The 72,089-nt window shown below is 43.6% G+C and overlaps 1 long non-coding RNA gene across 1 annotated transcript; it reads left to right on the forward strand.

Moving 5' to 3' along the window:
- Positions 1-20,013: 20,013 nt before the first annotated feature.
- Positions 20,014-35,031, forward strand: LOC310708930. Its single transcript, XR_014527227.1, has 4 exons — positions 20,014-20,132; positions 31,890-32,074; positions 32,490-32,624; positions 34,862-35,031. It is a non-coding gene; the product is annotated as an uncharacterized lncRNA (long non-coding RNA).
- Positions 35,032-72,089: the final 37,058 nt, after the last annotated feature.

Genomic DNA, 72,089 nt, shown 5'->3' on the forward strand with positions numbered 1-72,089 from the left:
TTGCTAAGCGTACTTAGCAACTAGCTGCTAGCTGCTAACAGCAGCTGTCAGAAGCTCCTGGGAAGGACAAAGGCTGGCTCCTAGGAGGAACAAAGGTGGCAGATTCAAAAGGTGCCTTTGCATCTCAAAAGCATTTCAGAGGAACAATGTGTTTCAAGCAGCAGCTAGGGAGGAGATGCAAAGCCAAAGAAAGTTGGGGTTTGCTCTGATTCATTCCAGACCCCTTCAGCACATTTGCCTGAAGTCAGATGGCATCAGTTAATTGACAGATGGGAGTAGGTTTTTGAAGAAGAGGAAGAAAAAGAAGAAGACGACAGCTTCACAGGCAAAACTGAGAGGTCTGATAGACCAAATTAAGCCTATAGGCCAAAGGGTTCCCATCTCTGTCCTATATGCTTGTGTGAAGTGACAGCCACAGATCTGAAGGCCTGTGAAGTCTTCTCTGTTTGTGGAAGGTTCTGTAACACACAGGGAGTTTCTTTTACAAGAACCTCACGTCTAACAGTCATTATCCGTAAGTTGGAGGGCAACTGGAACAACTATGGGGGGGGGGGGACTAGTGGGCTTCTCCCTGCTGTGCCCCTCACAGAGAAATTAATGTTAATCATAAATCTTGAAGAGGCCTAGTGTTGGGACACAGAATCATAGAATTCTGGAATTAGAAGGGAGACAAAGGGTTATCTAGTCCAACCCCTTAAAATGCTGGAATCACAGCTAAAGAATTCCTGACTAATGTCCTTCCAACCTCTGTTTAAAAATCTCCAATGAAGGAGAGTCCTCCACCTCCGAGTAGTAGTCCTTTCCGCTATCGAACAGCTGCTGCCATCAGAAAGTTCTTCCTTGTGTTTATTCAGAATCTCCTTTCTGGTAATTTGAAGCCACAGGTTTTCTGGAGCAGCAGAAAACAAGCTTGCTCCATCTTCCATGTGACAGCCCTTCAGATATTTGAAGGTGGCTGCCATACCACCTCTCAGTCTTCTCTTCTCCAGGCGGTGACATAATCCCAGTTCCTGTGTGATCTCTGATAGGGTGGGAACAGTTTTTGTGACTAATCTAGGGAAAACGAATACACATTCTGGATGGTAAGTATGGCACTAAAACAGTGGTGGTGTTTGTGTCTGTGTGTAATGGTGTTGAAAATGTGCACAATCGGAGTGTTTTTTGTTGCTATTTCTTTTTCTCAACTTCAGAATCAAAACTGTGCAAATCTACTTTCCCTATCATGTTATAAAAGGGAACACTTGAAGGAGTCCATTGGTTTTTTAACAGTCTGTTGGGCGAGTGGAGAATAAAACAAACATCCGCACGATTTCACACTCTCTGCCAGTTACATTGCAAAACAATAAATTTCATCAGACAGTATATCGGCCCCTGTCCTTTTCTATCAGCAGCAATACATGCGAGCCCAGGATTATGGGATTTGCCTCTCTAGTTTCTCTACAGCTCCCCTTGAGGTGTCATATAAATTAGGAGACAGAATGCTCACCTTTCCCCAGGAGCAGGCTGTCTCTGCAAGTTTGTCCTATCATTAACTGTTGTGAGCTCTGCCCTGCCTGAAAAGCTCCTTAAGGGTTCCGTGACTTCAGAAAGGGAGAAATCTACCAAATCTCTAAATTAAAATAGCCGCATTCTCCTGAGTAGGAGGGAAAGGTGGGGATTAATCTCAGGAACACTCTCCAACTTCTTCATGAAGCATGTCAATGGGCTGTCGTGCGCTCCTGTGATTAATTCTGTTTCACAGGCCTTTGCATTTGATGTGCTGCTACATATGATTCCCCAACTTTTCAAGGTAATGCAACAACCCATCATTGAAACATAGAGGTTCTCTGGGAATTTGATCTTTGCAAATCCTGATACAAACTAATCTAACCGGCTCCAGAGCTGAGTTACCCAGCGACATTTTGCACATCCTCCATCATGGCTTTAAAAAATGTATCAAAATGAATGCATAAATGCAAATCTGGAGACAGAATATGTTTAGAGTTGCATCTTTTTGGAGGGAGAATATGTCTTAAAATGCAAAAATATGCAGGAGAGTTCTAGAGCCCTGTCTGGTCAAGTTGGATGGAATGAATTTCAATCGTTACCCCCGAGGATGTGGACAGGCTGCTTGGATGCGTGAAACCAACCACCTGTCTCCTTTATCCTTACCCATCCTGGCTAATAAAAGCAAGCTGGGCTGGGTTGGGCTGGGCGGTGGGCTCTGCGGGGTGGTGAATGCTTCCCTCTGTGAGGGAGCATTCCCAGACCCACTGAAAGAGATGGTCATTAAATCCCTTCTTAAAATCTTTAGACCCAGCCAGTATGGCCAACTATCTTTAGACCTGGCCAGTATGGCCAACTATTGCCCAGTCTCAAATCTTCCATTCTTGGGCAAGGTGATTGAGCGGGTAATTGCTGAACAACTCCAGGCATGCCTGGAGGATGCAGACCATTTGGATCCCTGCCAATCAGGATTCAGGCCTCATTATGGGACTGAAACTGCCTTGGTCCTGCTGGCTGATGATCTCCAGCGGGCTAGGGACAAAGGTGAGAGCTGTTTTCTAGTTTTGCTGGATCTCTCAGCAGCCTTTGATACAATCGACCATAACATCCTTCTGGACCGTCTAGAGGAGCTGGGAGCTGGGGTCACTGTTATACAGTGGTTCCGCTCCTTCCTCCTAGGCCGTGTCCAGAAAGTGGTGGGGGGGGGATGAGTGTTCAGACCCCTGGGCCCTCACATATGGGGTGCCTCAGGATTCTGTCCTCTCCCCCATGCTTTTTAACATCTGCATGAAGCCGCTGGGAGAGAACATCGGGAGGTTTGGGCTGGGTGTCCGTCAATATGCAGATGATACCCAGCTCTACCTCTCTTTTAAATCGGAACCAGTGAAGGAAGTGAAGGTCCTGTGTGAGTGCCTGGAGGCGGTTGGAGGATGGATGGCGGCTAATGGATTGCGGTTGAATCCTGATGAGACAGCAGTACTATTCTCAGGGGACAGGGGGCGGGCTGGTGTGGAGGACTCCCTGGTCCTGAATGGGGCAACTGTGCCCCTGAAGGACCAGGTGCAAAGCCTGGGAGTCATTTTGGACTCAAAGCTGTCCATGGAGGCGCAGGTCAATTCTGTATCCAGGGCAGCTGTCTACCAGCCCCATCTGGTACGCAGGCTGAGAACCTGCCTGCCTGCGGACTGTCTCGCCAGAGTGGTGCATGCTCTAGTTATCTCTTGCTTAGAGCAATGCACTCTATGTGGGGCTACCTTTGAAGGTGACCCTGAAACTACAACTAATCCAGAATGCAGCAGCGAGACTGGTGACTGGGAACGGCCGCCGAGACTATATAACACCGATCCTGAAAGACCTGCATTGGCTTCCAGTACATTTCTGAGAACAATTCAAAGTGTTGTCCTTTAAAGCCCTAAACTGCCTTGGCCTAGTATACCTGAATGAGTGTCTTCACCCCCATCGTTCTGCCCGGACACTGACGTCTAGTGCCGAGGGCCTTATGGCGGTTCCCTCACTGCGAGAAGCAAAGCTACAGGGAACCAGGCAGAGGGCCTTCTCAGTAGTGGTGCCCCTCCTGTGGAACACCCTCCCATCAGATGTCAAAGAGAACAACAACTACCTGACATTTAGAAGACATCTGAAGGCAGCCCTGTTCAGGGAAGTTTTTAATGTGTGATATTTTAATGTATATTTAATTTTTGTTGGAAGCTGAGATTCAGGGACAAGAAATGAGGAGGGGCTAACACTTCCAGCACACAGGGAGAGTGGCTTCTTACCTCCCATCTTTTAATTTAATTTAATTATTTATTCTTGCTCACAGTATAAATTAAAAGAGATACAATAAATATAAATATAAATATAAATATAAATATAAATATAAATATAAATATAAATATAAATATAAATATAAATATAAATATAAATATAAATATAAATATGCAACCCTATTAAAAATAGCACTAAAAACACATAAAACCATTTCAAAGAAAAACAAACAAACACAGTGCAACACCCACCCTCAGAAATCCCTGCCACAACAGCCAGTTAGTAGGCCTGTCTGAGCAAAGAAAGCTGGTGAACAGAAAGTCAATAGGGAATGGAGTTCACAGCCTGGGAGCAGCCATTGACAAGGCCCTTTCTTGTGTCCTTCCCAAATGTGCCTGTGAAGGTGGTGGAACCAAGAGAGAAGCTGAGAACCAAGATGTGGAACCAAGAGAGAAGAGAAAAGGTGGTGGAACCAAGAGAGAGTTCTTTCCAAAAGATCTCAAAGCCTTGGGAGACTCATATAGGGGTCCTTCAGTGAGCCAGGATCCAAGCCATATCAGGCTTTGAAGGTGAACTAATTTGCCCTCTCTGAACAAATATACAACCCAAACATTTCTCTGAATTTTGCGATGTAGTTCTCCAGTCACATAACGTGTGAAAAATGAATACATCAGGATAACTGCATTCATCAGAATACATAAAAAACCATATATTTCAAAACACATCACATGGACATTTGTTATATTAGGCAAATTGCTTTTCAAACATGCTTATGTCAGGCTAAACTGCATGCAAGTGTGTGTATATTAAGAGAAATTTGCACTCAAATGCTGGTGGATTTTCATGAGGATTAAAGAAGAATTTGCAAACTGATGTGGAAAAATGGAGACTTGAAACTGAGAGAAACTGAAATTGAAAGATAAGGCCATCCCCACTTTGAAGAACCGAGTATGTAATCCCCACCCAGTACATACAGTACACGGTGTGATGCTTAAATTGGTCCTGCATCAATAGAAGGATACAGAAGAATGCAGAAACATTGCATGCAGTCACTGCTGATTGCAGGAAGACCTGTGATTTTTCTCACCTAAAGTAAAAACTTCACTGTAGCAAATAAGCCACCCCAACACAGTTTTCAGGTGCTATTGTTAGATCGGTAGTTTTGGGTTTTTAAAAATGCCAAAAAGAAAAAGGGGGGAAAATCCAATAAAACCTCAGCGAGCTGTTATGCAATTAAGCAAGATGGGATTGCCCATAATGATTCAGATAGGCAATTATTTATACTGCTGTCTGTGCTTTTGATTACAGGTAGGTAGCCGTGTTGGTTTGACGTAGTCCAAACAAAATAATAATAATAAAAATCCTTCCAGTAGCACCTTAGAGACCAACTAAGTTTGTTATTGGTATGAGTTTTCGTGTGCATACACACTCCAGTTACACTGAGACAGAAGTCACCAGACCCTTATATATAGTGAGAGGGTGGGGAGGGGTATTATTCAGAAAGGGTGGTGGGAATGGGTGATTGGCTGATAGGTGTGGTAAACCTGTTGACAACTGTTAACGACTGCAATTGGTCTTACAGGAAAAAGCAAGGGGTGAGATGGCTAAAAATAGCTATATCATATAGACAGCATCTTAAAAAGCAGAGACATCACCTTGCCGACAAAGGTCCATATAATTAAAGCTATGGTTTCCCCAGTAGTGATGTATGGAAGTGAGAGCTGGACCATAAAGAAGGCTGATCGCTGAAGAATTGATGCTTTTGAATTATGGTGCTGGAGGAGACTCTTGAGAGTCCCATGGACTGCAAGAAGATCAAACCTATCCATTCCGAAGGAAATCAGCCCTGAGTGCTCACTGGAAGGTCAGATCCTGAAGCTGAGGCTCCAATACTTTGGCCACCTCGTGAGAAGAGAAGACTCCCTGGAAAAGACCCTGATGCTGGGAAAGATGGAGGGCACAAGGAGAAGGGGACGACAGAGGACGAGATGGTTGGACAGTGTTCTCGAAGCTACCAGCATGAGTTGGACCAAACTGCGAGAGGCAGTGGAGGACAGGAGTGCCTGGCATGCTCTGGTCCATGGGGTCACGAAGAGTCAGACACGACTAAACAACAACAGCCATATCATGTATAATGAGATAAGAATCCAATGTCTCTATTCAGACATGGAGGTCTCTCCATGGTTTTAAGTTTGTGCTTTTGACTGGGGAACATGATGCATAATCCTAGAAAATGAAGTGCATGGAATGGGCAGGAACATTTCAGATCGGCTTTGTGAAACTCACATATTTGCCTCTGCAGACAGAAGTCTCAAAAGACCGCTGGCTGTATTCCCAAAAACAGTTGCAGCAGTTGTGGCCACTGGGTAGCTGGCAGACATTATGGGCAGCTTCAGCTGGTTGTGAGAGCTGGTGGGATTGACTGCAAAAAACGTTTGCCTTTGAATGGGCCAATTGAGGCCCTGCTCTGGGGGGTGGGGTGATGCCCCTGTGATGGCAGGAGCAGTCTTTTGTTGGGTCCTCCAGTGGAGCATACAAGATGGCTGTGCTGCTTGCAGGCAGTGCAGTGCAGCCGGGAAGCAGTTGTCCCACCCACCCTGTATGTTATGGACCTGCCCAGTGGTAAGTGGGCAACACACATGTATGACTTGCTGTGGTGCCATATTTGGGGTAAGGAAGGAATTTGCCTCTTGTCACAAGTTTGTGGGGGGAGGCATTGGGTTGGATCCTTAGACTAAACTGGGGTGGAGGATCGAATTCAGGGTTCCCTGGTAAAGGGGTGCACAGGTTGGGTTCTGTCCAAAGCCCCAGACAGGGGTGTGATAGGAGATCAGAAATCCCAAAATGGCAACCTGGTGGGACCATCCATTAGATTTGTGTCAGTGGGGTAGCCTTAGACGACATCTGAAGGCAGCCCTGTTTTGGGAAGCTTTTAATGTTTGAGGCATTACTGTATTTTAATATTGTGTTGGAAGCCGCCCAGAGTGGCTGGGGAAACCCAGCCAGATGGGCAGGGTATAAATAAATTATTATTATTATTATTATTATTATTATTATTATTATTATTATTATTATTATTATATTTATTTACAGTGGTGCCCCGCAAGACGAAATTAATTCGTTCCGCAATTTTTGTCGTCTAGCGAATTTTTCGTCTTGCGAATCACGAAATCCCATAGGAATGCATTGAAAATCAATTAATGCGTTCCTATGGTCAAAAAAAGTCCAAACAAAGCCAAATTTGGTACAACAACAGTTTATTAACTGCTCTTTAAAGTCACACATAATGTAAAGAGCAGTTCAAAAATTTAAGGGAAAATAAATTAACTTTATAAACAAAACATGTCTTTGTTTTTAGACAAAGAAAAAAAAGTCGCGAGACGTTTTCGTCTTGCGAAGCAAGCCCATAGGGAAATTCGTCTTGCGAGGCAAATCGAAAACGGAAAAACCTTTCGTCTAGCGAGTTTTTTGTCTTGCGAGGCATTCGTCTTGCGAGGTACCACTGTATTATTATTATTAGATTCAACCTTGATGGAGATATCAGTCAATGGTTGGGTTGGCTGATTCAGGAGACATACCTATGCCAAAGCCAACTTAAATCTATAATCGATAAAGTTGTGACCATTTTGGTCCAAGCTGTGATCCACAGTCTGCAATGGCATGGTGGTGAAAGCAGAGATGTCACACTTAAATTTTCAGTCTCTGCTTGTAAATTAACACTTTCATACATGACAAGCTCCATCTTAGCTTCTGGTTCCATTTAACAAGTTTTTCACTATGTTCGTGAAGTATTGCATGATAGATCTCCCTCCCCCCCCCCAAAAAAAAAATCTTTATGCATCCTTATGCATAAATATTTGATTTTTTTTAAATAAATAAAATAAAATAAAAGCAAACATAAATAATGCATATTGAGTTCTATTAAAAGTGACCTACCTATAAACAAAACATGAGCATTTTTGCCACCCAGGCTATTATGGACATGTGACATTCTGCAAGCCATCATCCAATCAAACAGTACAGTTTAATTTAGCAGAAAGGGTGAAGGTATTTTTCTGAATAGAATGGGGGTTTCTGTGTGATGTTTGTGAGGCATGGCAGATGTTGGTGCTGGAATGGTGTTTAGGAGCCCTGAATCATTCTTGTGTTGCTTTTAATTTTTTATGTTTGTCCATATAAAATATTAAAATAGCACCTTTGTGCCCTTTTGCAGGACTTTTTCTTTTCTTCTCAGGGTTGGTAAAGGAGCATGACTTTAGGAGGTTTGAGGAACTAGAAAGAATATAAGAATACTCAGATTGCTGAACGACATCAGCAATACCTTTATCACTGAATTATATTTTTAAAAATGGCAATAAGACATTTACCATAAAAAACCCTGTAATCATTTCCTTACGAATCATCACAACAGGTATTATTTATTAGTCACTATAAGAGATCACTAACAAGTTTTGGTTCAAACTCATTCATTTTCGAGCAGACTTCCATAGAATTGCACTGTTAGTCAAAACTAAGCCTTTAAAAGTAGTAGCTAACTTCTAAGTGTGTTGCAGGAAACTTGCCAGATTCATTTCAACAGGGCGTAGGTATCACAAACTTCCAGTGGATCGAAGTCTTTAAAAATAATAGCACACTGAAACATTTCCTCAAATCAACAGGAGCCAAACTGGGGATTGAATCAACCAAGAGATGGATCTTCAGGCCTCCCCATTCCCAGATGGGTGTTGATTGACAGAGCAGTGGGGCCATCACTGTACCTGCAGTTGTCTGTGGAATAGAAGGTGGGAGGCTCAGACAGATCGCTGTGTCGGCCCAGAGCTGGTGTGGTGATCGGGCCCAAATTACAGACCCTCCAAGTGTCCGTATTTTCCAGGGGTAGTCCTAGATTTACAGAATCTGATTTGATCCTGGAACACCCCACTTTTCTTTAGGACATCCCTATTTTCACTGAAGAAATGTTGGAGGGTATGGTAAGAAGTCAGTATTTTCATTACTATGTGTTTCATTACCCAGAGTGGCTGGGCGGGGTACAAATAAATTATTATTATTATTTATTATTAATCGGATAAAGGTCCGTATAGTTAAAGCTATGGTTTTCCCAGTAGTGATGTATGGAAGTGAGAGCTGGACCATAAAGAAGGCTGATTGCCAAAGAATTGATGCTTTTGAATTATGGTGCTGGAGGAGACTCTTGAGAGTCCCATGGACAGGAAATCAGCCCTGAGGGCTCACTGGAAAGACAGATTCTGAAGCTGAGGCTCCAATACTTTGGCCACCTCATGAGAAGAGAAGACTCCCTGGAAAAGTCTCTGATGTTGGGAAAGATGGAGGGCACAAGGAGAAGGGGACGACAGAGGACGAGATGGTTGGATAGTGTTCTCAAAGCTACCAGCATGAGTTTGACCAAACTGCGGGAGGCAGTGGAAGACAGGAGTGCCAGGCGTGCTCTGGTCCATGGGGTCATGAAGAGTCAGACACGACTAAATGACTAAACAACAACAAAAAATGTTGGAGTTATGTGAGCCAAGGAGACAAATAGCTATACATGCATTAGAGGACATCTGAAGGCAGCCTTGTATAGGAGAGTTTTTTAAATGTTTAGTGTTTAGTTATGTTTTTATATAAGTTGGAAGATCCCCAGGTTGGCTGGGGCAACCCAGTCAGATGGGCAGGATATAGATAATAACATTAGTAGTAGTAATAGTAGTATGGAATAGGATGTCCCTATTTTCACCGGAGAAATGTTGGGAGGGTATGAAATTGGGCCCAGTGTTGTCATGTGGCAAGGCTCACTCAGGGTTCAGTGTATCCTCGGTCTGCTGAGCCCAGCCCACCCTGATTCTGAAAGTCCTTTTGGGGGGATTTCCACTGGCTGCTGCTGATGGAGATCCTGCCAGTGGCACTTTAGCCTTCACGCACATTTAGCGTGCAGAAGTGAGGACTCTGTGTCAACAGATGCTGGCGTCACTCTGCACACAGGGGGAAGCCATTGAAGGCCAGAAAGGCCGGGCCATTCCTGCCCAAACCACCATTGCTGCCTAGCCCAGCACACAGGTGCTTTGGTTTGATCTGTAAATTATTTCCCAGCTCTGTTTTATTTTTTAGAAGATGACTCAGCAAACCAAATTAAAATTCAAATTTAATTTGAGGCTGGAGGGAGGATTTGCTGATCATTAGTTCTATCCTCCTGTTTGTGGGTGGGATCTGCTTTCAGTTTGCAGATTTCTCTTCATAGATGGGCAAATCATATAGGAAACATACCCAGTTTAACAATGCATTGCTGGGGCTCACAGCTGGAAGATCTGTATGTCTGGATAACTGGCACCCCAAACAGATAAACATCCATATTTCAGCAACTGCAGGGATTTCAGAATAACATTCTAAAATATTAATGCCCCAGCCACCCTTGTTCTACATCTGAGTCTGAATTTTTCATCAATCTTTTGCAATGACTGTAATTTTATACTTTTTGTTGGCATTGTGCAATCTTCCGAAATCTCGCAAAAGCTACTCCAATCTGAAAGCTGTTCCATCTTTTAATTTTGTGTTTTTGCATTATAGAATGATGTTGGTTTCTTCGCTTGGTTCTCATCTGGGTCTGTTTACAAGATCAATGCTCAACAGCTGTACTTAAATGACTTATAAATGTAAGATAATATGGATTCTCAAATTCCCCCCTAATTCATATTGCCATGCTGTGCCCATTTTCAAAGAGGCACGCAAATACAATTCCATTAAAAGGATGTGGTTTCTCATGTGGAAGGAAAGCGAAGGGGTAAGGACACTTAGGTCGGCCCGAACTTACAGGATGATTTCTAGGTGTACTGCTTTCCAGGGGGACAGTAGCCAGGGACACATGAAGAGAACCGAGGATAAAACAGAGGGAGCAATGGAAGGGTAGGCAACACTCTTCTTAGATAAGGAAGGAAGGCATGCAATGAATGCAGGACCAGCTGTAATTGATTGAGAAATGGTTGAAAAGTAGTGAATCATAGGGACCTGTGAACCCGGGACTCATAGAGATGTGTAGAGACAGAAGTCAGTGGCTTTAAGCCACCATGCTTATGTTCTACCTCTGTAGCTGAAGGCAGTGTGCCTCTGAATACCATTTGCTGGGGATCACAAGTTGAGTGAAGTGCTATCATACTCAGGTTCTGATTGTGGGCTTTCCATGGGCACCTGATTGGCCATGGTTGGAACAAGTAAATGCAAGCATGGCTCTACCATGAAACTTACAAAGCTCAAGCTTCAGGGCCCCTAATCCCAGAAGGGCCCCAGAAGCAACTTTAGTCCACATTGCTTAAAGAAAAATTGGGTCTAGCAGACCTAATTTGAGTCACATTGGTTTAAGCCACGGAGATTGATTTTTTGATGCATATATTTCAACAATCCCAAAGTCTGAGAGCACATAAGTTGTCAAGGTGCCGTGATCTGACATCCCACTGAAGAAGATAATGGAGGTCACCCAGACCTTGTTGCTGGTTCTAAGGGGCCCTTATGGCAGTTCAAGCATCAGGGCCCCTCAAATGTAGGTCTGCCACTGGGTAAAGGGGTTATAGACTGGTGCACAACCTGATCCTGTGGAACCCTTCTAAAGTTCTTAAGGGTGTATGAAACTGGGGACATCAGCAGAGTGCAGACAGCTAGGGTGATTTTGGGAATTGTCATACCTGAAGGAGGGTCTCCACCCCTCTTATTCAGCCTGGACACTGAGGTCCAGCTCCAAGGGCCTTCTGGCAGTTCCCTCACTGCAAGAAGTGAAGTTACAGGCAACCAGGCAGAGGACCTTCTTGGTAGATGTCAAGGAGCTAAATAGCTATATAACTTTTAGAAGACATCTAAAGGCATCTCTGTATAGGGAAGGTTTTTTGTAAATGTTTGATGCTTTGTGATGTTTTTAAATATGTTGGATGCTGCCCAGAGTGGCTGGGCCAACCCAGTCAGATGAGTGGGGTACAAATAATAAAATTGTTGTTGTTATTATTGAAAGTAATGTGCAGAGAGGCAATATGGATACAGGGTGGCTGATTATGGCTTTCTGGACATTTTTTGACACCAAATCCCATCAGCCCCAGCAAAGGGTAGGGATGATGGAATTGTAGTCCAATAACATTGGGAGGGTCATATTTCACTTACCTCTGGCATAGCATATAGAAATGTCATTCCAATCCCTTTCTGTTCTTGCCGCATTGTCTCTGTCCACTCCTCACCTTTCCCACTGCTTTTTGTTTACTCGTGGCATGCATTTTGGAATGTAAGCATTTAAGCTGAGTCCTTATCTGTCCCCCCCCCCCAACTGTATAATCAGTGCTTTTTTCCGGAGGTACGCAGGGGTACGCATACCCCTAAACATTTTTGTGAATCTTTGTACTTTGTACTTTTGTCCATTTACTGTATTTATTTTTCCCAATTTGAACTATAAAATGGTGCTTTTCTTGAGTCAAAATGAGAGTACCCCTAAACATGTTTTTAAGAAAAAAAGCACTGTATATAATTACACAAAACTTAGTAACTATACCAATTGTTTTTGTGTATGTGTGTGTATTAGGACACACTTCATCCTCCTGCATAGAATCTCTTGTGCCCACAAAAGGTATGGTAGAAAAAAAAGGGGAGAAGTTGCCATGTAAGAACATGACTTATTTTTTAGCTTCTCAGAAGAAAAGAGCTATAATCAATGAAATGGCCTCTCTGCACTGAGGATTCAGATGTATTTTGCAGCAGCTGCGAGCTGGCTATCCTGAAATCTCTCTTCCTTTCTCTCTGTGCGTGGATGTACATGTGCAACACAGAGATGAATTGTTTAAAGATTTTGCTTGATAACTAGGCTGCACAAGAGTCTTATTTTCTGAGCAAGCTGTGTGTGTAGAGAGAGAGATTTGAGTTTTGATTCTGCTCCAATTCCTGAGTGCATGCATAATTTAAAAACAATATATTTTCAATTATATTGAACTTCCAAAACAAGAGAATTTTTATGGATGTTAAATGTAACCAGGTAATCATTAAAATCTTGCTTGTGTCACCATTTCCTGCAGTTCAAAGGCAATCTTAAAATTTCCTTAGTAGTAAATGAGACCTCTGGGGAGAAATGGTTGGAAAAATATTTAATCAGAGTTGTGTGTGTGGTCCCCCCCCCTTCATTCTAGAAGGTAAGGAGGAGGACAAGGCAACAAAATAGCCTTCAATTTCCCTACTTGTTTTAGAATGAAAGCCAGTCCCGGTATCCTACTGAGAGGGAAATTATTCCAAGCTGGCAGATCGGCAGAGTAAATCCCCATTTCCACGAAAATGTATTGACGTTCTGAACTTGCTAATACGCTGTAATATGCAGTTAAAATTGACGGCATGACCAAAAGGGTTTGGAGGCAGCTTTGTCTAAATGTTCCAATATATAGCTTGATGTGACCTCATTATTATATAAATTAATTCTGACCTTTGTGGCATGTTTGGAAACGTGCCAGAAATAACGAGGCTGACAGCCTAGTAAATCATATTTCAGTGACGCCTTGCTGAAAAATCAAAAGACACCATCTCCATCTTCCTCGATGAGTAGTCGAGTGTGTGCTGCCGCGTTTTAGCCATTCAGATGACATGTCTGTAAAAAAAATGTATCAGCTGACAATCAAAGATGCTGAGGCATGTCAAGCCTCACAGTTTTCCTGCAAGCATAATTGATTTCTCATTATGCTCTCCTGGATGCAAGAATGGAGTTGTTCCTCAAGGCTGGCCGTCCAGAACTAGCAATGGAAGAAAAAATTAGGCTGCAATCCTCTGGGTCCCAGGAGGTCAATTCAGAAGCCACGTGTTGCTCTGGATCTCCCTCCCAGACGTCAAGCAGGTGGATCTCAGGATCTCAGGGAGGAACATCTGATGTCACATGCCCTCTCCCTGCTGTCTTTCTTGGCTACTTATATGTCCAGGGACATATAAACATCACTAAGACCCAAAGGGCAAATTGGGTGTATGTCAGGGGCTGAAGGGACTTGGATGTAAAGGAAAAGGCCTTCTCGGCCACCTGACAACACCCTCTACAAACCAGGGAAAGTTTTAGACCAGCTCAAAAGCTGTTGCAAATATCTCCCTTGTACAGTGATTTTTTTTTTCCTGAGGACACTCAAGGGCACCTTCCCCGCCTCCCCAAATGTTAAAAGTACTTACAGTGGTACTGCAGGTTACAGATGCTTCAAGTTACAGATCCTTCAGGTTACAGACTCTGCTAACCCAGAAATAGTACCTCAGGTTAAGAACTTTACCTCAGGATGAGAACAGAAATTGTGCTCCGGCGGCCCGGTGGCAGCAGGAGACCCCTTTAGCTAAAGTGGTACCTCAGGTTAAGAATGGACCTCCAGAATGAATTAAGTTCTTAACCCGAAGTACCACTGTATTTTACTTCCTCTGTTTATAGCGGAAGGAAAAGAGCAGGTGGGGGGGGAGGAAAAAGTCAGAGGAGCACAAGATCATTCCTCTACCCTCACTTCCACTTTGCTGGTACGAGCCTGGCAAGGCACTGAAAGTGGCTCTTTTACCACCTTTGGTTTTCCCTGAGCCAGCCAAAGTATGCCGTCATTCCACTGGGCTACTGCAGGAGGATGTGTAGCAGGGCTGGCCAGCCCATGAGGCAAGGTGAGGCGACTGTCTCAGGTGGCAATATCCACAGGAGGAACAGATCCGGCCTCCATTACCCACTGCCGCCACTGCCACGATGGCAGTGAAGGCTGTGGTGTGCTCCTTGGAGGTCAGATCTGCTGTCTCCTTTGCAGTCTCCCCCTCCCACATCCAGAGTGGCCTCTTGGAGAATAGGAGGCACTGTTGGTCTTCTCCCACCTCTGGGGAGGAAATGGTGGGGGTTGCCCTCTGGGGTCTCCTGGGCTCCTGTTGAACAAGGTTGACTTGATTCCCCCCTTGTCCTTCTTTTCAGACGGGGGGGGGGAGGCATTTTGTGGTTTGGCCTCAGGTGCCAAAATGTCTTGGGCTGGCCTTGATGGATGGGATATAAGAACATATAGCAGATAAACACACACTCACACCCAATGACTAGGGTTGCACATTCAATGAAGGTTGCCATTTCAGAGTTCAGTAGTTAGGGGTATTTAAGGTCTGGTATTAGTAAGCTAAATGCAGGGGAAGCTGTCAGAGCTCACCAATGAAATCTGATCTCTCCCCACCGCACACATACTTTTATAAAGCATCTTGTTTTTGATGCTGTCATTTTAATTTCCCACAGGGCCCTGGAAAATTAAACTGTGGACAATTAAAAGCACTGACTCAGGCTCCTGCCTCCAGGTAAGCTTATCAAGACCTCCTGAAGTACATCACTAGAGGGGACTTTACCAAAGATCACATCAAACCTGGACAGAACCCTGGAGACATCTAAGTAAGAACTGAAGACCCATATATGTGGCAAATATGCAAGGTTTCATTGCAAATTAAGTAAGTACATTCTGGAAAAATCAGTCGCAAGGGTACTTTAAGAAAAATGAGACACTGGTAGTTCACCTTAAGCATGGAGGGGAGGAGACACGTTGAGAGCTGAGAACACTTATTTTGCTATGAAGCATATCATTTTAGTGTATTTTTGGTCTCTGTGGAAGCCGCCCAGAGTGGCTGGGGAAACCCAGCCAGATGAGCGGGGTACAAATAATAAATTATTCTTATTCTTATTCTTATTCTTATTCTTATTCTTATTCTTATTCTTATTCTTATTCTTATTCTTCTCCCCCCCTTTAAAGCTAGAATGAAGTTAGGCTTGCACTGTGGCCTCCATCTCAATCGCATCAGTCTACATCAGACAGTGACCCATAAGTACTTTTCAGCTCAAATATGTGACTCCTACTGCTATGATGAATGGCCATCCCCAATTCGTGATCAATATGTGTGCCGTGTTGCAAATTGGAATAGGAGGGTCATTTAGTTCAGTTCACCTTTTAATGCAAATCTTCCCCAATTGCATTTACTGAACCAAATATGCATACCAAAACAGAGATATCTTTCCAATTCTTCTGAATATTGTGATTTAATTGTGCAGCCACCAAAAAATGTGTATTTAGGAGACTGTGTGCATTAAAATGCATGTTAGGGAAAATTAAACTGTGTTGTATTGGAGGGATGGGGGAGAGATACCTAGAATACACGGAATTACACGGAATGTGCGCTAAAATACTGGGGGATAGTCATAAGGGCTTTAAACTGATGTGGAAAATGTGGCTAATTGAATGTAAGATTAGCAGAATGAGGAACTGCGAGAAGCTGAAAATGACAGACTTGTCCATGCATTGCCAATAAGGGATCCTTAGGAAGTATTTACTCTTCTAATATGAAGGCTGTTAAACTCCACTCATGCAAGTAATCACAGTGGCGCTTCCTTCCTTGGCTTGAGGGACGGCTGCATCTTTTGAAGATAGTCCAGGCTCCTGCGTTATCTGCATGATTGTCCCAAGAGCTCTGGGAGTGTTCCTGCTCCCTCTTGTCATGCAGATGAACAGGGATGAACAAAAGCATCTTTCCCAGCCCACTGCTGTGCACTGCTGTCTGATGCGCTTATCAGTCAGGGAGGAAATCAAATGCATTCGAGTCAATGCAAACACGCAGAGGCATTGTGCAACTTGTTAGCACAGAAGCCCCTATTACTGAGGCTGGGAGGGGGAGGGGGGAATACATGGAATACATAAGGTGATATGACTGTCAGCAAACTGGAGAAGATTAAAGATAAGTGTTTGCTGTCAAAATATATTAAACCATCTTGGGTTCCTATTAATCTGGTTTTTCATACATGGGAGGAATTAGATCACAGAGTCAACCAAAGGAGGAAACCTGATCAACAAAATTAATTTTGCTGTGTAAATAGCTCGAGGACAAACCTCAATAAACCTCACTTGGCAGGGTTTTATTTTGGGGGGTGTTTTTAATTTAGAAAGCAATAGATGGCTGAAAGAGGGCCTCTCATGTACAAGATTAATTTACTCTTGCTGAGGAGCATATGGACTTTTACAGCAGCCATGCATGAGCTATCCACTCTTTCATTTATTTTCTTTTCAGAGAAAATAATAATAAAAAGCCGCATCTGTTGGTTTTAAGATGCCATTCTTTCTTTTTCCTTTTTTCTTTTTCTAGGTTATCTCTTCAGCGAAAGAAGAAGGCAATAAAAGAACTGGGCGCAATCAGCTATGGATCAGGCCACTGGGCCATGTAGTTCAGCATCCTGTTTTCATGGTAGCCAACCAGATGCCTATGGGAATCCTGCACTCATCCTACTTGCGTTTCTCAGCAACTGGTATTCAGAATAATATTGCCCCTGACAGAACATTACCATCATGGCTAATAGTTATTGGTAGGGTTATCACTACATTTTGTGGGAATGAATTCCTTATGTACTGCTACCAGGTATCCTCTATGCACCCCTGAGCAAATTCCCATTGAAATACACAGAGCAGGGAAATGACCAATGGCAGGATCCAATGGAACATGGCCATTGAGCCAGGAATGGGTCACTGGTGGCCCTCAAGTAGCTGCTTTTTCTTACACCTGTCACATCCAATTACCGAGAGCCAGTGTGGTGTAGTGGTTAAGAGTGGTAGACTCATAATCTGGTGAACTGGATTTGCTTCCCCGCTCCTCCACTTGCAGCTGCTGGGTGACCTTGGGCTAGTCACACTTCTCTGAAGTCTCTCAGCCTCACTCACCTCACAGAGTGTTTGTTGTGGGGGAGGAAGGGAGATTGTTAGCTGCTTTGAGACTCCTTAGGGTAGTGATAAAGCGGGATATCAAATCCAAACTCGTTTTCTGATTATGTAGTCATGCAAACAACCAAATTTTGTTACATGGCAATGCAACAAAGTCACTGAATTCCACCCAGAATATTGGTAGTTCAGGATGGGGTGTGTGTGTGTGGAGAGAAGTTATTTGAACAGCCCATTGTTAAACATAGTGGAATTATATCCCACAAGATGTTGTGTTGGCCACTGACTTTGAAACTGGATTAAGCAGATTAATGGAGGGCAAAGAGTATCACCCATGATGGGTGTGTTCTTCCTGCATTGGTGTAGGGAGTGTGTCTCTGGGAATCACTGCTGGGAATCAGAAGTGGAGAGAGGGTGATGGCGTGCTGGTCCTGTCTGCAGGCTTCCCATAGGTGTCTGTTTGGCCATCATGAGAAACAGGATGTGTGGTAGATGGTCTTGATGCACCAGCCAGACTGTTCTTTATATTCTTAACAGGAGAGAGAAGATCAACAGGGAAGAGGGAAGGGATAAGCAGGGATGAATTTTATATATACTTGATACTGGTGCTTTTTTGGGGGGTGGGGGGAGACACAGAGGTACGCATACCTCTAAACATTTTGTGAATCTAAGTTTGGCCTCACTGAAGGGTAGTATTTCAGTGATCCGTTCCGGAGGCCCATCCGTAATGTGAAATGTCCGCAACTTGAAGCGCTATATCTGCGCAGGTGCACAGCACGATTTGGTACTTCTGTGCATGCGCGAAGTGCGATTTAGCACTTCTGCACATGTGCGAGCGGCAAAACCCAGAAGCAACCTGTTACTTCTGGGTTACCGCGGGACGTAACGCGAAAAGACGCAACATGAAGCGGATGCAACACAACGTATGACTGTACCCCTAAACATTTTTATTTGGGGGGGGGAAACACTGCTTAAAACCAAATTATGAGCAGACAAGCAAGGTGGATGAGCTATGGAGCAGAGGAAAGAAAAGTTTACAAGCCAGGGCTTACAAACAAAGTTTACATAAGGCAAAGAAATAGCCCAAAGCAGGGTCAACCCAGCATGTCTTTTTAAAGGTATCTTTGTGTGAAGAGTGCTGAGAAATATATTTGCTAACATGCTAATGACTTGAGTTTATCAAATATGCATCATGTAGCTTGCAAGGGGGTGAAGAAAAGCCTCTGGAGCTGAGCAGCTCCCAACTAACCTTTGGTTGCTGCTGTTATTGAGTAGCAGTATAAGGAAAATGGTTGGTTGCAGCTGAACTGATACTTGTGCCGAAGCTCTGTCTCTGTTGCCTCTGGAGAGCTGATTCTGGCTGGGAACATAACTTGGGGGAAAGGGTTAAATATTCAGCACCATGGCCCACAATATGAACTGCCTCCTTTGCCCCCAGGAAAGCTTCATTTGCTCATTAGAATATCTGGTTGTGGATCTTTCCCCCATTTCCAACTTGGCCCCGAGTCATAAGCATCAGCATCGACAGTACTTCAAATGATTCTGTGTCCCTCTGCAAAAAAAAAAAAAAAATATTTGAAATGGAAATTTTAACATGCAAACACCTGAGCACTTAAAAACAAACAATCGCCGGGCCAAGTACATAAACTGTCAAACAATACCATGAGTTCTTACTAGGTAAAAGAATACACAGCCAGAACCAAAACGTAAGTTCAACACATATGCCACGGCAGAACGAGCCATGCTTGGTGGTGGTGGATGAGATCCTGTCATTTTGGTAATGAAACTGAGAAAGCAAAATTTTGTTGCATCACATTTGTCATGCTAAAATTCAACTCTGGCCACTTTCTGATGTTGTGCAAGGCTTTCAGAAAGAGCCATGTTCCATATGCTGGCAGCCACCAGCAATAAGGTAAAAGATAAAAGTAAAGGACTCCTGGACAGTTAAGTTCAGTCAAAGGGGACTGTGGGGTAGCGTCGCTCATCTCGCTTTCAGGCCGAGGGAGCCAGTGTTTGTCCACAGGCAGCTTTCCAGGTCATGAGGCCAGCATGACTAAACCGCTTCTGGTGCAACAAACACCGTGATGGAAACCAGAGCGCACGGAAATGCCGTTTAGCTTCCCACCACAGTGGTACCTATTTATCTACTTGCACTGGCGTGCTTTTGAATTGCTAGGTTGGCAGGAGCTGGGACAGAGCAATGGGAGCTCACCCCATCTTGGGGAATCGAACCACCGACTTTCCAATCGGCAAGCCCAAGAGGCTCAGTGGTTTAGACCACAGCGCCACCCACGTCCCTACTAAGCTGTACCACTACCCACCCACAAAATAATCAAAATACCCTTAAAGGGACTAGAGCCCTCTTTTCCTTTGCATCTGGTCACATGGTTTCCAAAAGACAGTGACTGCATGTTTTGCACTCTCCCATGACTTTGCAATGCATGTATTGAATCTGACAACTTTCTGCCCACTTTGTCCCTGTGTTTTATTCTTCAGATTAAGTAGCTCAGTGGTTTAGACCACAGTGCCACCAGCACCCACTCGAGCAATAACATTGTTCTATACTGGAACTTGAGCCAACTGCCCAGACAGCCAAGGGAAATTCCCATAACAACTACCCGGCCTTGTACATTCTGTTTTCTTTTACTGCCCTAGGATGGCAACCCGGTACAAGGATCTGCAACATCTGCCCACCTGGTGGAAGGGGTAAGCATCCCTCCAGTATAGAAACGTAAGGAGCCATCCAGCAAGTCAAAGGATTGTAATGCCATCCCAGAGTCAAGAGCCAGTATCTGACCAGTAGTGGAGGATATCTCTTTAATCACCCATGCCCAAAAAGGTATTACTGAGTATCCCCACAACATGGGCAAAAAAGATCCTTTACTACCACACCCTCTCCAGCACGTGGAAGAGGAGGAGGTAGACTTTGGGATTCTAGACAATCTCTCTGGGGCCCAATGTCATCACAGTACAGCCTTAACTTCCTCTTCCTATATCCTAGCCAGGGCCGTCTTAAGCATATCTGGTGCCATGGTGCAAAGCTCCCTCTGGCACCCCCCCCCCCAATTTCCCAGAGGGTTTTTTAGGGAGGACGGCGCTGCCAGTGGAGCTGGAGGAGGCAGGCAGTGGCTGGAGGGCAGCTCCTCTGGCAGGGAAGAGGTGGAGGCTGGGGGAGGGCAGCGAGCTGATGCTGGGAGGCACCTTGTCCAGCTTCCACCTCTTCCCTCGCGCCCTCCAGAACCTGGTGCCCTGGCACCCCTGCTCCACTAGCCTCTATAGGTAAGACGCCCCTGATCGTAGCTGAAAAAGTCTGAAGCCAGGGCTGTACCTAGATTGTTCCCCAAACCTGATTTTCAGTTTAGATTGCTAAATCCTCCTCCCAAATCCTTTCAAACTTCCATATGAATGTCTAGTAGCAATTTATGTATCTTTGATCCTACCCCCTTCAAAAATTGTTAATGACTGAAGCCCAGCCCTTCACCTTCCTACAGGGTTGTTGCTCCACACAGTTTGTTGCTCTCTAGATGTTACTCAATTCCAACTCCCACCAGCCCCAACCAGCATGGCCAAGAGTCAGGGGTGGTGGGTGGTGGAGTCTAGCAATATCTGGAGGGTCGCAGGTTCCACACCCCTTGTCTGGTTCAAAGTGTTAATATGCCTCTGAAATAGATCTCCAAAATTTTGAGATCTCAGGGTGCAAAGGAGTACTTATTACTCAATAGATCTCTTAAGAAAAATTCTAGCACCATTCATAATCCTGAAAAGCTAGCAAAAACGCTGTTTTAGAATTAGGTATCTATCTAAAACAACTACTTGAGATCATTGCCCAGAGTGAGGAAGGTTTTTTTTATATAAAAAGCTCAGCTGTATAATTCAAGAAGCATTGCATAAAGCCCACTTACAAAGTGCTGAGACATTATGCAACAAATGTGAGTGTTAAAACATGTCATAAAGCAACTTGTCTCCCAAAGATAATGGATTTGGTTCCACTGAAGATAGTAATCTGTGAAAATAATTTTGCTTAATGTTCACTGAATTTGTGGGTTTTAAGTAAAAACATTTCCAGAAGGGACAAGAGATTTTTTTTCTTTTTTCTTTTTACCAGCTTTGAAAAATTCTAGCCGCTGAATCCACAGGAAACATTTTTCAGGGATGATGGGGATAGTGGGGATTCACCTAACTTGCTTCACACATTGGAAGCATTTGGGAGGAGCTGTAGGATTGCACTCATTTGACCCATTCCCCATGACAACATTCTTCCCCCTCAACAGTACACCCACCATGAATGGGTGGGTACACCCCAGCCAACCATGAATTTGGGGACAATGTGATGGGGCTCGGTATATACAAAAAGTAAAATGTCACCAAGCAGTTTGTGTGGCTTCCCATGCATGCTGCAACACAGAGAATGGCGGGCTGGCCCAGGTGAGCTGTTTAATGAAGTGTGTGTGGGGGGGTGGACTTTGCGCCTCCCCCTTCCACTAAATGTGCCTGCAATGAGCTTTAATAGGGGAGGCCCTTGACCCAGAAGTTTAGCAAGCTGCTGGGTGAAGCACTTACCTTGCACATGAAATGTGTCTTTCAAAGGAGGTGGAGGTTGGGGCAAGCTGTGAGTGGAGGGGCTTGGGATGACCCGTGAGGGGAGTGGTGAGCTGCGAGAGGATAGGCAAGGGGGTGGGCGAGGTGGAAAGGGAGGGGATCTTGGTATGGGAAAGAGCGATTGCCAAAGGGGTAGGTGGGTTGGAGAGCAGAGATGGGGCAGAGTCCCTAGTATGTACACACACACACACACACACACACACACGTATGTACACAAATGTTCTCCATTCAGGATCCCCTTTCCCTGAAAGAGTCTGAAGGTCATACGCCAGTACTTGTAAAGCCCCAGTAGGCAATATACAACAGGGGTTGCCACAGGGGTTCGGGCAGGATGGCATTGCTTGGCTTCCCAGCACCATTTTGTTCTCAGTTACTGAGAGGGAGATGCGGTGGGGAATCAGTGCAGGCACAGTGCCAATCCAACATTCCTGCCATTGCACTCACACATCACCAAGCTCCTCACTGCCTTTCCTTCTCAGTATCCAGCAGTGATGTGCAGCATTGGGGAAGCTGGTAAGCACTACCTGAGATCACCACTGGCCACATCTGCCAATATGATGCAGTACGTTTCCGAGCACAATTCAAAGTGTTGGTGCTGACCTTTAAAGCCCTAAACAGCCTCGGTCCAGTATATCTGAAGAAGCGTTTCCACCCCCATCGTTCTACCCAGACACTGAGGTCCAGGCAGAGGGCCTTCTCGGTAGTGGCACCCGCCCTGTGGAACACCCTCCCACCAGATGTCAAAGAGAACAACAACTACCAGACTTTTAGAAGACATCTGAAGGCAGCCCTGTTTAGGGAAGCTTTTAATGATTGATGCATTACTGTATTTTAATATTTTGTTGGAAGAAAAATATTTTGTGGGGAAGCCCAGCCAGATGGGCAGGGTATAAATTCTTCTTCTTCTTCTTCTTCTTCTTCTTCTTCTTCTTCTTCTTCTTCTTCTTCTGGTGTGGCTGGACTAAAGCATCCATCATCCATCCGAGCATTTGCCACACTGGCAGGGGTTGATGGGAGTTGTTGGACTACAACTTCATGGCCCCTTCACATGCTGGCTAAACTCACAGCAAGGGTGGCACGGCCATTGCACATCTTGGTAGGAAGGGAAAGCTTACCAGCACGCCCCCACAATCCCCACCTGTATCCTTTCAACACATGAGAGAGGTCATCTGACTTAACTTCAGAGAAGTCATCCCCTTTACATGCCAATAGAAATAAGGGACCTCCAACTTCCACACAAACACAAGCATCAAGCACCAGGGAGAGGTAGGTTCCCAATTCTGTAAATAAAGAGTACAACTAACATAGGAAATCTAGCAGAGAAAACCATTTATATCAAAGTTCTCATATACGCCCAGGGGATTGCATCGTGGAAAGTGTCGATTTAAAAGGCTTCCTGGGGAAGGAACATCTCCTTAAAATCGTTCTAGTTGTATTTACGATGCAAAAACTTGTTTGATGGCATAACACTGTAAATCTTAACCTGAGACTTGCAATTCAGTGAAACGTTGAACGAAAGGAATGTTTATATTCATATTCTTTATCCTTCTTTTATGCTCACAGTCTTAGTGCACCACACAAACAGACAGCATTCACACAGAATAGCATCACTCACATGAGTTCTGTTCAGGCATTAAGCCAAATGTGTGAGGGCAAAACAGTTTGTAGAGGGTGCATCTGTTTGCCCTGTCTGCTCCACCCCTGACCTTTCCAACAGAGTCAGGCAGTGTTATTTTTCTAGATAAAGAGGTGCCAGAACTCACCATAAACGCCCCCCCCCCCCCTGTTCTATTATAATGGCAGTGGTGCCCACCTGAGAGGTGCCGAAACTGAGTTCCGGCGACTTCTGGCTGAAAAAAAGCCCCGTAATCAGCCATAACTAAGGTGGCCTACACACGATTGGCCAGATTCAACTACCCCATTCCACTAGTGGAAGCTAGCACATGGATGCTTGCTGGCACAATGGAGCTTTCTCCTCCTTCCCCATATCTGTGGAAGGGAAAGAGAGGGGAGATGGTTCTTTCTGACAAGCAGAAATGCTTGCACTGAAGGAACCATCTCTTTAGTGCTATGTTAAATTCCACCCTGTAGAATTAAAGCACATTCCTGCTTCCCCCTGCCTAGAATCCTGAGAACTGCAATTTGTTAAGGGTTCAGACAGCTGTCACAAAGCTACAATTCCCAGCACCCACAACAAAGTACAGTTCCCAGGATTCAGGGAGATGCCATGCAACTGAATACCAGTCACAGGACATCACAAGCAGGAGAGTGCTGTGGAATTCATGTCCTGGGATATAAATGAAATGAATTAAAGGCTGGGGTGAAGTTTGTGAGGGCTTGGAGTTCAATATTTTTTTGCATTGTTAGTTAGAGAAACAACTTGGGTATTAGAGCTTTATGGAATGTCAGCCTGAGACACCCAGGAAAGATACATCAGATCAGTCGCTTCCATAAATCAGAGCTATGATCAAGGCAAGATCAGCCATTGATGTGGCTAAATGTAAGTTAGTTTCTTAGATCTCAACATTTCAGCAAATGTGGAGCAAAGAGATCATGAGTAAGTGAAGCCAATCAATTGCAAAATGGATCAGAGTCAAGGCTGAGTAGAATTGTTTTCCATTATGACTATTTAGATGCTTGAGTCGTCTCATTCCTGCCAACAATAAGTTATTCAGTTGAAATGGAAATAAGGTATCTGAATGGGGTATACATCTTGCAACTTTGTGAATGATGGAAAGATCTGAAGTTGGACACTTGACCCTTTTAAACTTGCTGGTAATGTTGGAATTCATTGTTACATTGTCATAAAAGCTTTCATTAGCACCGTGACTGCACTTACTATGAAAAACCTTGTTGTGCTTCATTTCCAGCTGTAACAAACACTAAATAAAATAAAATAAAGAACGAGTAATATTAATCCATCCTTTAGCGTGAGAGAACGGTGATCACAGCCTCAAAGAGCAGTATGGCAATTGTATTTACGTATTGCATGCTGTATTTGATATTATGGTTGAGGCCAATTGGTGTTCTGCTGGCACTATATATTCACAGCTAAGGGCTGGCCAGGAAGAGGGAGGAAAGAGAAAGAGATTTGGTGTTATGGCATAGACCAGGGGTGGGGAACCTGTGGCCATCCAGACGTTGTTGCTTGTCAACTTCATTGAGACCCAACCAACATGGCTAATGGTCAAGGATGATAGGAGTTGAAGTCCAACAACATTTGGAGGTCCACAGGTTCCCCAGCCCTTCTATAGAGATCAGCTGCTCTCTTCCTAGGGTAGACATGTGCCTTACTTTCCAGAGGAAGTGAGTTGTTTGAATGGCAACTCACTCTAGGTCTGGTTGAAGGATAAAGAAAAATAAATGGCTCAGGACCGCAATACCTCAAGGACCACCTCTTTCCATATAAACCTACCCAGACCCTCAGATCATCATCTGAGGCCCTCCTTCATGAGCCTCCTCATCGTGAGGTCTGGAGGGTGGTAATACGAAAACGGGGCCTTCTCTGCCCCATCTGTGGAATGCTCTCCCCAGGGAAGTTCGCCTGGTGCCTTCATTATACACCTTTAGGCACCAGGTAAACATTCCTTTTTAACTAGGCCTTTGGTTGATCTGATTTCCATCCTATGACCTTGTAAAATGTTTTTTTGGGGGGCGGCAGCTATTGGGTTGTTGTTTTTATGTATTCTGTGGTTTTATGTCTTGATTCTGTGAACCGCCCTGAGACCCCCAGGTAAATAAATAAAAATAAACAATAACCAGGGAGATTGGGGACCTTAAGATTGTCCAGCAACAGTTAGCACCTGGGCAGTAGAATGAGCTGGCACACAGGGCTGGTGTTATGATTTTGTGTTATGACAGAGACGAGGGGTGGGCAGGCACAGCATCTATGTGGGACTGTGAGTGCCTGGGCACCCGCAAAATTGCAGTTACACCAACTTGTCAGCCGCCTAGGCCACAGACCTTGGAAGGGCACACTTTTCAACAGATTGGTTTTAGTTATATCTTATACATTCCCGATAATATTTTACTTTTATTTCCTATCCCTAGCACAGTTTCTCAAAGCTCAAACACATAAAAACTTGCAATGTTGCGAAAGACATAGTTGATTTGGCAACTATAGCCACAGAACATGCCCTAGCGTCAGCCTTCGGCCTGAGGGAATTGTGGACAAAACTTGCAAAGGAAAAGACACGCAAAGTGAGATTTTGCTGTGAAACTTTTAAGAGACTTAAATTTTAAAATGGCGATTTGCGAGATTATTCAAAATGGTTTGGGTGCTTGCACCTTTCCTTCTGTATCTGAGAAAGATAATCAAAGATTGTATTACTTATTCTTGCAATTTAAAACAAATCTAGCAGTTTCAGGTGTGGGGCTGTTAATGTTTTCTACCAGAAACTTGTTTTTGAAAACTGAAGTTAGCATATATATTTTTTAATTTTGAGGAGGGGAGTGCAAGTATTTAGCCTTGCTTAGGGTGCAAAAATAGCCTGGTGTGGCTCTGCTGGCACACATTCTCCCTCATTACAGTGAGAGGCATCACATTTCTACTTAAATTATACTAATTATTTCTAAATTTGCATTTCTACGCTCACACATATAAGCACATGCAACTTTTGTATGCAAATTTGTGCTGTGTTTGCCACCCCCTCCATTCTGGGTGGTGAATAAGTAGTCACCTTATATCCAACTCCTCCCTCAGTTCTTGAGATTTACTGAAGCCCCAATCCAGATCCCATCATGCGTGGATATTCCATTGGAAGCTTCAAGGAGGTGGGTCTTTTCAGTAGGGATGCTCTCACTTGGAAGTTTGCTAGCAGCAAAGCAGAAAGAAAATTGCTCTTCCATCAAGCTTTTAAGAGTTGAATGATCCTATTTATGCTATTGATAGTTGCTTTAGTTTTATGATTTAAGTGGCATTAAAGCAGGGTTGGAGAATCTTAGGCCTGCCAGTTGCTGCTAGACTGTGGCTCTCTTCACCCCTTTTTTCGCCAGTTAATTTTTATTGAATTTCCTTTCTTTTAAAGCAAATTAACATCAAATTAAATACATAATTTAATGCATAATTTAAAAGTTGACTTCCCATCCTTCTTCCATGGTCTTCTATGCAGCATTTTACTTTTATCTATTCTATAATTCTATAATTCTTCCATTACTATTATATTTTATTTTCCATCCACTGCTCATTTTTTAATTCTGCACGTGATTCCATTTAACATCTAATATCTCTGAATGTCTAAATAGGGAGTTTATGAGGAATTAAAGAACCTTTTAATGAGGGTGAAAGAGGAGAGCACAAAATATGGTCTGAAGCTCAACATCAAAAAAACGAAGATCATGGCCACTGGGCCCATCACCTCCTGGCAAATGGAAGGGGAAGAAATGGAGGCAGTGAGAGATTTTACTTTCTTGGGCTCCATGATCACTGCAGATGGTGACAGCAGCCACAAAATTAAAAGACGCCTGCTTCTTGGGAGAAAAGCAATGACAAACCTAGACAGCATCTTAAAAAGCAGAGACATCACCTTGCCAACAAAGGTCCGTGTAGTTAAAGCTATGGTTTTCCCAGTAGTGATGTATGGAAGTGAGAGCTGGACCATAAAGAAGGCTGATCGCTGAAGAATTGATGCTTTTGAATTATGGTGTTGGAGGAGACTCTTGAGAATCCCATGGACTTCAAGAAGATCAAACCTCTCCATTCTTAAGGAAATCTCGGAAAGGCTTAAAAGTGCCAGGGCCCTCATATACAGGAATAATTCTCCTCCTGCGAACTTCAGTGTTTCATCTACTCCAGAAGGGTTTCCTTCTCCCTGTTCTTTTGAGTTTATGAACTGAAATTTCTCCCTCCATGATTAGGAACATTGGAAGCTCCTTTGTATCGAAACAGATCTGTGTTGTTTGCACTGACTCACAGCAAGTCTCCAGAATTTCAGGTAGGAGTTTCGCCCAGCTCTACCTGGAAGTCATGAGAATTGCACCCAGGACCTTCAGCTCTGCCACGAAGGGCAGAATTAGGGCAGTGCAAGCGGTGTGGTCACACTGGGCATGCAGCCAAGAAAGGTGCCTTCTCAAAGCCTGACAAGTGCTTGCCCAGTTTCATGAAGGAGGCATGAGGGCTCTGGCAGGCTCCTAGAGTCCTCCTCCTACTTCCCAAAGCAAAGCAAACACTTACTGAGATTTGGGAAGGAGGAAGGAGGGTTCTAGGACCCTGCCAGAGCCTCAAGCCTTGAGGGCTGGGAATATGGTATCAAAAAAGCCTTGCAGAGTGGCAATTAGCAAGGGCTGACCCTGGTACCACAGAGCTATGACCCTTCCCCTTATATTTTGAGTCCCTGCTATTAATTTTAAGGAACAGAGTTATAAATTGTACCATGGTTGTTCTTTCACAATACAGTGGCACTTTGGTTTATGAACTTAATCTGTTCCGGAAGTCCGTTCTTAAACCAAGGCGTGCTTTCCCGTAGCAGCGGGGGACTCAATTTACAAATGGAACACACTCAACAGGAAGCAGAACATTTTCTTATTCCAAGGCAAAGTTCACAAACCAAAACACCTACTTCCGGGTGTTTTGTTCTTCCGGGTGCAGCGGTCTTAATCCAAGTTGTTCATAAACTAAGCTGTTCTTAAACCAAGGTACCACTGTATTGTTTTCTTGATCGTGTCTGTGAACTGCTCTGAGTAAAAAAATATTTATAGAAAGTGATGTGTGTGTTTTTAATCAGCAGATCGCAGGCCTCCTTGTCACCTTTGACTGGAGACTGGATTTGGGGACTTAGGCATGCTAAGCATGTGAGCTTTTTCTCGATCTCTGACATCAGCACCGCAAAACCAAAGAAAACAACTCATCCTGCTATCTTGAGCCAGTTCTAAATTTCCCTTCCCAAACCCCTTTCAATAGAAAGCTCGCTGGCAAGTTAACAGTTTGATTTCATGAATCAATTGGATTCTACAAGTACTGAAGATTGCTTCATTCACGTATCATGCATGCTAGCTTGCACCAATTAAAATGGGATGAAATTGCATTCATCCGTAGGATCATTGCATGCTTTGGGATACATGTATATTCCAGTAGCACACTTCACCATCAGGCAAAGTGCTCTGACGAGGGAAGGTCTGTTCACGTGCCCTTTGGCATGTGGAGAAGCGTGTTGGGTTTGCTTTGCATATTTTGAAATATGCTGCATGATATAAACAACTTCCAGAACTTGGAGTGTGCACATGGTGCTGATTCTTTCTAGACTGTGACTGTGCATACATCTCCAAAAGAATGGTCAGCCTGATGTGGTTTGACAGCACCAGTCACCTGTCTGGACTAGGAGGGGACGGAATCTAGGTCATTTGTTCTCCCTTTCTGCCTCAACATGAATTTTCAAAGCTGGCAGTCATCTGTTTAGCACATGAAGGAACAGAGCTGCTGTAGATGGTTAGTTGCATTGTTTTATCTGAAGTTTTTATTTAGGGCATCACTTTATTGATACTATTACATCAATTATATGCTACATTTCCAAATTAGTTAGTGAATCAACACACACAAATACAAATACAACCCTTTGAAGCGGATGTTGTTGGACCTAAATTCCACCATCTGCAGTCAGCATAGCTGGTGGTCAGGGATGAAGAGAGTAAATTTTGGAAGAATGTTGTTGTTGTTTAGTCATTTAGTCATGTCCGACTCTTCGTGACCCTATGGACCAGAGCACGCCAGGCACTCCTGTCTTCCACTGCCTCCCGCAGTTTGGTCAGACTCATGTTTGTAGCTTCGAGAACACTGTCCAACCATCTTGTCCTCTGTCATCCTCTTCTCCTTGTGCCCTCCATCTTTCCCAACATCAGGGTCCTTTCGAGGGAGTCTTCTCTTCTCATGAGGTGGCCAAAGTATTGGAGCCTCAGCTTCACGATCTGTCTTTCCAGTGAGCACTCAGGGCTGATTTCCTACACATCTTTAAAACTAAGATGCTGGAACAACGAGACTTGCATTGTGAAATGGGCTGCTATTTTAAATGGTATAAATACCACTTAGGTATACAGTAAGCATATCCTTTGAGCAACACAAAGCATGTTTGTAAATGCTGCTAAGCCAGAGTACATAGCCACTACTTAAAAATGACAGATATATCAGCAAAACTCAGGATGATTCTGTGAAGAATTTGCACGGGGGTGTTGGGGGGAAGGAATAAAAGAGTTGTGCACGCGCTGAACATTATTTCCAATGAATAACTCTTCAAATGTTTGGTGCAATTCACATAGACTTAGGCATGAGTTCAAATGTACAGGATGCACAAAACACCCACCTGCTTGGAATTGCTGCCATCATTGGCTAGGAGGAAAAGTTTGCAAAAGGAGCAATTCACATTGTGTGGAATGAATTACCACCGAAAGCTAATTAGAGGGGGCAGCAGGAAATTACCATTGAAACAATTGTGTTGCATGGGGGGGGGGGGGAAACAACCACAATCCAGTGTCCTTTTGTTCTATTTGAGCACTATCGTCTCATGGCTGAAATGAAAGAATAAATAGCTGCAAAGGTGAATGTGATTTCATTGCATCTGAAATGGTGTAGTTTATAGTCATAAGAAGCCGGGAATGGGATGGAGGAGGATTTCATTCAGAGCATATTTTGAAGCTAACTGACCTAATTCACAGTTCCCAAACCTTGGAAATACAAAAGACTTTTTTTTAAAAAGGGAACAGTGTATAAAAATGCATACAATTTAAATATTATGTTGGTGGGTGTCTGGGTGGCTTTAAAAAGTGATCTGCAGAAAATAGGAGGGAATGGACTTACAATGGAATGCAGTGATTATATGAACTGCTTCTGTAGATATTTGTATATATATTTAGCTCACAATAATAAATACTGCACTAAAGAACCTGGGACTCTGAGCATTCTGCTAAAAGTGCCGCGAGGAATACGCGATAGCAGCGGTTCGAATCCCCACAACTAGGGGTGAGCTCCCGTTGCTCGGTCCCTGCTCCTGCCAACCAAGCAGTTCAAAAGCACATCAGAGTGCAAGTAAATAAATAGGTACCGCTCCAGCAGAAAGGTAAACGGCATTTCCGTGCACTGCTGTGGTTCGCCAGAAGCGGCTTAGTCATGCTGGCCACATGACCCAGAAGCTGTACGTTGGCTCCCTCAGCCATAAAGCCAGATGAGCGCCGCAATCCCAGAGTCGTCTGCAACTGGACCTAATGGTCAGGGGTCCTTTACCTTTACCTTTACATCTGACTATAGGTGGCTTCCAACACATAAAAACATAATAAGCCACTAAACATGTTTTTGTTAAAAAGACAACCTTCCCTATGCTCAGCTGCCTTCAGATGTCTTCTAAAAGTTGTATACAGTGGTACCTTGGGTTAAGAACTTAATTCATTCTAGAGGTCCGTTCTTAACCTGAAACTGTTCTTAACCTGAAGCAACACTTTAGCTAATGGGGCCTCCCGCTGCCACTGCGCCACCGCTGCATGATTTCTGTTCTCATCCTGAAGCAAAGTTCTTAACCCGAGGTAATATTTCTGGGTTAGCAGAGTCTGTAACCTGAAGCGTATGTAACCTGAAGTGTATGTAACTCGAGGTACCCCTGTAGTTACTTATCTCCTTGGCTCCGCATAACTCCATATCCTCTGATGAAAATAGGGACGTCCTACTGTACCCGCCAACATTTCTCTGATGCAAATAGTGACGTCCTAAGGGAAAGTGGGACATTCTGGGATCAAATCAGGAACCGGGATGGTCCCTGGAAAATAGGGACACTTGGAGGGTCTAACAACATCACTCTCCTCACCTGAAATTCCCAGCAACTGCCATTCGAGCTGGTGGTCATGATTCCTTCTTTTCCTTCCCTCTATAACTTTGGCCCCTGACAGATGATGTCACAGTGCCTGGGATGGAGTGAGGGTCCATGGAGAACGTAGCTTTCCAGTTTTGCAACCATCAGCGATCGTCAGACTCTGACTAACTCAAACCTTGAAACACTTAAAAGTACAAGGATATATTTGTCTGATCTTGTTTTGATTCTGTTGGGACTACTACAGAGAGAATAAAACATTCGGTAAGTTTTCTGATAGTCTCTTGCATTCTTTCTTTCCGTTTAAAGTGGCAAAAGCCCGTTCTTGAGTTCAGACATGCAGGTAACATCAGCAAAGTTACACTGGAATAAAATGAAGGCCCCAAAGCTAAGTGGCTGACAAAAAAGATCACACTCTGGCATCTCTCAGATCTTACTCGCAATGCGACAACGTCTGGGGCAGGCACATTCACTGAAACAGTTCAAAGCATATGGAAAGAATTAGTCCACCATGCCAGAGGTCCTTACTTCTTTAGAACTCAAGAGTCCAGAGCATTCCTCCTTAATAAATCAGTACAGGCTGTTGTGGCCATGTTGGTGCACAAACATTCAGAGAGAGACAAACCCACAGTTGCTACTTATTTATAAAAAATCATTTGTTCGCTGTCTCTTCCAACAGCATCAGATGTGCAGCACATGAAGTAAAACAAATGAAACAACTACAAAATAAAATATGAACCTAACCCTGTGAAGAAAATACAATAAGCAGAACTCCGCAAATAAACTACAGCCGCTTAAGATGAAGACTTATCAGGTAAGACTAGTTTTACCAACCTTTATAAATGTACAGTTTTACCATGGGAAATTACACAACTCAGTTCATTCCAGAGTTTCAGGACAGTTGATATAAACTTCCAGTAGCTTTATGTGCAACCAAATACACCCATACTCAATACAGGGAGCAGTAACTTGGTTGTTGCTGTTGCTGTTGTTAGGATATCATTATTTTATGATGCTAGGTGTAGAGAAGGTAGATCTGACTAGACTGAAATGGCCTCACAGGTCAAATGGGGAGGCCTAATTCGTCCATGAACTGGACGTGTTATGTCTTCAGCTGGCAGGAGGAAATCACACGATAAATTCCCAAGGAACTAAGAAGAGAACTAAGAGAGTTTCAATAAACCATGCAATATTCTCTTCTGGCAAGCTAGGTGTCTCACATCTTATATTTGTGTAGCTGGCTCTTCCTGCCTAAATACAGAACCTTACATTTTCCCTATTGAAATTCGTTTTTTAGTTGGGACCCAGGTCTCCAACCAGTTAAGGTCATTTTGAATCCTGGTTCTTTTTTATGTGGCATTAGCTACCTCTCCCAGTTTGGTGACATCTGCAAATTTGATGATCATCCCCTCAATTCTTTTGTCCAAGTCATTTATAAAGACGTTGAACAACAACAGGCCCAGGACAGAACCCTGTGTCACCCCACTTGTCACTTTTTTCCAGGATGAGGAGGAACCATTAATGAGTACTCTTTGGGTTCGGTCTGTCAACCAGCTACAAATCCACATAATAGTTATTTCATCCAGTCCACATTTTACCAGCTTCTCTGCAAGAATACTACGGGGGGACTTTGTCAAATGCCTTACTGAAATCAAGATACGCTATGTCCACAGCATCCTGATCTACCAAGTTTTAACTCTATCAAAAGGAGAATATATCAAAAAGAGATATAAAAGCAGGTAAAGAATGAAGAGTGGGAAGAATGCACACAATTTGGGTGGAATTATTTTCTTGGTTACTAATACTGAGGAGATTTCATTTTGTTTTTTTAAGAGCACCATTTCAGCCATGTGGAAACGAGACTCTGTAATGCTGCCAAGGTCAGCAAGATCAAATGAGATTTGCTTAATGAGCACTGATTAAATAATAATGATGATGACAAAAACCCCAAACCCTAAGGGGATTGATGTATTATGTCACCACTCCCTGGAGAAACTATCCTGAGCGAGCTGTTCTAGCTTGACTAAGACAAACCATGTTTCTTTGCCAGAAAAGATTTATTTGAAAAGTGTCAGCTACTGTACATGTATTAATACATAGGGCATAGGGATGAGTGAATATGTCTATTTCATGTTCTCTTGGTTTCACATTTTTTTCAGTCTTAAATTCAGCTCTCCACATGTCCACATCAGCTTCCCTTAAAAAAAAAAAATTCCTCATGGAAATTAATTATTAGTGGGTGCATCACACTGTTCACTCCGGTTATGCTTGTGGTCCACCAAGACCCCTAGATCCTTTCTCGCATGTACTGCTAGGAAGCCAGGTGTGTTTCCAAGGGCATAAGCTTTCAATTTTTGAGGCATTGCAGTCCTGCCAGAAAAGTCCACAATAGCTATATAAAACTGGCTGATCATGGAAGCTGTTTATCAGCTACAGATATTCCATCCCTGGTTCTTTCCAAATCTTCATTGTAGCACTTTCTGAATCCTGTACATTGAATTAGTCACTTTTAAGATGAAATATGCACCCATTTTCATATATTACCTGGCTGATGGACTTTATACCTTAACATACACAAAATGATTCCAAGCCAAAAAAAATAATGAGATATGGGCTGAGAGTTCCACACTTATCATTCACAATCTTCTTGCGCCTCTTTTATCTAGACATATATGGTATTTATTTGCAAAGGTTTTATGATGGGCTATAAAATAAGCGTATCCTCTAAATAATTTGGTAACCAGGAACAGCTTTGATTGAAATGGAAAAAAATTAATGTTCTGATAGCGCTTCCTTTATCACATTGCTCTTTATTACAAATTCTGAGTCAAACTGGAAAGAGAAAAACACCCTACACCAATATGAGGAAATATCATTGGAAAGTATTTTTGTAATTCAAGTCTTGCAGTAACGTTGCCACAATTCATTTTCTTAATTATCTTGAAAATCGTTTGCCCTGAGTGTTAACACATCTTTTTTTTTGCATGGTAATATATGTAAAAAGCCTTTGGGGTTTAATGAATTATGTAACATATGTTTTCTTTTCACCAGGACTGGAGATCAGGAGTGGAAGTCTCATAAATATGGGAAATTATTATTACGATTATTGTTAGAACTTGAGAAAAACCAGCTTGTCAGCGAAGTGTGTGTATGTGCATTTTCTGAAGTTCTTTAGAGTTGCAGGAGCTTGTTCGATATATGATATTGAAATATGACACTGATGTGTGTGTGCGTGTTTGTTTCAGCAACTTTCTTGTACTGAAATGGTGCAGTACAGTGAGAATATATCCTACGTGACTCAATTGAAATGATTAAATATGTATGAGAGCACTATGGTGCTCTTCAATGGTACAATCAGTGGATGTGGGTGGTGCTGTGGTCTAAACCACTTATCCTCTTGGTCTTGCCGATCAGAAGGTTGGCAGTTCGAATCTGCACAATGGAGTGAGATCCCATTGCTCTGTCCCAGCTCCTGCCAACCTAGCAATTTGAAAGCACACCAGTGCAAGTAAGTAAATAGGTATCGCTGCGGCGGGAAGGTAAACGGTATTTCCATGTGCTCTGGTTTCCATCACTGTGTTCTGTTGTGCCATAAGCAGTTTAGTCATACTTGGCCACATGACCCGGAAAGCTGTCTGTGGACGAACGCCGGCTCCCTCAGCCTGAAAGCGAGATGAGCGCCGCACCCCATAGTCGCCTTTGACTGGACTTAACCATCCATGGTTCCATTACCTTTTACCTTTTACTTTTACAATTCAATGTGGCTAATTGTAGGAAACTTTCTTGTTTGATTAAATCAATGAACATTTAAATTTTCTGACAGTGGAAAGCTGCACATGTCTAGTCAGAAGTAAGGCCCATTGAGTTCAATCAGTGTCTCTCACCCAGCTTTATGTGTATAGGATTGCACCCTAACAGATTTTTCTTAGTAGCTCCAAGCTGCCATTTTAAGAAGTTGTGTGTTGGGCCATATCTCATGCTATCTCAGAAGTGCACTCATGCACGCACACACATTATCACTTGACAATTTGTTGCTGAAGGCTGAGAAGCATAAATGAAATGAACATAATTATGGGCAAGTGAAACATTGCATTTGAATGTTCTGCTGTCCGTGGTGATTAATATGTGCTGGTTCATTCACACTAGGGGGTGGGCATACCAGCCTAAGTCTGTTCCATGCCAGTTAAACTAGCATTCAATCACAAGTATTTTGTGCTGGTGGATGTCCAAGATGAACATCCAAAACATTCACATGTAAGTTGAACACATTTTGTATGCATTTTGTACATGCACTTTCTGCCAAATACATATTCCACTGCCTTGCATTGCTGCTCAATGTATCCCCTACCCCACTAAAATATGCATTTTGCATGTATTGTTAATGTAAAATATGCATTTTTGTGTATACATTTTGGAATGGAAAAATACACAATATGACTGCATTCAGATCCAAAAGCAAGTTTGGGGACTTCAGAGCAGGTCAGTACACTGCACAAAGTGAGCCAAACAAAATCTTTGCAATCCATAATCCACACATGAAAAAAAAAAAGGATTGAAATTGCAGCTGTTACAGCCTTTCTGTAAGCTTGTGTGAAGATATTTAGGATGGTTTGGAGGTCATCCTCTGAGTGACATTCTTACTTGGCTACGAGTGATTGCCAAAGAAGAAAATGAAGAAGAAGAAGTCAGGGAATCAACCCTAAAACTGTGGATAAGTGCCATGGTGCTGCCACATTTTCAAAAGCCATTTGGAAAGATCAAATACAGTCATTTCACTAAAGCTCATAATTACCTAGTTTGGCACGTGATTTTCACCAGCTCATGATGCTCAGCTATATTGTGACCTGAACACAGAGCCTAGGACTTGCCGATCAGAAGGTCAGCAGTTCGAATCCCCACAACGGGGTGAGCTCCCATTGCTCGGTCCCTGCTCCTGCCAACCTAGCAGTTTGAAAGCACGTCAAAGTGCAAGTAGATAAATAGGTACCTCTCTGGCATGAAGGCAAACGGCGTTTCCGTGCGCTGCTCTGGTTCACCAGAAGAGGCTTAGTCATGCTGGCCACATGACCTGGAAGCTGTACGACGGCTCCCTTGGCCAGTAAAGCGAGATGAGTGCCGCAACCCCAGAGTCAGTCACGACTGGACCTAATGGTCAGGGGTCCCTTTACCTTTACCTTACTCCTCTTACTGAGAGTGTAAAACTAGGTTCTGTCCAGGGTTGGGGGGTTTTCAGCTGTGACTCACAGGAACTGAGTTCTGGCACCTTTGTAGCATTGCTGCCGGAACAGCACTCCTAGCTTTGCGATCTGCACAGTGCTGTGATTGCTGCAGCATTGAAGGGTGATGGTGCACCTGTGGATGTGGCACTCCCTAAAAAAAGCTCAACTTAGGGTTGCCCGTCCCAAAAAGCTGGGAGTTCCTGCACCTCTTTTTCTAGAAACAAAGCACTGGTTCTGGCCATGCGTGGTCAGCAATTTGCAGCCCAGAGTGCCCTAAGCCAGCTGCCTTATAGACCCATGCAGCAGAGTGCTTTAATGTTTAAACCCCTGACTCTTGCTGAAACACTCATTGATTGCTGCAAAATGATGTGAACTACAAAACAGCTCCTTTGTAGGTGCAGGTGGAAAATTTCTTTAATGGGAAGCCCTTACTCTCGCTGAAAAATATCATTGATCGCTGTAAACAACATGACTACACCATCCAACCAAGCAGCCTTTTATTTGGAATCTTCTCTCTGGGGCTAGATCAGTTATTGTTACTATTTCTTGCTAACCTTTTATGATAGGGCTGGGGAACATTGGCCCCAAGACCACACTCCTTACTGGGCCTGTTTTGCTGCCTCCTTGGGTGTTTTTGCCCGGCTGAATGTGTCCTTGAGCTCTGATCGTGCTTCTTGGTAGTCTGGATGGATAACAGAGAAGGCTGTGTTTCTGTGTGTGTGGTCTGGAACAACCCCCCCTATGGAAATCACAGCACATCAGCATGCTCTGATTGGCTAGGTCAGCGGTTCTCAACCTGTGGGTCCCCAGATGTTGTTGGACTACAACTCCCATCATCCCTGAGCTCTGGCCTTGCTAGCTAGGGGTGATGGGAGTTGTAGTTCAACAACATCTGGGGACCCAAGGTTGAGAAAGGCTGGGCTAGGTGTTTCCAATCTCAAGGGGGAAAGGCTGTTTGGAAGTCAAGTGGGACTCGTCACCCTGCCTGGACATTGTTTTTCTATTGGAAATTGCTTGGGGAAAGCTGATTCCCACCCCCCTCACTCACTCTATGGGGATGGGGCCAGGTAGCAGCAGTGTAGACTCCAAGCAGGCAGACAGGCATGGAATAGAGACAGCTATGGTTAAGCCAGGGATTGGGGGTTGTGAGGTTATTGGTGGGTCTCAACCCCCTTTTCCTTTATGAACCACCTGCTCTTGAGTTATGATCTATGTGTGTGTGTGTTTTCTTTTTGTTTACTTAGCTTTCGGGAAGCTTTTAATGTTTGATGTATTATAGTATTTTAATATTCTTTTGGAAGCCACCCAGAGTGGCTGGGGAAGCCCAGCCAGATGGGTGGGGTATAAATAATATATTATTATTATTATTATTATTATTATTATTATTATTATTATTATTAACGTTTTTCAAAAATGGTTTGCAAGGGAAGAAGAAGAAGAAGAAGAAGAAGAAGAAGAAGAAGAAGAAGAGGAGGAGGAGGAGGAGTTTGGATTTGATATCACGCTTTATCACTACCTGTAGGAGTCTCAAAGCGGCTAACAATCTCCTTTCCCTTCCTCCCCCACAACAAACACTCTGTGAGGTGAGTGGGGCTGAGAGACTTTGGAGAAGCGTGACTAGCCCAAGGTCACCCAGCAGCTGCATGTGGAGGAGCGGAGACGCAAACCTAGTTCACCAGATTACGAGTCTACCGCTACACCACACTGGCTCTCAGTGGACCTCAACGGAAGACTCATTTTCCCAGGCTTCCAATATGTTCCTTGAATACTCTGTTGGCTCATTCTTCTCAGTCAACCATCATTTAGAGCAGTGTTTCCCAAACTTGGGCCGCCAACTGTTTTTTTTGGACTACAATTCCCATCACCCCTGACCACTGGTCCTGCTAGCTAGGGATGATGGGAGTTGTGGTCCAAAAACAGCTGCAGACCCAGGTTTGGGAACACTTGTCTGGAGGGAGAGGGAGAGAAAACACCTGGGCAAGTGGAGCTGTAGGTAGAAACAGAGGAAGTCTAAACTGGCAGAAGGTGGGGTGTGTATTGTGTATTCTTGCAGATTTAATTTATATCTGTATATATATCAATCGCTATATATCTATATAGACATATAATTGGACGCCAAACCTTTAATCCATCTACACACTCAAAAATTGCCCAGAACCTGCTGGTTTAATAGCTTCAGTAAAAATCACTCACCATCTTTTCTTCTTTTCACTGTACATGGAGGAAAGAGCAGGCCAATAAAGCTGGAGTATTTCAGATTCAACAACCAAATTTATATGACTCTGGAGACATAAGCAAAATGAGTATTGTATCTTCATTTCCTTCACGGCACTCTATCAGCCTTTTCTTCTGCTGATGCTAGAAGTCAATAAAAACCTATTAATGCCAAGATCCCATATTAAGCCTGACAGTTTACAAATTGCAAAGGTTTTTATTTCAAACATGATCAAGTCTGGAGGGCCGCGGAGCCTCACCGAGCAAAGTGGTGTGAATAATTTGAATAAAAGTTAGTCGAGTAATTTGCCGGGCTTCGGTGAAATAAACAGATTTACTGAAAAGTGACCGGGATGATTTATATAAACATTTGGTGAAATTTAAAAGTCAATGGGTGCTGATTTACTCAGTGGATTTTCATGTGCTGAGTCCGTCTTGTGAATGTTTCACTGCAGAGGCAGGTCATTATTTACTACATCCTCGTTCTGATTCCTCTCACCCCATCCAGGGTTTGCAATGACATACTTTGCAGCTGTAATATGAAGTAGTAACTAAAAATGTTCACAGGACTGCTTCAGCACTTCCAAGCCTACTGCAAAAGGAACTGGTAATATAAATGATGCCTGCGAGATAAATTCATGAATCAGCCCTACAATAACTTAGAACAAGTAGTAGGAAAATGGTCGTTTCGTTGTCACATTGGTACCTAAAGAGGTAAACTGAAAAGTCTTTGGAGGATATCTTCTATTACCGGCGCCATCTGCAGAAGGTACAGTCTGTGCTTTGTGCCTGTCACCAATCAACAGGGACTTTTTGAAGGCATCGTCACTGAACAGCAATTAAAGAAAATGCAGTTCTTGGTGTTCCTGCTAGACAGCCAGTGCAATGATGCACCTATACTGGCACGTGCAGAATTTTATGCACACAAACTGTATATTCTATCTTGCAGTTTTGAAAATAAGCTCACACTCCTACATGCCATTCTAGGGACTCAGTCAAGAAACAGTGCATTGAATGCGTTATAAACATGCAACACCAGATGGTGCTGGGGAGCAAAAAAAAATTTCCTTGAGATATTCCATAGTGGGGTTTTTTCCCCTTTTGTTATATCAATTTAATTTCTGACTTATTTAAAGCCTGTGGTTTTTTCTGTGTGTAGATCCCCCAGGGATGTCCAACCAGTAGATCACGATCTAACAGTAGATCCCCGGCTGATCCTGGTAGATCGTGGGATCCTTATCATGTACAAAAAGTTATGGAGGCAAAGCTAAAAGAACTCTGTGCAATCCTCCCCGTAAAAAGCTCAACAACTCTGGGAAATCCATCCCCCCCATGCACGCTCCTCCTTCCTCCAATGACAATGGGTAGACCACTGCCAGTTTTGTTTTGTTTTTTATACTGGGAGTAGATCACAGTCTCTTGGGAGATGTACATGCCTGCACTGGGACTTTCTTTTTTAAAAAATGATTGTATTTTTCAGCTTTTGGACAGTTCCGCATCTGCTCTGTTTGTACACTCGTCTTCCCCACTGTTAACCCAGGATTTGATGCCTGTGAAGTATTCATTCTCCAAAGTGTAACTCATATATGGTGTAACTGATTTGCCTTATTTGTTATCAGTGTGCACACTAATGTCCCATAGCTTCTTTGGGCGCAGAAGGGGGACGAATATAGCTTTTTGTTTGGAGAAGAGGGGGGAATAACTATCAGAAGACATCAGGAATGGACCTTTTGCCCCATTTTGGTAAACCCATGAGAACTGCAGTTTTGAAGAATTTTGCAGTTTTGACTAGGCCTTTGCCTAAGCAAGGATGAACATCCTGGCTCCTTGTTCTTAGTTTTCCTGTAGACTTTGCTCCTCTGTTCTGGTTCCTGACTTAACCCCTTAGCTCTGACATCCCAGCACAAATCTTGGTTTCTGGTTCTTTCTGACAGCAAGAGCTGTTCAACAGTGGAACGGTCTTCCTCTGGAGGTTGTGGACTCTCCTTCCTTGGAGGCTTTTAAGGAGAGATTGGCTGGCCATCTGTCATGGATGCTTTAACTGAGATTCCTAGATTGCAGGGGGTTGGACTCGACGCCCAGTGGGGTCTCTTCCAACTTTACGAATCTTGTTGTTGTTGTTTAGTCGTTTAGTCGTGTCCGACTCTTCGTGACCCCATGGACCAGAGCACGCCAGGCACTCCTGTCTTCCACTGCCTCCCGCAGTTTGGTCAGACTCATGCTGGTAGCTTCGAGAACACTGTCCAACCATCTCCTCCTCTGTCGTCCCCTTCTCCTTGTGCCCTCCATCTTTCCCAACATCAGGGTCTTTTCCAGGGAGTCTTCTCTTCTCATGAGGTGGCCAAAGTATTGGAGCCTCAGCTTCAGGATCTATCTTTCCAGTGAGCACTCAGGGCTGATTTTCTTAAGAATGGATAGGTTTGATCTTCTTGCAGTCCATGGGACTCTCAAGAGTCTCCTCCAGCACCATAATTCGTTTACAAATCTATGCTTCTATTATTCTATGAATGCACTCAGAAGCCTCCTCCAGGACCCAGTAAGGTGGAGTAATTGACCTCAAGGAGACTTTGAAGTGCATTCAGCCAGACCCATTAGAGGTCCTGCTTCTATGGGGTCAGGAATGGAGACCCTGTGGGCAGGAGCAGTGTGCTCACTCCCCATATTCACCTTTAAGCCTGCCTGCAGTCTTCTGGATACATGAACAGGGTTATAGAGAGAACTCTTTCTCGCTGACTCTGCCCTTAGCTCACAAGACTCCAGCACAGAAAACTCTCCTCATTGGCAATATAAAGGAAAAGAACAATTTGTGATGACATTAGCCAAATTCTCAACCCTCCCTGTCAGTTCAGGCATTGTGTGTAATTTCACTTTAAAAATATCTCACACTGAATTTGCTCCCTGAAATTAAAGTTTGTAATTTAAAAGGGCTCAGATATGATGTTCCCCACCCCTTCTTCCTCTCTGCATAGCAAGTTCCCCACCCTACACTCAGGCATGTAATCTGTTTCTCCTTCCCTTCTCTGTGACTAATCGTCTCTAGAGCCAGGCAGGTATGATGCATTTCAAGAAAATCAAGCAATATGCAAATAGACTTCCACAGAGTGCATTAAACAGAAAGGAGAGAGTATTGTTAAAGGTGGCACAAAAAGAAATAAAAGTGAATAAATGGGGAAATTAAAGGGCTGGTTCTCTCGGGACAATGGGCACAAAACATCCCTCTGCTCTGCTGCTTAAGAACGTAAAAGGCATTTTCTCCGAGTTGACACTCAAAAGAGCCCTGCTTGACCAGAAGCATGTTCCATATATCCCAGGGTTCTGTTTCCATAAGCAACTGATGTAATGTTGAATGGTACATGCATTGGTGAATCCAGCACATTCCAGAGAGATGCTTTTATTTAATAATAATAATAATAATAATAATAATAATAATAATAATAATAATAATTTATTTATACCCCGCTCATCTGGCTGGGTTTCCCCAGCCACTCTGGGCGGCTTCCAACAAAAGATTAAAAAAGATTTAAAAAGCCCTAAACAGGGCTGCCTTCAGATGTCTTCTAAACGTCAGATAGTTGTTTATTTCTTTGACATCTGATGGGAGGGCATTCCACAGGGTGGGTGCCACTACCACTACCGAGAAGGCCCTCTGCCTAGTTCCCTGTAACTTTGCTTCTCGAAGTGAGGGAACCGCCAGAAGGCCCTCAGTGCTGCACCTTAGTGTCTGGGTTGAACGATGGGGGTGGAGACACTCCTTCCGGTATAGCTCAAGGCATCACACATTGATCCCTCCCCTCCTCATTTAATCCCCACAACAATCCTGTGAAGTAGGTTTGACTGAGAGGCATTGACTCTTCCAAGGTCACCCAATGAGTTTCATCGTTGATTGGGGTTTGACCCCTGGTCTCCCAGGTCCCAACCCAGCACTCTGATCATTAGATGTTATTGATAGCTACTACCACTGTTGAGGTAGTATTCCTCTGAATACCAGTTGCTGGTTCTGCTTGAGGGCTTCCCATGGGCACATGGTTGGGGACCACAGTGAGAACAGGAAGCTGGTCCATTTACTCCAACAGGGTTCTCCTTATGTTCTTTTGAGCTCAGTACTACTGTCCGTTCAACAGTGGAATGGACTCCCTCGGGAGGTGTTGGGCTCTCCTTCCTTGGAGGTTTTTAAGGAGAGGTTGGATGGCCATCTGTCATGGATGCTTTAGTTGAGATTCCTGAATTGCTGGGGGTTGGACTAGATGACCCTCAGGGTCCCTTCCCACACTACGTTTCTATGATTCTAACCAAAGAGGGCTGGAATGAGACTGGAAGGAAACCATTGTCCTGTTCCACAACAGGTGTTTATTAACATAGCCAAATTAAATATGTTATCATCAAACAGTGCTATCATGAAGGGTCATGTGATGGCCTGGGACTCGGGCTCAGACCTGGAACCAGAGGAGACTCAGTCTGCACCGAATCCTTTGCCTCAAGCATCATCTGAACTGAGTCTGGGGCCTGATTCTGAAGAGCCCCAGTCTGCACAGGTTCCCCTGCAACCTGTTCCACCAGCTGGGCCGAGTCAGGGGCCTGAGCCTGCCCTGGCTCCAGATGTGGGGATTACCTCATTGCCCTCAGCTGGGCCATCACTTACAGCTGCTCCACTACCGGTTTGGCCAGGGGAGGCTGAGGCGGCCCCTGGGTCTAGTAACCCACCAACGTCTCCCGAGCTACAGAGACTAAGGTCTGAGAGGAGGAGAGACCTGAGTACTTGCAGGAGGATTGCTCGCCTTCAGGTGAAACAGGGAGGTGAGTCCACTGGGGGATCAGGACTGGCCACTACCCTGACAAAGATAAAAGGCTGTTGGACCCTACCCCGGGTTGTGGGAGCAACATTGCTATATGGTAGATCCTGTGCCTGTCCTTGCCCAGTTTCCTGCCTTGGCCCTCCCTGTCGGACTGACTCCCAGTGGAACCTTTGGATTATGGACCGGTCCTGGACCGTGTTTCATGGGTTACCCCTGGGACCAGCACAGGCCACTTTGCTTTTCCTGTTACAGCATTTACATAGAGTTGTAGCTAGGCCATTCCTCAATAGTCTAGTACCCTCCAGATGTTTTGGCCCTGTGGAACGCCCTCCCATCAGATGTCAAAGCAATAAACAACTACCTGTCATTCAGAAGACATCTTAATCCCTGTTCAGGGAAGTTTTTAATGTGTGACATTTTAATGTATTTTTGGTCTCTGTGGAAGCCGCCCAGAGTGGCTGGGGAAACCCAGCCAGATGGGCGGGGTACGAATAAATTATTATTATTATTATTATTATTATTATTATTATTATTGGCTGTGCTGGTTGGGGCTGATGGGTGTTGTGGTCCAAAATATCTGGAGAGTACCAGGTTGGCAAGACTGGCATAGACAGGACTTGCACTCTATGGCAGTTTGGCCCCATGATTTACATTTCTCCTCTCTATACCTGTGTGTAAGGTACATCCACATACCAAAGGCAGATATCACTTCATGGATCTGATACAGTCAGCTCTAATCTAGAGACACTTGTGCCACAATAAATCTGTTTGACTTTATGATGCCACGATGCTCTAGGTGGCACCGGGCTATTAAAAGTCCTCTGACTTTAGTTGGCCTACAAGGAGAGTTTGTTCTACTATTAGGCAAAGTTAGGCAGCCACCTAAAGTACCAGATCATTTGGGTTAACAGCAGCAGCAGCTCCATGACTATGCCACCACAACCTGCTCAGTCATTCCTGTCTCTTGGAGGACAGTCCTTTGTGCCAGATTTGCTATCCTGCCCGCTTCCTAATTTGATGTCAGGTGCAGTGGAAGATGAGATCTCTAAACACAGGTGAATAAGATTGAGCTGCTGGTCCAGTTGGCTTTTGTACAAGAACTGAAAGGGGGCACCATGTTTCCCTTCACCTCAGGCTGCCAAATGTCTACAGCCAGCCCTATGAATATAACTTTGGCCCTTTTCTGTACTATATCTTTCAAGCAGTACCCTACTGCTTTAAACAGTCATGGCTCCCCCACCACCACCAAAAGAAGCCTGGGAACTGTAGCATGAAAAAGGCACTGAAAGTTGTTAGGTAAGGTAAAGGCACCGCTGACCATTAGGTCCAGTCTGGGGTTGCAGCACTCATCTCGCTTTATTGGCCGAGAGAGCCGGTGTACAGCTTCCGGGTCATGGGGCCAGCATGACTGAGCCGCTTCTGGTGAACCAGAGCAGCGCACGGAAACGGCGTTTTCCTTCCCGCCAGTATTTATATACTTGCACTTTGACTTGCTTTCGAACTGCTAGGTTGGCCAGAGCTGGGACTGAGCAACGGGAGCTCACCCTGTCGCAGGGATTCGAACCGCCAACCTTCTGATCGGCAAGTCCTAGGCTCCGTGGTTTAACCCACAGCGCCACCTTTGTCCCAAAGTTGTTAGGCAACCCCTCTTTTCCCCACAGAGCTGCAATTCCTAGAGTTTCCTGGGAAGACGGATTGACTGTTAAAGCACTCAGGGAAATGTAGTTCTGTGACAAGAAGAGGGGTCTCCTAACAGGTTTCCACACGCTTAGCAAACTACAGCACCCAGCATTCCTCGAGGAAGTCATGAGTTTTCAAAGTGGTCTATTGCTGCTTTAAACATATATTGCAGATGGGGCCTAAGTCAGACAACACCCTCTGCAGTATCTTCATACTTGAAATGTACTTCAAAAATGGCAGATTATATTGTAAGCTGCTTTCAGACATTTTATTTCACTGGGTAGAAAAATGAACCTTTAGAAATCCATTCTCACTTCTCGCTTGTTCTAACCACAGAAAACTTTTAGTTAGCTACCTTGGATAAAGTTGAAAGGAGTTCACAGAAGACTTGCGGCAGATGGTATTTTAAGTCCCAACCTTCTTTTGCAATGTGCTGAATTTTCATTGATCTAAACCACCTCGTCCTCATGCAGATATAAATTCACCGGGTATATCTGCTGGCTAATGAGGATCAACAAACAGAGAAGCTTGCATTCAAAGTATTGATTTATAAACAATTTAAAATTTAAACACTGCCTAGACTCATGAAAGGCAACTCTTGTTCCAAAAGAGCATAGCTGCTTTAAACCTCTATTCCCACATGTTTACACTATCTATTCAAAGGCCCGTTAGATCTAAACTCTTTGATGTATGACCAACTACTTCTGTTGTGGCTTTTTGTTAACTCAAATCTAAACCCACTGGGGAAAAGGACAAATTGGTTCTTTTATCAAATACTTGCAGTATCCCTTCACGATGAACAGGGATATCACAGACTTGCTTTATTTATATACCTGCTGCATGAGCTATGTTGTAAGTCAATGAATGGCCAAGGGACTGACAAGCCATGGTGGTCCATGAGGGATTGGGCAATATTGGAAGAGGCTGCCATTGAGCAGTGACCTTGGAGGAAACAACCGTACCAGTTTGCTGTAGTTTGGCTTCCTGTTAGCTTAAGCTGAATAATAATAATAATAATAATAATAATAATAATAATAATAATAATAATAATAAATGTCGACAGTTCAAATCCACATGACAGGGTGAGCTCCCATTGCTCTGTCCCAGCTTCTGCCAACCTAGCAGTTCAAAATCAGGCCAGTGCAAGTAGATAGATAGATACCACTGCGGCAGGAAGGTAAACAGCATTTCCGTGCGCTCTGGTTTCTGTTGTGGCAGAAGCGGTTTAGTCATGCTGGCCACATGACCTGGAAAGCTGTATATGGACAAACACCGGCTCCCTCGGCCTGAAAGCAAGATGAGCGCCACAACCCCATAGTCGCCTTTGACTCGACTTAACCATCCAGGGGTCCTTTACCTTTTACCATAAATAAATATCCATAGGGAACAGAATTATCCAATTGTGGTGCAGGGTCAGACCCTGATAAAAACCTTTTGGGAGAATGCTCTACTCAGGATTTATTTATGCATTTCTTTCCCAAGATTTATATACCACTTAATTAACGAAAGAAACCCCTCTAAGCAGCTTCGGTAAAACGACATAAAAGATTCATAATGAAAATACCGATAAAATCAAAGTTTAAAAACCAGTAGGCATAAAATTTATCAAAATATAGGATGCACCCAAGCATTGTAAGCTTGAAAACAAATTTGTTTTCCAAACCAGGCAATTATGAACCCTGACAACATAAATATATTCTCTGCTTCTATGCAAATTTCCTATCTCGCCTTCCTCCCCTGTGCAGTGCTGTGATATATTTTGTTTAATATACCCAACAGATATTCTTCTTCTTAGTTTTCTACCAAGAGAGAGTAGCTTCCTTACATGGCCACTGTTGTAAGGAGTCTATTATAGTATGGGGAATTGTGAAATGCCATCGGGATGGAAGAATAACTAAATTTTACAACTGGAAGAAAACTCCGACCTCTGTTCAAAGTTGGGATCATGCAACTACAAGAGAGGAGAAGATTTTTTTAGCATGGTGCTTACCCTTGCTAATGCAGGAAGAGAGAGCTGTTCACCCCTTCACCCCCTCCAACTTCCAAGAGGAATATTCCAAATACACACAGAGAAATGGCAAATATATATGCCTTACCGTTTATGGTGGGAAGGTCTGGTGTACACACATGGATGGAATCTACACACATATTTTTAAAAAGCTGTGGAAATGTTTTTTTAAAAAAAAAGTTTTGAAAAATACACTGAATTTCTCATAGCTCACTGTCGCCATCTAGTGCCACAATTGTACATTGCGCTTTACAACACATTTAAAATGTTTTATTTGCAGCTGTGGACACCACACACACATATATGCACACGTTCAGTGAGTTCTGATTGAATAGACTGTTGAAATGGAGCATCAAGTTATATCAATTTAAAATTCACTTCCACTCATTTTATGTATGTGCAAAACCGAATGCATGGACAAACAGGCGCTTAAAAAAGGGTTGAAAGTGTAAATGAGATTTGGAAGCCTCTATTAATATTAGACCTAACAGCCAGGAAATGTATGAATCCTCGCCTAATGAAAGAGTAATTAAGCATAGAGGAGAAGATCAGATGCAAATTGTCAGAAACGTTGAGGCTCAAAATTTAGATACAAATATCAGCAGTTTTACACCTTTAAGTCTATAACGTTTGCTCTCCCTGACTAGCTCCGATCAATGAGTCAGCTACAGCAGGTCGAAAGCAACTGTGATAAAATGCCACCTTATGAAGTAATTGCCTTCATAGATCTTGCCAAATGAGTCATAAAACCATCCATCAATATCCTTTGGTGGTGTGGAATAGCAGTTACGAGGCAAGCTCAGGGAATTCTCTGATCAGAAAAGCTTACACCGTGGTTCCTTTTGTGGTCCATAAATCATCATTTCTTGAATTTGGTACCAGGGCTGTGAAAGAAACGAAAACATCCACCGCCATTAGGCAACATGTAACAAGGAGCTCACATTTCCATTAATGCCGCCAACCAGCTGAAAATCTCATTTGCCTCAGCCTTCAATGGAGACGAAAGGTGGAAGGTTGTTTCTGTGAATAATAATAATAATAATAATAATAATAATAATAATAATAATAATAATAATAATAATATCTTTATTGTCATTGCCCCCTCTCGGGGACCACGAAATTACTTGGCTGCTCCATCCACCCAGGTAGGGCACTCCACACAAAATCAAAACAACTATAAAAACACTAATTAAAACAATACAGTATAATACAGCAAGGAAGATTAGATGACTTTCAAAGTCCAGGCTTCCCATTCAGGGCCAAGATCGCTCTGGAGAAGAAGCTGTTCTTAAGATGGCTTGTTCTTGTCTTCATCGTCCTGTATCTCTGTCCCGACGGCAGGAGCTCGAAGAGACAGTGACCAGGATGCGATGGATCTTTTACTATGTCCAGTGCCTTCCTATGGCACCTTGTGGCATAAATCTGCTCTAAGGTGGAGAGTGGGCAGCCAACAATGCTCTCTGCTGCCTTAACAACTCTGCACAACCCCAACCTGTCCCGGGTAGTACAGCTTCCGTACCACACACATAAGCCATAAGTGAGCACGCTCTCAATGGCACAGTGATAGAAGGCAAGCAGCAGTTTCTGCGGAAGATGGTTTTTCCTTAGAGTTCTCAAAAAGTACAGTCTCTGCTGCGCCTTCTTCACAAGCCCCCTTGTGTTGACACTCCAGGACAGATCTTCTTGTAATTCAATGCCCAAAAATCTGAACGTTGTTACCCTCTCCACACAGACCCCATCAATCAAAAGTGGCTGGACATTGCTCTTCTGCCTCCTGAAGTCCACCACAAGCTCCTTTGTCTTCCTTGTATTTATGACCAAGTTGTTAGCTCTGCACCACTCTGTCAGCCGCTCCACCTCATCTCTATAGTCCGTTTCACCCTCCGGTGAATTGTTTAATATCAACAAATATTTGCAAAGGGAGTTTTGGTTTGTGGCATGAGGTGGATGGCATTTCTTCTTTGAATAAACTGCGCACACACACCACCCCAATAATGCATACAGAAATGTGTGTGTCTTTTAAACAACAAACAAACAAATACCACCTTGGGTCTGATCTAACAGAGCCATTTCTTTTTTTAAAAAATATTTTTTTTATTTTGTACTTTTCAAGTTTATACATTTCACTAATTTTACAATCATTTTGACATTTCAAAACTTGACTTCCTTCCCCCTCTTTCTGTGGTTCCTTACTTATTTATTTTTTAATATCTTTTGCATATCCAAATTAACTTAAGTTGCCCATTTATCTTCTTTAAAAATATGCACTTATGAAACTGCAGGTTATTACAGTAATCCTGCCAATGTTTTTATCTGTTTACAATTTATCTGTAAATATTCAATAAACCATTCTTTTATATATATAAAAAATGTTATCTTGATTTCTTATTCTTCCAGTAAGTTTCTCCATTTCTGCATATTCCATAAGTTTTTGTATCCATTCTTCCTTTGCTGGGACTTATTTTAAACATCCTTTTCATTTTGTTATATATCATTTCCTAGTAAGCTTTAACCTTACTACAAGACCACCACATAAAAAGAACCTTCTTTCTCTTTACACCTCCAACACTTATTTGATTTAGATTTATACATTTTTGCCAATTTACTTGGTGTTAGATACCATCGATATATCATTTTCATATAATTTTCTTTTAGACCATAACATGCTGTAAATTTTATATCCATATTCCACAATCTTTCGCATGCTTCCATGTCTATATTATGGCCAATATCAATTGCCCTATGTATCATTGAGGATTTTACTTGCTCATTCTTTGTCTCCCATTCAAATAATATTTTATACATTTTAGACAGCACTTTTACATTACATTCCAACAGGTCTCTCTCCAGTTTCCCCTAAAAGAGCTGTTTCACACATTATATTTATTCTTAAAGGGTACATCTTAAAATGTTGTGTGACTATAACCACTGTCTATATAGTACTCCTGCTCAACAAGGAGTAAAGACTGGCAGCGACTCCCTATTGACAGAAGCAGATTTGGGTGATTTTAGATTCAGGATTTAATGGTTTGACCATTAAGATGATGAAGTTAATGGTACCCAAACCTTTTGCCCTACGAACTGCTTGAAAACTGCTGGACAACTTAATGAGGTCTTTTTGCCTGCTGCAGCAATTGTAATACGCGATGCTACATGCCGGTTGCTTTCCAGTTGTGGTTTTATTGCTTCTTTTGTTTCCTATATACATTGTACTTTATTGTATTGCAATTTGAATTTCATTCATTCCGTGGATTCAAATTGTAATGCCATGAAGTAAAATATAAAGAATAAAAAGCAAAAATTAAAAAATTAAAAAACCCACACAATTAAAATTTGAAAATCAATACAAATATTTATTTATTTATTTAAAAAAGTTGTATACTGCTTTGTCATAAAAAACCAAAAAAAGCAATAAAGCATAAAAAATTAAAAGTTAAAAGGGCTAAAAACAGACATTCGTTAACCATTGTGAAAAGATGTATTCTGAATTGCCTGCATAGGCCTGGCAGAATAGAAGAGTTTTCAGCAGACATTTAAAAGTTGGCACGGAAGTCACCTGCTGAATCTGTTGGCAGGGTGTTCCACAGGACTGGGCCAATGACACTAAAAGTTGGGTTCCATTCAAAGCCTAGCCTTACCCAATGCCTAACCGGCTTACAAAGTTGTGACTATTGCTATGAGGTAGGCGAAAACCAGATGGCCGGTGCCAATTTGCCAAGTGGAAAAATTTCTGCCTGGCCCAGAATGCGGCAGCCGATTTGGTCCATGGCAAGGTCATTCACATGTTGTAAAGTATTGCACTTTCCCCTTGATTTTCCAGTTTTATCTTTTTGTAAACCAGTTTCTTTTACAATCGAGTGCTGTATAAATTTTATGAAATAAAATAAATATTTTTTCAAATCATATTTTCTCCAATATTTTTATTTCCCCTAACAAAATAAATTTGTGTATGTTATTCTCAATGATATGTGCATTTTTATTTATTTTTATTTTTTGCAATGAGGACTTTACCTTAGCTTTTGCATTTTTGTACAAATTATTTTGTTGGCGAACTGCATTGCAAAATTCAGGGAAATGTGAATTTTTTGGGATAGCTGTGTTTCAGTTCACATAGTATTTAAGTAAGTTAGGTGTTCACATTTAAATGCAAACTGAATCAAGTCTCTCCCCCATCCCTATTCTTCTCTCAGTCAGCTGCCAGTCACCAAGCAGAAAGATATCACATAGAAGATATGCACTGGCCAACCTAGTCTCTCTCTGTGTTTCCATTGGCCAAGTGTCATGAACACTTCTGCCCAAGGTATAAGAGCTCCAGAGGAGTTGGGAAGCAGCCAACAAGAGAGAGGCTCACATTCTTCCCAGACAGTTGCAAATGGTAGTTTATTAACTCCCCCTCGCTGTGAGAATGACAGGAATGCAGAGAGTGTGCTAGAGAGCAACCAACTCTCTCAAATGACACAGGCAATGTCAGAAGGTGGGAGGGAAAGCAGTTTGACACTGGAAGGGGAGTTAATTCATCCAAGGAGCAGACATATGGGAAAGGTCTTAGATAGAAAACAAAGCTAGAAACAGAAAGGGCATAGGTTCTGGATATTCTGCTGTACCCGGAATCACTCCCCAGAAGGGTCAACTGATTCATAAGTCATGGACAGGCGGATAGGCGTCCGAGGCTGAGTGCTTGTATTGCAATAAATCTTCTAGCTAATTACAACTTGCGTGCTGTGTGATCAAGGCGTTATCCTGGCTCCTGACACCAAGCTCCAACACTTTGCCTTCCATGTCACCAGAGTCATACTTGTGGCAAGACTCTGTAGGTTGGCCTGTGTTCCTCTGGGGTGCCATCTAGGTTCAATATCCACCCATCAGGATGATGAGGAACCCTGTGACATCCCACTTGACTTGATCTGGAGGTATCCTACAAACCTCTGTATCAATGTAACCTTTTTTGGTCCCTGAGTGTCATCATACACCTGTGAATGGTATACATTCACAATGCCCATCTTCCTGTCCTTATTTACCATTTCAGTTTGTATGTTGCTTTTCCATATAATGTGTCCCAAAGCAGTTCGCAAGAAGCACAACATGAGGTCATTCCTGGTGCCCCTGGAGCCTTAACAGGGGCAAGTTCATTGAAGAAGAAGAAGAAGAAGAAGAAGAAGAAGAAGAAGAAGAAGAAGAGAGTCCAAATACTGTAGATATGCTTGTTTACAAAGCTACCAACCTTGCTGTATGCTTGTGAAACGTGGACCACTTATAAATGCCATCTTCTACTCCTTGAAAGATTCCATTAAAGGTGTCTCTGAAAATTTCACACATCACTCGGGAAGACAGGCGAACTAATGCCAGTGTACTGGAAGAAGCAAAGCTCACCAGTGTTGAAGCAATGATTCTTCAACATCAACTTCATTGGACTGGACATGTTGTGCGGATGCCTGATTATTGTCTTCCAAAGCAACTACTCTATTCTGAACTTAAAAATGGAAAGCGCAATGCTAGTGGTCAACAAAAGAGGTTTCAAGACTCTCTCAAGACAAATCTTTTTAAAAAATGTAGTATAAACACTGACAACAGGGAAACACTGGCCTGCGAGTGCTCCAATTGGAGAACAGGCTTTACCGAAGATATTGTGGACTTTGAAGATGCTCAAATTCAGGACAAAAGGGAGGAACATGCTAAGAGGAAGGTACGTTTGGCAAACCCTCACCATGATCAACTCCTGCCTGGAAACCTATGTCTACACTGTGGAAGGGCATGTGGATCCAGAATTGGCCTCCACAGTCACTTACAGACTCACTGTTAAAACTGTGTTTATGGAAGACAGTCTTACTCAGCTATGAGTGATCACCAAAGAAGAAGAAGAAGAAGACGACTTCCAAATACTGGAGATATGCTTTTGACTGCGGCAACAGTTTCAAAATACTCAGCATCTAATTGCAAATCTTTTAAACTGTCTGATCCCTTTCTCTTATGTAGGCTTACTTGTGGAAATGACATTTTCTGCAGATTGGAATTCCTCATTATTAAACAAAGTTTAACCTTCACTTGTTCTCAAGTAAAAATTATATCCTGAATGTTAACATACTGTTCAGGGCCACCTCTCATCATTTGCTTAACCCACAACTTCATGAATGTCACCTGACCCTGCCTCTTTTCTCCTCTTCCTTCATTCTTTTAAATGAATGTATCTGTTCTCACCTAGAATTGCCAGGGGATTTGCCACCTTTCGCTAAGGTGACATCTCCTGAGAATGATATCATTATACAGCAGGGGGGAAATGATATTTTAATTCTGTAACTCAATTACTCTGAATTATGCATGGTCCATCTCGCTCGGCTATTTATGCTGGTAACTCTACCTGTAGAATTGTTCTTTTTCTGTACTTTCCTGCTAATGGAGATTTTGTGGAGATATTTTCACCAAAGGCCAAGAAAGTTGAGACTATTCACAGCTTTCCATTCCTGCCTGATTCTTAGGACAGGCAACAGAAATTATGCAAGTTCAGTTTAATGCATAGAAAACTCTTAGGACAGACATGGCCAGGAAAATGGGGGGTAATGAGAAAAGGGGAATGAGTAAGAGTATACTGTGAAATAATTTATTTGGGGGAGTGAAAGCGTAGCAAACTCCCTCTCCAAATGATCAGACTATGGAGAAAAATGTGTTTCTCCCTCCCTCATAACACTAGACCTTTAGAACATCTACTGAAGAGTGGAAGATCTAGGAGAGACAAAAGAAAGTAAGTAAAGGTAAAGGGACCTCTGACCATTAGGTCCATTTGTGACCGACTCTGGGGTTGTGGTGCTCATCTCGCTTTATTGGCCGAGGGAGCCGGCGTACAGCTTCTGGGTCATGTGGCCAGCATAACTAAGCCACTTCTGGCGAACCAGAACAGTGCACGGAAACACCGTTTACCTTCCCGCCGGAGCAGTACCTATCTATCTACTTGCACTTTGACGTACTTCTTCACTAAACTTTGGAATTCTTTTCCGGGATAGGCAGTGAAGGTCACCAACTTGGATGGTATTAAAAGCGGATTAGATAAATGCATGGAACATAGGACTGTCAACAGCCACCAGTCATGATGGCAATGTTCTACTTCCACTGCTGGAAACAGTGTGCTTTTGAATATCAGTTGCTGAAAACCACAGGAGGGTTCACCTTGCAGAGCTATGATTCTCAGAGTGGCTTAACCACCCATCCTTCTCTCTGGGGAACTCTGGGAATTGTATCTCTGCAGGGCATAGGGAGCTCTCAACAGCTGCCAGCACCATCTACAAACTGCAGCTCCCAGGATTCTTTGGGGGAATCCCAAACTGTTTAAAGCGACACAATCCTGCTTTAAAAATATAGCGAGAGTGGACCACAATGAACTTCCTTTTCGGGGATTGTTTGAAAAAAAAATATAGTCACTTATTCCTATCAATTGCCTTTCATTTCCCTCAGTTACTTCCAGTTGACTCGTGACATACCCAAATCTGATTGGCTAACTAGTGTGGTGATGTATTCCCATTTATCATGTGAACCCTGAATCAGAGGGACCAGCCATATTTGTTCATGGAAAGAAGCAAAAGTACCACTGTGGCAGTGTGAGGCTGGGCGTGAAAAAGGCATGGGGGGTGGGGAAACCTACTCTACCAAAATGGCTAGTTATTATTAATTAATAATAAAATAAATACTGAAACTGGATCAAAACATTTTTTTTCCATTCTAGCTTTTATCTTCTTCCATGACATACATTTCCGATCAATAATTTTCACCGTAAGTTGAGGAAATGTCCTCTCTCTTTTAGATATTTTTTTTTCCATCAGAATTATAATTCTGATGCTTTATATGTGTGGAATATTAACACGTCTCTGCCTTTCTATGGTCACCTCATACTGTGCAGCAAGCACAACCTCCTGAAGAGACTTTCTGCTCATTCTACACAGGTCAAACTTCAAGTTTCCTGAGCGGAAGACTTGATTTTTCACTATTCCAGCAGCAACCATTCCTTTTGGCTTTACCCCAAATCAGATTCTCATTCTCTCCCCCATCACCTATCTTTGTTAAGGTGAGAGAGAAAAGTAAGAACATGCAGGGAGAGGGAATGGAACAGAAGGATCAAATTGGTTTCTTTCCTCTCTCAGCTCCTTCCGTTTTGCTAATCAGAATTGATCTGTTTTTAGCAGACATCTCTACCGTATGAAATATTGCATATGTCTCAGCAAAGGCTCCTGTACAAATCCTTATCACCTCATTAAGTGAGTCAAAGAAACTGACAAACATCCACCTAGGAAGGATAATTAATATCTCTCACTTCAGCAGTGCCCTCAGTCATACATTTCCCCCCCATTTATACCTCCAGCTTCAACTCTCCATTTGAGGGAATGAGATTATCGGCATCTACTCAGGGAAGATAATGAAATTACACATGTTCTTTTTTGCTTCAAAATTTAATAAGAAGCAACATCTGTCTGTCTGGCAGAGATGATGCCAAAATGGCTCAGGAGGTTTGGTTTGACTCGGGGCACTAGCACAGCTTTCCCGAGTCAAAACTGAATGCTTACTTGGAAGCTTTTTTAACAGGAGACGGCAAAAGAAGTCACCCCAAGAGCTTACATGTATGGGACATGTTTGGTGCCTGAAATCCTAGAAAGCTCTGGAGGTAGTTGATGATGATGATGATGATGCTTTACTCATGAAAATTACTCAAAACAACTTACAAATGCAAACAGAGGCTGGATCTTGTTCTTGTTGTTGTTTAGTCATTTAGTTGTGTCTGACTCTTCATAACCCCGTGGACCAGATCACACCAGGCACTCCTGTCTTCTACTGCCTCCCACAGTTTGGTCAAACTCATTTTGAGAACACTGTCCAACCATCTCATCCTCTGTCGTCCCCTTCTCCTTGTGCCCTCAGTTCTTCCCAACAGCAGGGTCTTTTCCAGGGAGTCTTCTCTTCTCATGAGGTGGCCAAAGTATTGGAGCCTCAGCTTCAGGATCAGTCCTTCTAGTGAGCCCTCAGGGCTGATTTCCTTAAGAATGGATCAGTTTGATCTTCTTGGAGTCCATGGGTCTCTCAAGAGTCTCCTCCAGCACCATAATTCAAAAGCATCCATTCTTCGGAGATCTAGAAACATCAAATAAGCGTTTCAGTTAAAAGTGTTGTAAATTTAAACAGGAAAAACAGGTAGAGACAAAGGGGGCTCCACGTTGCCATCTGGCGGCACAATGTTCTATCGCATTACAACGCATATAAATCGCTTTTTCTTTACCAGTCAAGCTGAGTCCAGAAACACTAAAATCGAACTACGATTAAAAAAAACCCTAACACACAAATGCATCTATAAAAATAGAAGGCAGGTCTAGCCGAGGCCACAAACATTTTGATACATGACGGGGAGCCACTACTAGAAAGGCCTGTTCTTTTGTTGGCATCTTCTGTACCTCTTGTGCACTGAGAAGGGCTTCAGGTGACGATAGCAGGGTCTGGGTCAGGTCACATGGGGAGTTCATATCCTTAGCTGTATAAGGCTTTATAAGTCAAAATCAGCACTTTGGATTGAGCCTAGGAATTAATTGGTAGCCTGAGCAGTCAACCCACGATTGCTATTATGTTAGGGTTGCCATACATCTGGAATTTCCCAGACATATCTGGAATACTGCAGTCGGAAGCAATGTCCAGGCGGAAATCAGCAAAATGCCCAAGGAAATCTGGATGTATGTGGTATTTGCCAATTTTCCTTCAACTTTTCCCCTCCCCAAAAAAACAACTTTTGCCAAAAGAAACTCAACAACTTTTGTGTCTAGATTTTCACTTTTTGAAATATGGCAACCAGGCTGCCAAATGATGTACGCACAGGTTCCACTATCTGCCTGCTCACAGTACAAAAATTCACTTATCTGAACATAAAGAATTGTGCCCTAACTTCATGACAGACTCCACAGATTTAGATCCCGCTTAATAAACACAATCCATTTGCTGGAAATTGTTCCTTACACAAGTGTTCACATAATGACTCCATGATTTACATTACTGGGAACATTTCTGATCTGGGAGTTTTCTTATCTATCTCCCCTGTTTTTCAGTGGTTTCTTCCTTAAATAGCTGCAGCCAACCAACAAGGTAGAAACAAAGGGGAAGAAATGATTTGTTGAGATCTCCTGCTTTTTTATTTGTTCCATCTCCCTCCCTCCATGATTTCTGACCCAAAATGGTTGTTGCAAACCAGCAATGCACAAACAAGCAAGAATAATTATCTCCCCTAACTTATCTCAGTTCTCCAGAATACTGCATTTCACAAGATTTCAAACTTCAAGGAAGGATTTGATAACTATCAGGTGCCCAAAATACATACATTACAACTTCTGCAACAATGTTGATTAAACAAAGTTTAACAGCATCAAAACAAAATGATTTTAGCATCGTCTAATGGAACTACATGAAATATAAACAATTCCTATTTCTCTTTTAAAAAGTGAATCTGGATAGAAGTTACTCAGACAAATTACAAAGTCTAAATGATTCAAGAATATGTTTGACTCACATCTGAGCATACTAGAAGTTAAAAATAGCATTCACTGTGAATATGACTTGTTTAACTAATCTATAAGGCTGGATTGATTTTGGCCAATTCAAGGTTTTCTTTTTATAACAGGAGACATAAGTATATTGTTGCAAGCTAGGGAATGGGGAGCAGTGATATACTAGGCTGGTACGCAGGTCTAGCCTGCCTCCGAAGGACGTTACAAAAATAGAAAGATGCCTTTTATTCCCATGTTAGCATCTTCAATTGTGCTGCACTGGGGTAAGGAAAATTGACTATAGGGTGGGGGGAGGAGTCTCACTTCATTTCCTCTACTATTTTAGAGGGGGGGAAATATTCACCACAGTATAGTTCCAGGCAAAAACCAAGTCTCGGGGATGACATTTCAGTGCTGGAGGGAGGGAAGAGAAATGCCAAGGTTCACAGCACAGCTTAAAGGCCCACTCTTTGATATATTAATGATTGCACACTTTCTCTCACACACAAAAATGTCTTTTTAACAGCATTTCTTGTGGTTACATTAATATATATATAGAGAGAGAGAGAGAGAGAGCGCTATATCCCAGTTTAAGAACCTAGCATTGAGAACACAAGGAGAGGTCTGTTGGATCAGACCAAAGACAAATATGATCTAACATGTGTTTCTCAAGATGGCCAATGGGATGTCTACAAGAACAAGAAGCCCACAAGTATGGCATGGCATGAGTGCTTTGTTTAATCCTGACCCTGTGTGGCAGTTTATTTCCTAAAAACCTAACAAAAAAAAGCTCAACAACTTTGGTTGGCCCTTTGGTTGGCCTTCACTTCATCAAATCTTTGAAAAAAAGTTTGGACACCACTGGCCTTTGTGGTACAGATCTGCTCTTCTTCAAGGTGTTCCTTCAATATTGCAGAAGCTCCTACTTCCACTGGTCCTCCACCATCTGTTAATGGAGGAGTCACATCCAAGAGCTGAGGAAAGACTGCAGTTCTCATCTTTTGGCTCATCTCTGCCATATCGCCACCTTGATTGTTTCGGCCTCAGGGCCCTGGGCTTTCACCTGGCTACATGACAGCTTTGTGGTTGGCTGGACAACGTCTAAAGGAAAGCTGCTTGTGGAGCATCACCCATACTTTGCAGGGTCTCAGCGAAATCCAGTGCACAGCCCATCCCTACCAACTGCCCTGTATAAAACCCCTGTGATTTCCCAGGTTTCTAGGCTTGCAGATGGATCTTTTTTATAGAGGAGGAGGAGGAGGAGGAGGAGGAAGAAGAAGAAGAAGAAGAAGAAGAAGAAGAAGAAGAAGAAGAAGAAGAAGAAGACAGAAATGAGTGCAAAACTTGTGCTTTATTCTGCTAGGTTTTTGGAAGTGGCTTTTATGTCCAGTGAAATATCAAAATAATGTGGAAATTAGCAGGGAAGTGTCAGTAAAATGGAACAAGCTGGTGTACAAATGCAGCCATAGTCCGAAACATCTGCAGGACATTAGGCTGGCAAGGACTGCTCTAACCACTGCAACCACTGTCAATATTTCACTCTCTTGAAAATTAGCACAAAATGTGCTAAGCAGTTTTTGCGTCACTCTAAGGTAGAATATCTCCGCAAAACGGAATTTTTAAAAACCCAAAGAAGTATCAAGACTGAGCCCTGAACTCACCATTGCACTGATTACAATTTCTCCCCACCATTTGAAATTGGGCATCGCTAACAATGGACAAAAGCAGAAGTTGATTTACCAAAGAAAGTTTTTTTCTTCTTAGCCCTAATACGTAAGGATTTCAAAGGGGAAGGGAGAATGAGCATAAAGAACATGGCCTTTTCTCTATTACAATTGAGTTCAACTCTTAGATATCAGAGTGTAGGATTTTATTAACAAAAGGTGAGAACAATCATGCCAGAGGACATGGAAAAAGCTAAGAATCTATCATTATAATTGAGACCAGTCTGAAAAGAAAAAGAAAAAACCCCTGTTCTTTTATGGGACTCCAGAGAGCCCAAGTGGTGGTGGTGGTGGGGATTTTATCTCACAGAAAAAAATGTAAGAAAATTACAAAGCTTCTTTGGATGTTAAGAAACCAAAGTATACTTGGAAGAATTCTGATACTCTAGTCGAGCAGGAAGTGAAAGCTGATCCATATGGGTGAATGGGGTGCTGCCCCACCAAACTTGGCCTGACTTCAGCCACCCCCCCCCACTGGCATCTTAAAACCGAGGGAGGGTTGGGGGAGAGAGGGCTCTGGCTGTCAGCTTTCTCCTCCTTAGTCTGTTTTGCCTTTGTAGCACTTGGCAGGGAGGAGAATGATGACAAAAACAGAATTACCAGGATGGTGCTGTGGGTTAAACCACAGAGCCTAGGACTTGCTGATCAGAAGGTCGGTGGTTCAAGTCCCCACGATGGAGTGAGATCCCATTGCTTGGTCCCTGCTCCTGCCAACCTAGCAGTTCGAAAGCACAAAGTGCAAGTAGATAAATAGGTACTGCTCCGGCGGGAAGGTAAACGGCGTTTCCATGCACTGCTCTGGTTTGCCAGAAGCGGCTTAGTCATGCTGGCCACATGATCTGTATGCCGGCTCCCTTGGCCAATAAAGCGAGATGAGCGCCGCAACCCCAGAGTCGGTCACAATTGGACCTAATGGTCAGGGGTCCCTTTACCTTTACCTTTTACCTGTCATTGGTTCTGTCTCCACCTACTGTTGGTCTTCTTGCCTCCTGCCCCACTTAATCCCAATGGTCCCCAGACACTTCTGAGACCAGGTCAACCTTAACACCCAGATGTGGGGAACCTGCAGTCCTCTAGATATCACTGCACTTCAGCTCCCTTCATCTTTGACCACTGGCTTCCATCAAGCAACCAACAAGGTCACATTGAGGCACAATTCCTTGGAAGTTCCATTTTACTCGTTGGGACTCACTTGTGATTAAAAATGCTTTAGGATTGGTTTGTAAAAGAAGAAGCTGGGTTTTTCTTTTGCCCTCCTGAAATCTAAATGCAAAAACTCTCCATGCTCAATTATAAGTAAATCTAGCCCAAGCATTAGAAACTTTTTTAAAGTTTTATTTTTGGAAAGCGGGGAGGAAGGGAATGGAAAAAGAAGTCAGCCTAGCAAGATCCAGGCCTGTGGCAAATGAAGACTTTGGGGATGGCAACCGAGCAGCTTCCTTGTCACTGTTTTGTTCTCTTAACTGGGGATATAAATTATGAATAGCTCAGTTTTGCATAAACTGCTTTCTCTAACTCAGCTTTTTAAAAGCCTAAAATGCATTTGCCTTTCTTAAATAGATGGCAGATAACAAGCAATCTGTCAGCCAATCTCATATTCAATGGCAAGAAAAACCACACGAGCACACCCTAATGAAGGCTTAAATTTAGAGCAACCAGAAAGCCCCCAAACAAGGAACTGAAAAATCCAACAGAGGATGCCTTGATGACTCTGTGCAGCAGGGTCTGCCAATCTGACACTCACCAGGAGGTGGGACTCCAACTCATATCTGCCCCACCTAGAATGTTCAATGGTCAGGGATGATGGGAGTGGTATTCCAAAAAAAAAAATTCTGAAGGTCATCATGTTGGCTGATCCTGCTCTACATCACAATACGTATCAAGCAATGGTGGCAGCAGAGTTTGGGAGTCATCAACAACGGTGGCATTTCTGGGGTTGGGGTAGGATTGGAGACTGTGTGTGCCAACTGCTGCTGTGTGCAAGATTATCCCAGTGGAATCTGGTAGCATACCCTCCAACATTTATTTGATGAAAATAGGGATGTCCTCTTCTATAGTAAAAATATTTTTATTATTTATATCCAACCCATCTGGCTGGCTTCTCCCAGTCATTCTGGGCAGCTTCCAACACATATAAAACATTAAACATTTGAAAACTTTCCTATACAGGGATGCCCTCAGATGTCTTCTAAAGGTTGTATAGTTACTTATCTCCTTGCCTTTGGGGGGTCACATAACTCCATACCCTCCAACATTTATCCGCTGGAAATAGGGATGTCCTAAGGTAAACTGAGACATTCTGGGATCAAATCAGAAACCAGAATGGCTTCTGTAAATTCAGGACTGTCACTGGAAAATAGGGACACTTGGAGAGGCTGTGGTAGGTGGTTTGGAGTGTGCATAGCCCTGTAAAATGAACACTACCCATGTTGAGTGGTGCTATGGTCTAAACCACTGAGCCTCTTGGGCTTGCCAATCAGAAGGTTCGAATCTCCGCAACAGTGTGAGCTCCCGTTGCTCTGTCCTAGCTCCTGCCAACCTAGCAATTCAAAAGCATACCCATGTGAGTAGATAAATAGGTACCGCTGCAGTGGGAAGGTAAATGGTGTTTCCGTGCACTCTGGTTTCTGTCATGGTGTCCTGTTGTACTAGAAGCAGTCTAGTCATACTGGCTACATGACCCAGAAAGCTGTCTGTGGACAAACACCGGCTCCCTCGACCTGAAAGTGAGATGAGTGTTGTAATTCCATAGTCGCCTTTGACTGGACTGAATCGTCCAGGGATCCTTCACCGTTTTTTTTACCTTGGTGGGAGAGTGTGGGGATGGCTTAACTCCCACCCCCTGCTTTGCTCCAAACAGTTGTTCTGCAAAGTTTACAGGATTTCTGTGTACTCAGTCCCATTTCCTGCATGCACGAATTCTTGGATCAGGGCCAGGATGGAGGTGCATACTCCTGTATGTGCAATCTACTTGTCACAAGGGAGGGATGCCTGATGATCCTTCAAGCTTCATGTGATGGTCCTGAAGGATGCATGAGTCTGAGGCTGCAACATGCTATATATTTACAGCACAATTAAAGCATCCCCCACCCCAATAAAAAATCCTGGAAACTGTAGCTTACCCCTCACAGAGCTATGTGTTCCAACACACTTAGCAAACTAAAGTTCCCAGGATTCTTTGGAGAGGAAAAAAAAATTGCTGTCGTGAGCACAATCCAAAATCCTTTCTGTGGGTAGAGCTGTCTCTAGAGGTCTCACTTTTCCCATTAGTAAAAAAAAGAAATAAAGGGGGGAAAGATAGAAGGAATTATGTTATTTATCTTTGAAGAATAAGGGAGGAAAAAGTATCTGAAGAACTAAAGGTGAATTTCTTCATAGAATGTTTTTCCCTCCCTATTTTTTTCATGCAGAATAAATGTTTCTACAATAGAAAACATGCTTTATGAAGATATTTATTAAAGTTTTTTTAAAATATAACAATGAAAATGAAAAATAAAAGAGGAAAAAAACAAAATATAAAATACAACATAAAAACAATTAAAAAAAATAGTTTTCCATAACATATCTTCCTTACGCTTATTTCCCCAGACCTCCTCATATCTCCCTTCTTTGTATTCCACTTCAATTTGTTAGTTCAGCAAATCCTTACCATTAAGCTTTTACCCATTTGTAAACCTTTTTTTTCGTATCTCCTAAAGCATTACAGCTGGAAACCCCTTAGTTTCTTTCCAACATCCTTCTAACATTCATTAATTTTACAATATTTCTGTAAATAGTCTTTAAATTTCTTCCAGTTTTGTTTTGTTCCCAGCCTTTTAATTCCCTTGCTTGCATCTCATGGGAGGTACCGCGGTACCTACAGCTGCAGTTTACCCTTAGAAGAGGGAAGACAATCCAACATAATGATCCTGGGAACTATTAAAAAAGCTTACCCATCTATAACTTCTGGGTCATGGTTTGTTCAAACTGGAAGACATAATTTGCCACACTGCTGGGCCTAACACAGGTTTGACTGATGCCACTGGGGTCCCCCCCTTCCCAAAAAGGCAAATCAAAGCAGAAAACAAGCAAACAAATCCAGGAAGAAGAAGGAAATGAGACCCTGGATCAATCTTACCCTTTGAAGACCATGTAGCGAGCAGAGGAACAAAATGAAATACATAATTGTCATTATGTACTCCTGAAAGGAGCTTGTTCCCATGCTAGGATCTCTGCGGACGACACAAACACTCACATTCAGCCGCCAGTGCAAAACATTTTATTTTAGCTACAGGCATCCTCATCCAAGTCTGAATCAAAATGGGCCCAAACAAAGGAAATTATTTTTAAGAATGCTCCGTGAACTGTTGGAAATAGTTTTCGCTAGAGCCCATTCTGAATCAACCACCATCATGTCCCCTGCCTCCAGTGGCGTAGCGTGGATTATCAGCACCCGGGGCAAGGCAAGTAATTTGCGCCCCCTAACCCATGGATTTGTGCCCCCTAACCCGTGGATTTGCGCCCCCTAACCCGTGGATTTCCCTAACCCCCAGATGTTGCGCCCGGTGCGGCCGGCCCCCCCCCTGCACCCCCCACGCTACGCCACTGCCTGCCTCATCATGTAAATACTACCTGAATGGTCCTTGCCATCAGTCAAAATCCTCCTGCACTGTAATTTCCCCTTTCACCAAAATGTACCTAGGAAAGGGCTTGCAGGGGATAAGGGAATGCCCACAATGCCCAATTGCTGCTGCTACAAATTTTTGTGGTTCCTCTCAGTCCACTATTCTCTTCTAACTGTTTAAAGAAACCTCACTGGTAGGGGCTGGAATCAACTCTCTGATCCCCACGTTATAGATGAGAAGAGAAGCTGAAGCTAAGAGACAGGACACATTTACTCTTAAAGCACTATGATACCACTTTGAATAGTCATGGCTTTCCCCCTTTAGATAGCTGCCTTCAAATATCTAAAGGGCTATGACACAGAGGATGGAGCAAGCTTGCTTTTTTTCCTGCTCTGGAGGGTAGAACCCAAGCCAAGCTACAAGGAAGGAGATTCCAACTGAATAAGGACACTCTTGAAAGTTGATGGACTCTCCTTCCTGGGAGGTTTCTAAGCAGAGGTTGGATGGCCATCTGCCATGGATGTTTTAGCTGATACAGTGGTACCTCGGGTTAAGTACTTCATTCGTTCCGGAGGTCCGTTCTTAACCTGAAGCACCACTTTAGCTAATGGGGCCTCCTGCTGCTGCTGCGCCACCGGAGCACGATTTCTGTTCTCATCCTGAAGCAAGGTTCTTAACCTGAAGCACTATTTCTGGGTTAGTGGAGTCTGTAACCTGAAGCGTATGTAACCTAAAGCGTATGTAATCCGAGGTACCACTGTATTCTTGAATTACAGGGGGTTGGAACTCTACAGTTCTATGATTCTAGAAAGACTGCTGGGAACTATGGTTTGTTAAGGCTGCTGAGAGTTGCTGGGGGGCCCTGTTCCTCTCCCAGGGCTACAACTTCCAGAGTGATTTAACAACCAATCCTTCTTCTCAGGGAACTCTGAGAATTAATTTTCTCTCTCCAAGTACCCTACAAGTATGAGCAACCCCGCAGATTGAAACCATGCAATTTTTATTTTTTTAAAAATAGAAATAGGAATTTTAAAAATGCAATGGTGTGAATGAGTGAACAATCACATCAGAGAAAAAGATGAAGAAAGGCATGAAGCCAGATGGGGAAGGGTTGCACATTCCCACATGCATCAAACAACCCACCTAGCAGATTACTCTGATGTGGGTAGAGATGTGGATTTCTATGGGGAAATACAGCTGTCTCTCCCCCCCCAAAAAAATGTCAATGCACATGTTTGCTCATGCACATGACTTACAGGGAAGAGAGGAGAACAAGTGGAGAAATGGAAAACTGAAAGAAGAATAAATTGCTCCTGCACCGCAGTTCTTGTCCAGAAATCCAAACAAACAGTGGATAACTTCTAACTGCCATGGTGTCGGGGTGGCAGGGAGAGAATATGGAGTGCTGCTCACTGCTACAGGAGAGGCAGGAACATAGGCAGAACAGCAAGGGAGGAAACCTGTTAAGTTGTGGGTGAACACATCAGACGACACAGCGATTCTTCAAACAGCTCTTGTTTATTCACAGCCAGAACAGAACTGAACTGAAGGGTTCAGCCAGCATGTTTATATAGAGCTCCAGTACAACGCAACAGTAACCATTTTCTGTAACTATCCAATCACTGAACATCATTTTCAATCCCTTATTTGCATATGTGGACCTGAGTGAAAGCTCTCTACAGTATCTCCCTGTTGGCCCAGGGTGAGTACATAACAAAACCATAGGAGAAAGTATATTGTTGCCCTGTATAATGACATCATTAAATATATGTTCTTCTGGCAACTTTACAGGGGCACTGAGTTAAAAGGTGCATGCTCTTGTGTCCTGTTAATAGAAGTTTGGTGGGTGGTGGATTTTCAGAAGGAAAACTGCAAGAGAAAAAGAGAAGAAGAAGAAAACATTTCACCCCAGCCCCACAGCTGCTGTTGGTTCAAAAGAGGAGTTACATAAAACGTTTGGATTAGCATGTTGTCCAAACTTGATACTATTGTTAACACCTCTCTCATACCCTCCAACATTTGCTCCATTGAAAATGTTGTTGTTGTTGTTTAGTTGTTTAGTCGTTTAGTCGTGTCCAACTCTTCATGACCCTATGGACCAGAGCACGCCAGGCACTTCTGTCTTCCACTACCTCCCGCAGTTTGGTCAAACTCATGCTGGTAGCTTCGCGAACACTATCCAACCATCTCGTCCTCTGTCATCCCCTTCTCCTTGTGCCCTCAATCTTTCCCAACATCAGGGTCTTTTCCAGGGAGTCTTCTCGTCTCATGAGGTAGCCAAAGTATTGGAGCCTCAGCTTCACGATCTGTCCTTCCAGTGAGCACTCAGGGCTTATTTCCTTAAGAATGGAGAGGTTTGATCTTCTTGCAGTCCATGGGACTCTCAAGAGTCTCCTCCAGCACCATAATTCAAAAGCATCAATTCTTCGGTGATCAGCCTTCTTTATGGTCCAGCTTTCACTTCCATACATCACTACTGGGAAAACCATAGCTTTTACTATACGGACCTTTGTTGGCAAGGTGATGTCTCTGCTTTTTAAGATGCTGTCTGGGTTTGTCATTGCTTTTCTCCCAAGAAGCAGGCGTCTTTTAATTTCGTGGCCACTGAAAATAGGGATGTCCTAAGGAAAAGTAAGACATTCCAGGATCGAATCAAAAACCAGGCCAGCTTCTGTAAATCTGGGACTGTCCCTGGAAAATAAAAATACTTGGAGGGTCTGCTCTCTTCTTAATATCCCTGCAGGTACACCCAGAATCAGGTGTGATGTGAGAACTAGGCTGTAGTGTGCCTCCACTCTACATAGCGTATCATTATTATGCTGTAGGTCCAGAATAGAGAACCTCAGGCATAAGAGCTGAATGTGGCCCTTCATACAGGGCCAGCCCAAGATTTTTTGCCACCTGAGGCAAACTGAAAAATGGTGCCTCCCTCCCTGCTAGGGAAGAAGGGGTGGGTGAATATCTATATATGGAACAAGGGGGGGGGTGAAGTTCTACATTGGGATCTGCAAGCTCTGTGGATCCTGCAACCTGAGCTGGTTGTCTCATCTTGTCTCGTGGTTGGGTCAGCCCTGCCTGGCCCATGGGGCTTTACTCAGGCCACGCAGCCTCCCTCACCATCCCTTGATGGTTTTTGCCCATCAGGAATGTGAGCAAGGAGAATCTAGGCTACTAGGCAAAGGCAGAATCAACATTTGTGGCTTTGCTCACTTTTACCTCTGGCCCCGATAAAGGTTTCCAGGTACGGCTCTCAGATGAAAAATCTTCCCCATCCCTGTTTGGTATCCAGTGTCTTTCTGAGCTCAGGAAAATAGCAGCTGCAGACCAGCCAACTTTCCAGAAAGAGGATGAATAAGTAATTTCACATCTCTGGCACTGCAAACCAGGAAAGGAGCGGAATAGAAAGCCATTTTGGCTTCTCACGGCCACACTCCATAGCTGAAGGTAACACAAGCTTTTCATCTCGCAGGCAAACCAATCCATTTATTATCAGTCTGATTCCCCAAATTTGACAATTTGCTCCTTTTGAACAGAGTATAGAAATTGGGGTGGGGTGGGTGGATGGGTGGCAGAGACATTTCACCACACGTAAGTGGAGTCCATGAAAAGAAAACAGGGATTGCGTTTTAAAAGTCTTCCTGTCACTGGATATATTGTGTGCACCCAGACCCATTTCCTATTAAAAATATATATCTAGAACTCATTACGTTGAAGAGGGAGACTGTCAAGCCGCCTTCAGGAAGAAGATTCCGCATCTCACAAACACTCTTGCAACTAATCATTTGGAGGGCTGAGAAAAGTTGAGATGGGATTTATACTACCCCCGCCACAGACTGTCAGGTTCATAGACAGGCTGGGGAGTGTCACAACTTTGGTGGAGACATAAAGGCACAGAATTGTAAATATGGCTCCCACTGCTACCAACAGATACATTCTGGAGCCTGTTGAAATGTGGGCACAGGGGCGTATGAAGGGGGCGCGGGGGGCAGCCCACTCTGGGTGCCACCCTGGGAGGGGCAAGGTGGCCCGCTGCCTCCCACCCAGCTGTAGAGCAGCCAAGGGTACGGGAGCCGCTCGTGTGCTGCTGGGCGGTTCACCCCGCCCCTGTCGCCAGAGAGCCTTCTTCCACCCACTGTGTTGGCATTTTGAATATTCTTGTTTTAAAAAAAACAAGGGGTCAGGGCTGCCAGGGAGTGGGCCCCAGCCCACAAAATGGCTGGGGCATGTTCCACAGGGGTGGATGCACTGGGACAACCGATCTCAGTGATCACGGGTAGGAGGAGGAGTTACGCTAAGATTAGACCATGTCATTACAGAGGGGGCAGGTTTAGTCGTTGTCTGAGCACTATTCCTGCCTCCAGGTCTGGTCCTGACCAGATGGATACTAGAATCAGCAATGGATACCCACATGACCTGAAGGTGCTGCTGTGCAATGCCAGGTCAATGATTCATAAGACCACTGCCATCCATGACTTGATCATGGATGGAGGATTTGACCTGGCATGTGTAACAGAGACTTGGTTGGATGAAGCAGATGGGCCTGTCCTTGCCGCTGCTTGTCCACCAGGTTTCTCTTACGCAGAGCAACCCAGGTCATGTGGGCGGGGGGGGTTGCAGTGATTTTTAGGAAGTCATTAGTTTGCACCAGGCGTCCTATTGGGAAGACCCAGTTTTCCGAGTGCATGTTCTGGAAGTTGGGCAATAGGGGCAGTACAGGATTCCTTTTGGTGTACCGACCTCCCCGCTGCACCAAGGATTCCCTGCCCGAGCTGCTTCAGGTCGTGGCGGGTGTTCTCCTGGAGACACCTAGTTTGGTCGTCCTAGGGGATTTTAACATCCATGCCGACACGACCTTACAAGGGGCCGCTCGGGACTTCGTGGAAAGCATGGCCTCCATGGGGCTGTCCCTGAATAAGTCTGGCCCAACCCATAGCCGTGGACATGCCTTGGACCTGGTGTTTACCTCTATGGATGTTGGTGATCTGACACTAAGTAAAAGTGAAACGAAAGAAGTGCCATGGTCAGATCACTTCCTGGTGCAACTGGACTTCTCTGCGACCCATCCCCTCTGCAGGGAGGTGGGACCAATTCGGATGGTCCGCCCCCGCCTCTTAATGGATCCAAATGGTTTCCAGAGAGTGGTAGGGGATGCTTTATCCCATGTTGATGGCCTTTCAGCTGATTCCCTGGTGGCCCGCTGGAATGTGGAGTTAACCAGGGCTATTGACTGTTTGGCTCCGAAGCGCCCTCTCCGATTGCATGGAGCCCGGACAGCCCCGTGGTTTTCCATGGATCTGAGGGCAATGAAACAATCGTTGAGATGGCTAGAGCGCCAGTGGCAGATAACTGATTCCGAATATGACCGGACACAGGTTAGAGCTCAAAAAACCATCTTTAGATGCAGCCACGATGGCCAACTATCGCCCAGTCTCAAATCTTCCATTCTTGGGCAAGGTGATTGAGCGAGTGGTTGCTGAACAACTCCAGGCACGCCTGGAAGAAGCGGACCATTTGGATCCCTTCCAGTAGGGATTCAGGCCTCATCATGGGACTGAAACTGCCTTGGTCGCACTGGTTGATGATCTCCGGCGGGCTAGGGACAAAGGTGAGAGCTGTTTCCTAGTTCTGCTGGATCTCTCAGCGGCCTTTGATACCATCGACCATAACATCCTTCTGGACTGTCTTGAGGGGCTGGGAGCTGGCAGCACTGTCATACAGTGGTTCCGCTCCTTCCTCCTGGGTCGTGTTCAGAAAGTGGGGGGGGGGATGAGTGTTCAGACCCCTGGGCTCTCACTTGTGGGATGCCTCAGGGTTCTGTCCTCTCCCCCATGCTTTTCAGCATTTACATGCAGCCGCTGGGAGAGATCATCAGGAGGTTTGGGCTGGGTGTTCATGAGTATGCAGATGATACCCAGCTCTACCTCTCTTTTAAATCAGAACCAGTGAAGGCGGTGAAGGTCCTGTGTGAGTGCCTGGAGGTGGTTGGAGGATGGATGGCGGCTAACAGATTGAGGTTGAATCCTGACAAGACAGAAGTACTGTTTTTGGGGGACAGGAGGCGGGCAGGTGTGGAGGATTCCCTGGTCCTAAATGGGGTAACTGTTCCCCCGAAGGCCCAGGTGCGCAGCCTGGGAGTCATTTTGGACTCACAGCTGTCCATGGAGGCACAGGTCAAATCTTTGTCCAGGGCAGCTGTTTACCAGCTCCATCTGGTACATAGGCTGAGACCCTATCTGCCTGTGGACTGTCTCGCCAGAGTGGTGCATGCTCTGGTTATCTTCCGCTTGGACTACTGCAATGCGCTCTACGTGGGGCTACCTTTGAAGGTGACTCGGAAACTACAACTAATCCAGAATGCGGCAGCTAGACTGGTGACTGGGGGCGGCCGCCGAGACCATATAACACTGGTCTTGAAAGACCTACATTGGCTCCCAGTACGTTTCCGAGCACAATTCAAAGTGTTGGTGCTGACCTTTAAAGCCCTAAACGGCCTCGGTCCAGTATACCTGAAGGAGCGTCTCCACCCCCATCGTTCTGCCTGGACGCTGAGGTCCAGCGCCGAGGGCCTTCTGGTGGTTCCCTCATTGCGAGAAGCAAAGCTACAGGGAACCAGGCAGAGGGCCTTCTCGGTAGTGGCGCCCGCCCTGTGGAACGCCCTCCCACGAGATGTCAAAGCGATAAACAACTACCTGACATTCAGAAGACATCTTAAGGCAGCCCTGTTCAGGGAGGTTTTTAACGTGTGATATTTTAGTGTATTTTTGGTTTCTATGGAAGCAGCCCAGAGTGGCTGGGGAGGCCCAGCCAGATGGGCAGGGTATAAATAAATTATTATTATTATTATTATTATTATTATTATTATTATTATTATTAACACAATTATTACAAAATACAAGCAAAATACATACAAATACATACATACATATATTTTTCAGATAATCACACATATATAAAAAAGAACAAAAAAGAGAAAAGGAAGAAAAGAAAAAAAGAAAAAGAAAAAATAAGAAAAATTGGAAAAAAAAGAAAAATTGGAAGAATTTCCTCCAAATTCACTCCACAAATATCTCAACAATAAAACTTCATTGATTGACTTCCACTGCTTCCACTGCACTTCCTATATACATTTTAAGCAAATTTGTATCTGTTATTCCGTATTTTTCCCATATTCAAGCACACGAGAGACAGATCTCCCTTAGTCTGTGGAGATTTGGTTTGGAAAGCCAGCTCCTAAATCTTAACTGTCTTCTTGAAGGAAATTGCTTTTAAATGACAACTGAACTTTTAAAGCAATGCAAAACTATTGTTTTTTGCAGTGCTCTCTGTCTGGTTTTTATATTAATTTGGAAGGTCTAAATTGGACTCAGGTCCAGGATACCTAAAGGACTGAAAGGTCCCTTATATTCCTGCCCAATCATGAAGGTCTTGCAGGGAGCCACTGTTAGTGGTCTCCCGTGGCTTGGAAGCATAGTTTAAATCCACTTCAGTACTGCATACACTCCAGCATTCTGGAGAAAATTGGGGCATGTGTCTTT

This window comes from Podarcis liolepis (genome assembly GCF_965112155.1).
Source record: "Podarcis liolepis genome assembly, chromosome: 6".
Taxonomy (NCBI): Eukaryota; Metazoa; Chordata; class Lepidosauria; order Squamata; family Lacertidae; genus Podarcis; species Podarcis liolepis.